Below are 72,089 nucleotides of genomic sequence, written 5' to 3'. Positions count from 1 at the left end.
GACATACTTTAGGCAGATTGAAAATAATTTCTAAGATAAGTTTGGATCTGCAATAAAAATGAGAAATGGGAAAATAAAAATGCCTATTAATTGTATAAGTCAATAATAGTGAAATGTGGGTTTATACAGATATGTGTTGTGTGTGTGTATGTATGTGTGTGTATAAACTCCATGACAATAAGTGAGTATAATTTGGAAGGGTAGTACATTAATCCAAAGTATTTTAATTTTTGTATGTGTCTGTGTCTGCCTGGGAAGAAGTAAAAGTATATACTGAATTTTGATGAGACCCAGATGAGTTTTATATTCTTGAGGCTAGTAAAAAGTTTGTTTTATAAGAACTAATGTGTTTTATGATCATTTGGATTTCTGTACGTTGTCCCATCCCCTAAAAATTTTTTCCCTTTTTATTGATGTAGTAAGCTCCCACTTTTTCTTTACAGTGACACTGAAATCTTAATTATTTGGTTAAGATAACTCTGACATTCACAACTTGATCGGATACATTTCTCTTTGATAATCACTGAAATATATAAATTCCATTTTCATTGTTATATTACAGAGGTCTTTGAGACTAAAAGATCATGAATCAATTGGCCAAGGCTACATGAATAATCAACTGCAGATGCTGGAGGAAAATTCTGAACTCTTTCTTGGTTCTCACTACCACACATTTCTCATGTTACATTGTAAATATTATATTTTATTATTTTTCTATAAAGACTCTAAACTTCTGTAATCATTTCTTTTGCTAAACTATTAATTTCCAGTGTCACAATCATTAGCTTTCCTTTGTTTTGTTTGTTTTCTAATCCCTTCTATTATTAATATAGAACCTTTTAAAGGCAAAAATCAAATGCTCCAATTAGAGCCAACCATTGTGATTAAAGTGTTTTAGTGTGTACGTATTTACCACCATTTTTTTTTGTTTCAGTGTATGTATGTGGGTGAAGAAAAAAAGTTATATATGATAAATATGAAAGTTTCATGTTTTTAGTGATACTTTTAAAATATTATGTGGTGAAAATGAAATAATAAATGTTACCTATTTTTCTGAGGTGAAATATAAAAGTTGTTTGTTACCTACCCACATAATAAAAGATCATAGAAAATAATATTTCTAAAATATTTAAGTTATAAATATATTACTTCAAGCTAACTTTTTTCTGAAAGGAAGAGAAGAAAATCCTAGATTTAGAAATCTATGAAAATATATTATGGTCTAAATGAGTTTAGTTTTATAATATAGCTCATGAATTAAGAGAGTCATAGAACTAGCTAGTATACAGATTTCATAGTTTACCTATCAGTTAAGATTTTTAAAAGAAAAATAGTTTTAAAAGAAAGGGTAATTTTTTTTAGTTAATCTAAAATAATTTTCTCCGAAGGATGAAATCATTGTGAAGATCTTCTTGAATGATTGAAGAACCATTTTTGAATGTTGGCTTAAGATTTAGACTACTGAAAAACAATTAGCAAGCAGGGTGAAGTAGAGTAGTTCATGCACAGGAAAATTATTTTGAGGGAAAAGGCACCAGCAGTATTGATAAAATGAATGCTAACTGATACTCATTAGGAATTATTTAAGTTTACATCAGACTATTTATATTTGATCTAGAATTCCTTACTCTCCTTCAGTGGGTCAGGTCTTCTACCATACTTTCATAACTTTGCTCTGATATTGATGCTAAACTAGAATATTTTGATTTCTTTAAATATTCTTTTTATTAGAATTATTGTTCCAAAAAAATTATTTTAGAGCCCAATAAGGCACTAATTACCATTTCAGTTTGTTTTCTGCTGATACAACAGAATAACTGAGACTGGGTAATTTATTAAAAATAAAGAAATTCATTTAGCTCATGGTTCTGGAGGCTGGGAAGTCCAAGAGCATGGCAACAGCATCTGGTGAGGGCCTTCATGCTGCATCATACCAAAGCAGAAGGTAGAAAAGCAAGAGAGCAACAGTGAGAGTGAGAGAAAGAAGGAAGAACTTACCTTTTACCAGAAACCCACTCCTGTGATAACTAACCCAATCTTTTAATAATGGCGTTAATCCATTCATGAGGGCAGAGCCTTAATGACCTAGTCACTTTTTAACAGTCTTATTTCTTAAAACTGTTCATTGGGCATTAAGTTTCCAATACACATTCAAACTTTAGAAGCTACTCCCCTTTTCTTCCACCTTTAGTGAATAAATATGCTACTGCCAAATCTATTTTAGGTGGCTTTAAATTCCAGATAATCTTGTTGTACCCTCACATGTGAACCAGGTTCTTCAATCAACTCATTAAACCCTTCAATATAGTAAGACTGATATCAGTATTAATGATCATATTTATCAATTCCCAACTCTAGGGAATTAAAATATTATTTTTTCTTGCTTGATCCTCTTACCTGGCAAATGTGAGCAGTGATGACAAAGAAGATTTGGAAAGATTTGTTAGGTTTAAACAATTATTACCACTACTGGAAACATTATTCAAAGACATACCAGACTAATACATTGCACTCTTAATTTCTACCAATGATAACATGAACATATTGTGGCCATCCCTCCTATGTTATCCTATTTATCATCAAATTTAATAATGTGAGAGTCACTGTATAATTGTTAATATTAGTCATATGTTGCATTAATACATATATTTTCTGTCAAATTTTTAAGAAGAAATTAATAATCTGTGTTCTCTTTACTTGCTAATTAAATTAAGCTGAAAATCTCCATTTGATCAGAAGGGCACTTCCTTCAACGTTAATTGATTTATTAAATTTAAGTTTTTTTGACCCAGGAAAAAATGCTTTGATATGTGGTACGTCCAATATAATAAATAGTAAATAGATTTCTAAAATGTCATATGGATAAAGAATCTTAAATGATGCTAAGGTTATTAATGAAATTAAAACTCTAATATTGTCTCATAATTTGAAAGGTGATATTGTGTTTAAACATTGCTTGTTCATGTTTATGTGGGTCTCTGTGTTTGTATGCGTGCATTCTATTCTTTTCAACAGTGCTAACTGTGAGTAAAATTGTGAACAAGGCACATTTAACTCTAGGACTTTCCTCAGACTTTACCAAAAACTTATTTTCTTTTTTGTTTTCTGGAAATATTCTGATAATCATCAGAGTAATAGTCATTTACAGGATTCTTTTCTCCAGGAAATTCTAACTTTCACTTTCATTCTTGTTCATTGAATGAAAATCATATCCTGGCAAAGAAATATTATTGCTTTTGTTGAGAAGTGTTTTAGAGATGAGAAGAAGCATAAAAGATGAAAGGGGAAAGAGAGTCAGATGAGGAGGATAGAGAAAAAGAGGAAAGAACAAAAGAAAGGAGACTATCTCATGAACCTTGGTAGGGAAGACCTGGAAGGAAAGAAACCAGAAGCATCAAAGCAGCACTTGGAATTTTGATCCAGGAAGCAAAATTATATTCAATGAGGTGACAAGTTCCTGTAGAAGGATAAATATTGTCTTCTGTTCATAAAAAAAGAAAAAGTGGAAAAAATGAATATATTTGAAAGAGATTTCTTCAAAACGATTGTAGAAACTTGTGATTTGTTTACTTAATTAGTATATGCTATGGTCTGATTGTTTTTGTCCTCCCAAAATTAATATGCTTAAATTCTCACCCAGGAGGTAGTGGTATTAAGAAATGGGGCTTTGGGGACTTTGGCAGAGCCCTCATGAATAGAATTGTTGTTCTTATAAAAGAGACCACAGATGGCTACTTAGCCCTTTCCACCACATGAAGAAATAGTGAGGAAGCACCATCTATGAACAAGTAATGAACCCTTAGTGGACATTGGATCTGTCATCACTGTGATCTTAGACTTTCCAGTTTTCAGAACTGTGTGAAATAAACTTCTGTTATTTATAAGCCAGCCTATGGTACCTTGTTACGGTAGCCCAAATTGACTATGACAGTATAAGACATGGAAATAATAGGAATTTTAAGCAATTATAAATCATGTATTTATTCTTTATATATTCTGAATCCATTCAATCAAGATAAAATAAATGTGGTAGCTAAGTGCTATGTAATGCATTTTGCAGAAGTTGTCTAAATTTATATTTTCATGAACAGACTTCGTTTTTTAAACTGTCTTTGGTTTACAAAAAAAAATTGAGCAGAAAGTACAAAGTTCCTATATGCCCCCTCATTTTATTTTTTTCTCATTCCCCCCATTATTAACATTTTGCATTAGTATGGTATATTTGTTATAATTAGTGAGCCAATATTAATATATTAATATTCACTAAGTCCTAGTTTACTTTTTATTATTAACTAGTCCATGTATCAGGATTTATTCTTTGTGTTGTATGTTCTATAGGTTTTAAATGTATAATGATATATGTCAACCATTACAGTATTACACATAATAGGTATGCCCTAAAACTCTCTTATTCATCCCTTATTTATCCCTTATCCCTAAAACTCCTCTTTTCATCCCTTATTTACTCTCTTATTCATTCCTTAAAACTCCCTTATTTATTTGCCCGAAAACTCCCCTTATCCTTTTCTCCCTCTCTTCTCTGCTCTCCTGGTGACCACTGATCTTTTTACTGTCTCCATAGTTTTACCTTTTTGAGAATGTCTTGTGGTTGAAATCATACAGAATATAGTCTTTTCAGATTGACATTTTTTACTTACCAATGTACATTTAAGTTTCCTCTATATCTTTTTATGGTTTGCTGGCTCATTTGTTTTTAGCACTGAGGAATATTCCATTGTATAAATATATCACAGTTTGTCCATCATCTATTGAAAGACATTCTATTAGTTTATTAAGGCTGCCATAACAAAATACTAGATTGGGTGGCTCAAACAGTAGAAATGTATTTTCCCACAGTTCTGGAGGTTTGGTTTCTTTCCTCTCTTCTTGGTTTGTAGAAGGGTGCGTTCTTGCTGTGACCTCCATGGTGTGTGTGTGTGTGTGTGTGTGTGTGTGCGTGCGCACATCCGTAATGTCTCTTAGTGTGTCCAAATTTCTTCTTTTAAGGACATCAACTATAATAGATTAGGGCCTACCCTAAGGATCTCCTTTTAACTTAATCACCTCTCAAAAGGTCTATGTGCAAATACAGTCACACTCTAACGTTCTGGGCCTAAGGGCTTCAACATACAAATGTGGGGGGAACACAATTCAGTCCAGAATAGATATCTCACATGCTTCCAAGTTTTGACATTTATGAATAAAGATGCTATAAATATTCATTTGCAAGTTTCTGTGTGGACATAAGTTTTCAACTCATTTGGATAAATATCCAGGAGCACAATTGCTGGATCATATGGTAGGTGTATATTTAGTTTTGTGAAAAACTCCCAAACTCTCTTCCAAAGTGGCTGTGTCATTCCTACATTTCCACCAAGAATGAATGAGAGTTCTTGTTGTTTGGCAACCTTGCCAGAATTTTATGTCGTTATCTTTTAATATTTTTGCTATTCTTATAGACATGTAGGGATATCTTTTAGTATTATTTGAAATTATCAGATGGCATGTGATGTTTAGCATATTTTTATATGCTTATATGCCGTCTGGATGTCTTCTTTGGTGTGATATCTGCCCAGATCCTTCACCCATTTTTTAATTGACTTACATGTTTTCTATTGTTGAGATATAAGAGTTGTTTGTATATTTTTGATACCAGTCCTTTATGTTTTGCAAATATTTTCTCCCAGTCTTTAGCTTGTCTTTTTTCTCTCAACATGCATTTTTTTTCTGACATTCTAATTAGTGCTCATTTGTAGATATGTATAGACTGGCATTTGGCACCCAAAGGCCCTTGGATTAATGCAATATAATAAAACAATATTTCTAGTAATTGAAAGAACCTCAAACCATTTAATGCTATAAGAAACTGTTTAGAAAATATACAGACTATATACTTCATTGTCAAAAATAATTCTAACCTAAACTTTTACCTAAAGATTTTATTCAGTTTCATATGTTCTGTAGCGTATCAAGAGCCAAAGCTAAGTGAACAGAGACTCAACTGTTCTCATGGACAATACACACGGAGATAAACTAGTTGTTATGTAGTTTTCTGTCTGCTGCAGAGTTTTCATACAAATGCATGTGCAGAGGACACAGATATCTATTAACAGTCTGTGCCTATAAATATGTGCTCATCTTTAAAGCAATAGAGTTTATCCCAAACTATCCTGTGAATACTGACATTTACATAAAACATATCTCAACACATTGATCTAATATTTACTTTGTTGAACACATTTCATTTTAAAATAATTCTAGATTCATAGAAACTTGCAAAGAAATTCAGAGAGCTTCCATATGACCTTCACTAAGTTCTCCTTATTAGTTACATCTTACATTAATTACAGCACAATATCAAAATCAGGACATTGTCTAGTTCTGCGTCATTTTATTGTATGTGTAGAATGATGTAACCATAATGACAATAAAAGTAAAGAACTAGTCTACCTCACAAAAATCTTCCTCACGCTGTCACTTTATAGTGACACTCACTCTCCTCTTTTTCATCATCCTCTATCCTGGCTATCACTAACCTGTTCCTAATTTTCATAATTTTGCTATTTTGAGAATGTGACATAAATAGAAGCATATAACATGAACATTTTTGAGATTAGTAGTATTTTTACTCAAAAGAATGTTCTTTATGTCCATACAAGTTGTTAAATTACCAACAGTTTTTTCCATTCCATTGCTGATTATTATTATATGATATGGATGTATCATAGTTGGTTTGAACATTCACCTATTGAAGGATGCTTTGATTGTTTCTGGCTTTTAGTAAAATAATACACTCTTTAATTTCAATTCTTTTAAATTTCTTGAAATTTATTTTATGGTCTTTGATATAGTGTATATTGGTTAATGTTCTATGGCACTTGGAAAGAATATGTATAGCATTGTAGTTGGGTGGAGTATTTTATAAATGTAGAGTAGATCCCGTGGTTGATTATAGGATTGAGTTCTGTATCCTTGCTAATTTCTGTTTAGTTCTTATAAAGCTCATAGTATGCTCTGAAGGGGAAAACCTGCGTGTGGTGCCCACCTAAGGCCAGAGATGTCTGACACTCTAAGATTGGACCCCACAGGAGGACGCTCTGTGGATCCTGCAGACCTCAACCTGCCCAAGGGTGACGCTCTCGGTAGAGGTTCTGAGGTCTAGGAGTCAACCCTCCTTGGAATTTTCTCTCTCAGTTGCAATGATGTCTGGCCCCAACATTGCTTGGAATCTGGAGTTTACTGTTGAATGGGAAAGAGGAATGGCATTGCATGTATCCAGGCTTTTGTGCTGCGGTTTCTAAGCAGGGGGCCTGGTTAACATGTGACACCCTCCTTTGGTACTGTTTGGCCCCAGGGCTCTTTGGAGTCTGGGGAGGTCTGGTCTTTCAATATCAAACTTCCATGGAGACTGCTTTACTCAAAATTTTGGTCCACAACTTTCCTTGGATTATCTACTGGGGCAAAGTAAAACCAGCAAGCTTGTATTTCTACTTATGGCTAAGGTTCCAAACTATTGGATCTTTGTTTATGTGTGTATGCATGTTTAGATGTGTTTATTTGAATGTACACTTGTTATATGTTGTACCAAAATTGGCTTATAAGTAGAAGAGCGCTCATAAATTAAGTAAAGAAGTCTAAGCAATTTTCAAGTTCACGTGACTTAAAGTATAAATTTACTAAATAAGCTAACTTTAAAGCTATTAGTGGAATAAAAATAGAAATGCCTTCAGAATTGTCAGCCTATATTTTATCTGAATTTCATGTTTGTCTTTGCTAAATATTTAAAAATGTCAGTGTAAATTCAAGCTGGGACCTGCTAGGCATGAGTCTGCTTCCCATTGTATTCGAAGTCTTACTGAGATAAATGCATATCCTGATTGCTTCCATTGGAAAGGCTAATAGGAATCTCAAAAGAATGCCTCTCACACCTACCTGTGACCGGGAAGCCCCAAACCTCCTCCTCACTTCGAGTTGTCCTGCCTTTCTGGACCAAACCAATGTTCATTTTACATATGTTAATTGATGTCTCATGTCTCCCTTGTTAACAGTAAAAAATTAAGTACAGTGAATAGGATAATTGTTTTAGGTAAACTTATTGTGTAAATTAAAATCTTAGCATTATTTTTGATGCTCATTTAATATCTGGATCATTTCCAATTAAAGGGTTGTAATATGAGGAAGTATATTTCGAAAATTATGAAGATGTTCTTTTCTATAAATGCCCGTATCTAATAGTTCAGGATTTCTTGCTATGTAGGGTTTCACTAAAGTTTTAGGTTACTAAGGATAAAATTCTAGTTAATGCATAATTCTGTATACAAATGTGCCAGAAAGAGTTATGTTATTAGTGAAAACAGGAGTAACTTTTTCTAATTCAGAAGTTAGCTAAAAGTTAGTTCAAATTACACATTTGAAAAGCTATTTATGAAACAATGTAGTAAGGAATCATCAAATAGGGGAGGAAGATGTGGAAATGTTTACATAGTAAATATTCTTTAAAATCTGATAGAGAATTGGAGACATTTGGCTAATCAACATTTTCATAAAGTTTAAGTCTTGATTAAAGTAAAATAAGAAGTATTGTAAAGAAATGCATCCGCAGTTTGGCAATTCTTTTAGATAGATAGATAGATAGATAGATAGATAGATAGATAGATAGATAGATAGACAGAGTTAAGCATAAAGCTGAAATGTAGCGTAAAGCCAGATTTCACATACATGCATGCATTGCTTCACACCATGTTTGCTGTTTTGCATGGATAGTGCTAGAGTACTTATTGGTCAAGTACCTAAAGTGAATTTCTTGATTGCACAGAATAATAATATTGGTGAACTTAAAGATATTAAATTGTGTATCAGGGATAAAATAGTCATTATGTGGGGGTTTTTTTTGGGTGGGGGGTGGGGGGTGGCCCTAGGTAACACTGTAACCTCCAGGGTAAATTAAGTTGGAAAATTTAGGGTTGGTTTCCTGTTTATTTTTGCTTCTAGTTTTCATTTGTTTGTTGTTTCTTCTCCTCTGGCTTCGCTTGTGTATCCATATATACAAAACCACGATACTTTTTAGTTTCTAATGGAAGGCTTTTATTTGGTTCTGTGAATAGTTATTTTGTTTTGTATGCATTTCTAGCAAGTCATCATTTGTTCCATTTATCTGGAATTCCTAAGCTACATTTGTCAGGCCACAGGAATGGGAGCACAGCAGCTTTTTATCCTCATAAACTAACTTTTTGCATTTTAGGCTTCCTAACACTTTAAGTGTGTTGAATATACTTTCATAAATAGAATTTGAGTCAGATTTCTATCTGCCTAATTTCTCCAAACTTGTAAACTATTTGTGAATATTCTTAATTAATGGCCATGTGTTTGTTTTCATCCAGTCAAGCAGGGTCTCTAAAGCCACTCAGGGAGAGGGAATCCAGAAACCTAGCATGCCAGCAACACGGTTAGAATTTCTTACCAATCAGTCTCTGTCCTCTTTCTCTCTGTTCAAATTGGTAAAATATAAAGTAAAAGTCACTGTATATATCCTGTAAAGTTTTTAATTAATTGATTTAATAATAATAAGAGCTTAAATCAAACATTTTGTCAGAGAAGTGAAAAACGTAATGCCTTTTATTTAGTTCATGTGACTTCAATAATCTTTGAGAAATAAAGACAGTTTTAAAGATTACTGGAAAATACAAATGTCTTAAAAATGTAAACATGTGGTCTAAATTATGTTCAAATATTAGGTTTGCTAAATGCTCTAAGGTCATAAACTGCTTCTTTGGCTTTTGAAAATTGTTTAACTTGCCTGCTTTCCAGCTAGTTAAGGCCTTGGGATATGTGGAGTTGGCCACGCCCTAGCTATGCTGAAAATAATTAAACCTCGTCAGAACAGACTCACCAGGTTTTAAACTACAGTTAAAATTCTAAGAGTCACCATTGTAACTTGCAGTTAAAACTACTAGAAACAGTTTTACAGGCAAGGTGTGTAAAACAGTAGAATATGTTTTGTTTGTTTGTTTTTGTTAAAGGTTATAAAAGGCTTTTGTTTCTGAGCATCATTTTGGCAAAATAAATAATTTATGGTAATCTGGAATTCTGAAATCAAACTTCAGTTTCAAAATTGTCTTTCCTAATGCATCACTTTCTGGATGGATCAGAGGGCCCCTGAAAACATCCAGAAAAGAGATACACAGGATTATTTCACATGTATAGGTGCATGGGATTGCCAAAATGATGTTCAATTTTCTTTGGGTTATATTTTTGTGAATAATATGAATATATGTTTTTAAATTGTATAGGATTCATAAAATAGTATATGCTGTCAATTATAATTATGGTTATTATGTTATTATAAACCACAGAAATTAACCAAATTTCCTTTTATGAAGCTACTAACCAAAGTAAAACAAAAATTAATTAAATACCAAGAAAATATTTTGTCAGATTTTCATGTTAAACCAGCTGACACTGAACTTGTTTAAAATAGTTTATAACCAATGCTTGGTCCCACATTCCTGGGAAGACAATTAAAGCTTCACATACATTTGGTCACCTGGTGGACCATTTAAACATTTTATAAAGGGATTTCATTCCATTGTTATTTTCAATTATATTTTCTGGTTGTATAAAAGCTTTCCCATGCAAGATGTTAAAACAGCAGATTATTATACTACAGTGTATTTTCACTAGGTAAATAAAGCTTTTTATTGTTTCGATCTTCTGGAGAACATCAGAGAAAGACTGTCCTTGCCATGCACACTACAACAAAACTTCAAGACCTTGGGCTTTGAGTTCATGACCTCGCAACTGAGAAGGGTCCCTCCACACTTTTGCAATTGTGCAACCATTAGAACACTTGAGGTAAAGCTAAACATGGAAATTTCTCCCAAGAAGATGGCATCCCTGATGTGAACAGCTTTCCCATGTTCACAAATTAAGACTTCTACTATCATGAAACTCTTATCTTTGATTTTTTTTTCTTGCTTATGCCTCTACAAACAATAGAAGTGGAATAGAATAGAAGGGTCTGTGATGCGCACTTATGGGGTACACTTTTATTTGTGAAGGAGTTTGCAGCCAGCTTTATACATGGATAACTTTATACTTTGATAGATGAAAGATGAAGGCCCAATGTAGTTAAGAAATTTAAATGGTACATATGTTGGCTCATAATCAGTCAAAAAATGAAACATTGTTTCATTCATCTTAACCCACATCATGGGTTAAAAAGAACATTGCCAGGAGGCCTTCACTCTTCTAGAAGGGCATCATTTGTTAGGTCCCTTTTCCATGGTTTAAAGTAAAAGAAGCAATGATTAGAAATGTATCCTTCATGATAGGCTCTATAGCAAATTCTACCTTAAAGTCTATCATTACATAATAGACTTTAAATTTTCTTGTGAAAGTTATGCTAAATAATAGAATTGGCTAAACAGAAAAGTATCTGTGCAGCTGCTGACACTTGTGGCCTATGGAGAAATAGATTAAATGCAGATTTTAAAAATTCAGTTTTAGGGGATTAATGAAAAGCCACTTAGTCAAGTGAGTAGACTCTTCATCTAGCTCATTCTTGAATCTATTTAATTTTAGGTGGCTTGGTTTATGGGGACCCTGGGTAAGGAGCACACTCTGAACTCTTGGTATTATCCTCCCAAAATTATAACAATAGTCCCCCTGGCATGTTGCATTCTCTCAAAGATTTTACATGCTTTCTTGTAGCCATCTCTAGAACGTCATATGGTCTCTCTTCAACTGGAATGACAAGAATTGAAAGAAATGTGCAACAAGGAGGACACTGTAACCCTATAAATGATGTGCTAAGACCAGAAATCCAAAATGATCATAACTAAGAGTGTCACTAAGGCCCTAAGTTTTGGTTACACTCTCACCTAAGTGAGAACCTGACTAAAAAGGGGGAATCTTTTAAACAAGATTCTGGGAGGCCATTGTTTTGGACTAAGCTCATGCACTATGTCCCAACAAACAAAACCAAACGAAAATGCAGTCATTTGTGTTAAGGCTTTAAGGAAACACAGAGATTTGTAGAACAGAACAGGTTTTGTTTTTTTCTTCTGCAAATCACTATAACAAACATTCCTAACAGTATAGGTATCCACCCACTAAGGCTCCCATTAAATCTTTTAACCAAATTCATTTCCTCTGGCCTAGAGACCATGAAGCTTCAGATGATCATGCAACAGAGGCTCCAGCCAGTTCCAGGTGATGACACCACCCCTGGCAATCAAGAAGCTACCCTGCCTCCGCTAGATAGAACAAGGCAAGTTCCACGATCCCCAGTGGGTAGGGACTATGCCCCAAGCCAGCATGATGCAGTTATAGAAAAAAGACCATTGATCCCTCTGCCTCCCATAAAGATTTATGGGGATCACGTCTCTCAGGCGGAAGATGAGGCAGGAAAATAGGGTCTGGAGGCAGGGAACATAAGGCCAATTCACACTTCAGCTATGACAGGAAATATCCGCTGCATAGGGCGTAGGCCAAGTAAATAACTTTGTAACTTTATTTCATCTTCTTCATTTACATAGGGCGTATCCCAAGTAGAGGGTATTTAAACTCCCAAAAATTCGGTAACAGGGCCTTTGAGCCCCTATGCTTGGGCCTACTCTCACACTGTGGAGTGTACTTTCATTTTCAATAAATCCCTTCTTTCCATCCTTCCTTTGTGTGTTTTGTCCAATTTTATGTTCACCACACCAAGAACCTGGACACCCTCCACCGTTAACACTTTGAGTTGATTTTTGTATAGGGTGAGAGGCAGGAGTCTAGTTTTATTCTTCTGCATTTGAATATCTAGTTTTCCCAGAAGCATATTTTGAAGAGACTATCTTTTCCCCAGTGAGTGTTCTTGAGACCTTTCTAAAAAATCAGTGGGTTGCAGTTATGTGGATTAATTTCTGGGGCCTCTATACTGTTCCGTTGTTTTATGCATCTGTTTTTATGTCAGTACCATGCTACTTGGTTACTACAGGTTCGTAATGTATTTTGAGGTCTGATAGTGTGATACCTCTAGCTTTGTTATTTTTGCTCAGGACTGCTTTAGATATTCGAGGTTTTTTGTGGTTCCATATAAATTTTAGGTATTTTTGTTTTCTGTGAAAAATGCCATTGGTATTTTGAAAAGAATCATGCTGACCCTGTAGACTGCTTTGGTAGTATTGTCATTTTGACAATATGAATTATTCTAATTTATGAGCATGAGATATCTTTCCACTTCTTTGTTTCTTCTTCCCTTTTAAAAATCAATATATGTCATTGTCCTTATAAAGGTCTTTTGCCTCCTTGATTAAATGTATTCCTAGGTATTTTATATTTCATAGCTATTATATTTCATAGCTATTATAAATGGGATTTCCTTCTGGATTTTACTTTTAGATAGCTCGTTGTTCACGCATGAAAACACCACTAATTTTTGTTTATTAATTTGTATCTTGTAACTTTACTGAATTTGTTTATCACTTCTAAGAGTTTTTTGGTAGAGTCTTTAACTTTTTCTCTATATAAGATTATGTTATCAGGAAACGGGAACAATTTGACTTCCTTCTTTCCACTTTGGATGCATTTTATTTATTTCTGTTGACCAATTGCTGTGTCTCGGACTTCTAACACTATGTTGAATAAGAGTGATGAAGGTAGGCATCCTTGTGTTGTTTCAGTTCTTACAGGAAAACTTTCAGCTTTCCCCTATTTAGTAAAGTGTTAGCTATGAATGATCAGATATTAATGTAGCTGCCTCTGCTTTCTATTAATGAATATTTGCATGGCATATATATATAATTTTTTCTCCTTTTACTGTTAATCTATGATAATATTTAAAGGGAGTTTCTTGTTGATGGCTTATAGTTAGGTCATTTTATAAAATCTCTGCCATTTCTGTCTGTTAATTGGTATTTTTAGATAATTTACATTTCATTTTAAATATCGATATGTCAGGGCTTATCTGTCATTTTACTTTTTGCTTTCTGGTTGTTCCATGTTTTGTTTTTTTAAATCTTTTTGTTAACTCTTATTTTTTTCTGTCTTTCTTTGGGTTAAATTTCTTAAAATTCTACTTTTAGCTATCTATATAAAAGTCTCTTTTTACATAGATTTTAAAGTTGTTGCTATAGATTTTACTTGGGACATACATAACTTATCACAGTCTACTAATGTTGATATTTTACCAGCTTGAGTGACATGTAGAAATATTACTTCCCTATTTACCTTTCTCCATGCATAATTGTCAAAATATTCTATCTGCCTATTTGAAACAATGTTATTCTTTTGCCTTCAACCATTAACTATAGTTTAGTAATCTCAAGAGGAAATGAGTCTACTTTATTTACCTATGTTTTGCTCTTTCCGTTGTTCTTTTTTCTTTTAATATTCCGAGCTTCTTTTGTTATCCTTTTTTCCTTCTTTCTTGACATTTATTTTCTTTATTTCTTTGTTTTTATTGTCTTTTTTTCTCTTTTTTTGGTTCAAGCAATTTTCATAATTGCTTCCTTGATAGATTTTTTAGAGTAGATCTAAATGCTGCAAATTTCCTTATTTTTTTGATCTAAGAATACATTTGTTTGCCCCTTTATTCCCCTATTCTACATAATTTTGCCAGATAGTAATTACAGTTGACATTTCCTTTCTTTTTTCAGCACATGGAAATTGTGCTACTTCCTTCTGGCATAAATGATTTTTGATGAGAAATCACCTGTGATTTGAAATGGTTTTCTTTTACAGACAAGGTGTTGCTTATCTCCTGTGGCTTTTAAGATGTTTTCTTTGTTTTCATTTTCCAGAAGATTGATCATAATTTATTTTGGAGTACGTTCTTTTTGAGTTTATTCTGTTTGGGGTTCATTCAGCTTCTTGAATTTGTAGGCATGTATCTTTTAACAAATTTGGGAAAATTTCAGCCATTATTTCTTCAGATAGTTTTTTTAGCCCCACTGTTGTGACTTTTTTAGCTCCTCTTCTGGGTCTTTAATAACATGACCATTAATTTATTTGCTGTAATCTCAAAAGTCCCTGAGGTTCTACTCTTTTTTTTCTTCTTTTGGTCTATCTTTCACTAAGATTTCTATTGTTTTATCTTCAAATTCACTGATTATTTTTTCTGTCCCTTCCAGTCTGCTATGGAGCCAATTCACTGAGGTTTTTGTTTTCTTTTTTTCTGATATTTCCTAGGTCTAAAATTACCTTTTGGTTCTACTTTATGTCTTCTATTGTTTTGCCAGTACGTATTTTTTTCATTTGTTTCAAGTATTTTCATAATTGTTCATTAAAGACATACATTGGCTGCTTTAAAATTCTTGTCAGATAATTCTAGCAACTAGGATGTTTGAAGCAAAAAGAAAACTCAGGAAACACCACCGTGTTTTTTTTTAGCCTCAAGGTTCTAGCCGGTCAATCTTTTTATTGCCACCTTTCAGAGTCTTCTAAATTATTTATATTAACATATAAATATATCTATATATAATATTTATATTATATATATATTTCCAAGACTGTTAGTTGTGTTTAGCATAATGAATAGAAAGAAGGGTATTTACATCTGGAATGATGAGGAAAAAGAAATAAAGTAAAAGAGAAGTAAAGAGAGTATTCTTTCTCTTTTAAGTAAAAAAATGTGGAAAACCTGTGACTTTCTTTCCTAGCTGGGATAAAAAAATAGTGGCTATTTTATTAATTTTTTAAAATGGGAATCTACCATCTCAATATATATAGGGCAAAAAGGAATGTGTGATTTATCAGCTATGTTCACATGTAATCAAAGGTCCATTAAGTTAGGGTTCGGAGTGCTAGTATGCTGAACAATACAAGAGACTTGAGTAATTCAATGGGTTCAGAGTAAGATGGCTGCTTCTAGAATAAAATAGCTGGGATTTTACAAATTAATCAAATTTCACAGATTTCTAATTAAGTAGTATAAAATACTAATTATTTTCCTGCAACTTAAAAGTCTGAAAATATTTAAAAGACAGACTTGAAGTTTGATCCTGCAAATTTCCTTCTTACATTATTTATGTACACAGATTTGGGAACAGATGAGAAAAATAGCCAAGTTCTGAAAACTGTAATAGAGACATAAAGTAGAATTTAGAAGACTTCATATTCCATGAGCCATCAGCCTTTAGTGGGTTCATCCTCCCTTTGTCTATGAAGTTATTTCTCACTAACTGGTAAAGGTGCAGAAATTATTATTCTGAGCCTTTATACCTTAATAAAATAGGCCAGTTTTCTGCATGCTTTGCCATCAGTCCTCATCCAAATATAAAACTAGAATCAGATTCCAGCATTTCCAGCTAATAGGGGATGACCCATACAAAGTCAAACCTAGGAAGAGAAGCTTTACAAAGCCAGAAGAGCAGGACTTTGCTATTTTAAGTCTGGGAAATAATGTAAGAAACGATTTTGAGACATTGAGTATAAGAAGCAGTTTAATGTCTTCACACTGCTGAATATACCAGAGATTCTGAAGTCCTTGGGCTGACAAATGAATAAAGTGATTTTTATGATTCCTTGATTAGCAAATAGAAATACAGATTCAACACAAAATCATCGAGTACATTTATCATTTATAATCCGTCATACTATCTCATACAATGTATACCATTATAGGGATATTCTTGTCAATATATTCTTATATGGAAAATAAATTCTCAACATGTTTGTAAAGCATCTCAATGTTTGTTACCAGAACTATGTGGATTCTCTGTTACATTGTATGTAAACTCTAACATGTCTAAAGGGATCTCTCAATGACAGAGACTAAGTGGGAGCATATAAGAAGCAAAGTCATTACGGTCAGTATCATTGAAGGAGTGTGAGAGGAATGATAAGAATTATCTATTCTGTAGATATTTTTGAAGGCTATTATTTGATTGTGTAGGATTACTAGGAACACAGTAGGAGGGCAGTCCACTAGGTCATTTTTAAAATGTTTATGCCACAAAATGGAGAGTCACAGCATCGAACTTGTTTCTTAAACCTGACTCTGTACACAAACTTAAAGTTCCTTAAAAGAAGAGGAGTCCATATACTCTTGTAAAAAGACAATCTAAGACCAGCAGAGATTACACTCTAAGACTTCTTCCTCCGTTTCCCACAATCCCTAGACTAATAGACTACAAGAAAATGTTAAATCACCAAATATGTCAAGATTTTTAGAACTCTGGCTCTAAGAACACTTGTTCCTATCTGAAATAATTAATAGAATAACTAAACTGATTCTCTTACTTCATGGAGTAAGAACTTATAGAAATGGTGAAATGTGAACCACAGGAGATTTATTGCTCCCAAAATAGTAAATCCCAAAGTATATCATAAGCCTGTGGGAGCTTCAGTGGTGAGTGCAACTGTTAAGACTTGTAAGATGTACGGTAGATAATTACTGTACATCCTCATTACATCTCCATGTGTCCAAATACAAAAAAAAAAAAAATACTTGTGACATTGAAGAATAACAATGAATTACATGATAAACACCAGTTGCACAAATGAATTTCTCACTAGAGCAAATTTGCATTGCCCCTGGCACCTAGTGACAAATGTTTTGTCATTAGTCTGATAAACAGAAAACAGAGGGAACAGTTAACTTGCACAACACAAGTATAAAATTTCACTCTTACCAACATGCTCCAGTGTTCCTCATACTACTACATAAAGAGATGAAAAACAAGGGGACATTGTGTCAATTGGGGTGACTGATTGATTTTGTCTGTTAGGAAAATATAAGTTCTTCAACCCAATTTTGCCAGGGAGAAGTTACAAATAGAACTCAGGGGAGCTTTTGGAGCACCCTCTAATAGTACATGGGCTAATAATAAAAGTTAATTAAAGAATAATAGGCAAAGTAATCCATACTGTTATTAATCAGGATAGTGGAATAGTGGACATCTTTGGAAGGAGTCATGACTTGAAGGAAATTCAAGGAAGACTTCTAGAGAGCTAGTAAGTGTTTATTTTAGGTTCAGGGGATACACGTGCAGGTTTGTTCCATGGCAAATTTGCATGTCATGGGTGTTGTTTGGTTGTATTATTGTATTATTTCATTTTCATGCTGCTGATAAAGATATACCCAAGACTGGGCAATTTATAAAAGAAAGAGATTTAATGGACTTAGACTTCCACATCGCTGGGGAAGCCTCACAATCATGGAAGAAGGCAAGGAGCAGCAAGTCTCATCTTACATGGATGACAGCAGGCTAATAGAGCTTGTGCAGGGAAATTCCCCTTATAAAACCATCATACCTTATGAGACTTACTCACTATCATAAGAATAGCACAGGAAAAACCTGCCCCCATGATTTAATTTCCTCCAGCTGGGTCCCTGTCACTACACGTGGGAATTCAAAATGAGATTTGGGTGGAGACACAGCCAAACCGTATCATTAGTACACAGATTATTTCATCACCCAGGTAATTAGCTTAGTATCCAATAGGTACTTTTTTTGATCCTATTTATTCTCTGCTTCTGATCAGCTGAGTTGCAAGCTAAAGGCAAAGAGTCACTGGATAAGAATGGAGGGCAAGATTCTTAAATACCAGCAACTCTGTTCGGATTAGTTTTAGAAACAAAGCAGTGTCCATTGTAATTTTCCTGTTTTGTGATCTCATGGTTATTTATTCATATCTTTATGAATTTGTTTTGCATTCCTACTATTCTTACTATATTTTTGTAAAGTTTGGTGTTGTTGGTTAAATTGATCTTTTAGTTAATATTTTGCAGAAAAGCAAGACAGTTATGATAGACGAATATGCCTTACCCCAAAATACTGGACATACAAGTTGAGTAGAACAACAGACATGAATTTGAATTATTTCCTTTGAGAACACGCTGAGTATGTTTTTTTGATTATAAGAGGGATGGTAACCATATCCAAGGAGGGATTAATTTTATATAAGTAAGAAAGACAAGTATCTGTAGATGATAAGCAGGTAAAGGAATTTATTAAGTATTTGTGGCTAGGCATGGTGGCTCACACCTGTAATCCCAACACTTGGGTAGGCCGAGGTGGGTGGACCACCTGAGGTCAGGAGTTTGAGACCAGCCTGGCCAACATGGCGAAATCCCATCTCTACTAAAAATACAAAAAATTAGCCAGGCGTGGTTGTGGGCACCTGCAATCCCAGCTACTCTGGAGGCTGAGGCAGGAGAATCGCTCGAATTTGGGAAGCAGATGTTGCAGTGAGCCAAGATCGTACCATTGCACTCCAGCCTGTGCAACAAGAGTAAAACTCCATCTCAAAAAAAAAAAAAAAGATAGTTATTTGCCATTTTTACAGACTAACTTAATGGTCCTTCCTATTTAAGTATAATCCTCAATAATGTTTGGTATTGGTGGGAAAAAGACTAATGGTCCTTCCTATTTAAGAATAATCCTCAATAATGTTTGGTATTCATGGGAAAAAGAGTCCAACCACTTTTTAGTAAAGCTATAGAAAAGTGGTCTTCTGTCTTTAATGCTTAGCAAAAATAGGAGAAAACATGATTAGGTCATGGGCAACTTAATGTTTTTATACAAGACACTATACCTGGGATTTGTAACCGAAGCCTAAGGACAGGTTAGAATTAAAACTGGCTAAATGCCAAGATAGAGGAGTACCTAGTGCATTGGCAGCAATGGTAATATTATGGCATGATAGTTCCCAGTGGTTTTTCTGCTTTCTGCTTTTTGTCCTTCCAAAATTTGTTTTGGATATTGTTTTCAAAGTTTGCTATTGCAAGTGCTAGTTGTGTCTCTAGTTATGTCTATGAGTATCTTACATCTTTCAAATGTATTTTTTATTGCCTAAAATAACTGGAATCAGTTTCTGAGGCTTACAACAAAAACCTTGACCATACCCACACATTATCTAAATGGATTATTATAATGAACTTGGGAGGCTGATATTGTTATTCACAATTTACAGAACAAAAACAGACTCTTTAGAGGAGTTTAAATAACTCACCCAAGGTTATAATCTTTTTAAGTATCAGACAAGGAATTTTAATGTTGTCTTTCTAATTCCAATTTCCCATTTTAACCATTATGTGACACCACTCATAGGAGAAAAAAGCCTGCCTAGTTCCTTGTCCAGGAAACTTAGGAACCAGGGAGGATGTCAAGTGACTATGCTTCTTAAAATTCTGAAATATAACATATATTACAATGCCATATCATCAGTGCTTTCTGCATTGAGCTATGAACTCAAATACTTAATGAGCATTTTCAAACAATTTGCTTCTGCCTCCTAATGCCACCTTTTCTTCCTCATTCTGAATTAATTTTACAAATACTAGATATGGGCATAAAGTATTTTAAGACTCTCAGAAATAAACTGCACACATGATCAAATCAAGCCAGAATTGCCAGTTTTTAGGTTATTGCTTCCATCTTAATGTCCTTTGAAATAACTATTCTGACTTTAATGCATGTGCTAAGATACTTCTTTATCGTTTAATAATACCATTTAACTATTATATGCCAAATTCTATGCTAAGTCCTAAAACTATAAAGACAAATACCACATTGTGCCTCTCTTTAAGAGCATAAAGAATTTTAAGAAGGAGAGATCTATAAACATATAATTCTTTGTAATATTCTAAAGTCTGGAATCTACAAAGTGTGCAATTAAAATAAAGAGAAATAACACTTATAACAGCAATGGGAAAGAATGGGATTCAGGGAAGATTTTCTAGAAGAGTTGCCATTGGAGGTAGATATTAAAGGATGAAGAAATAATTTTCCAGGCTAAGAAGATAAGACTGTAGGGAGTGTGTACTCTAAGATAGTACAGGTTCCAAAAAATACAGAAGCGTGAATTACACTGGGCTTCTATAACTGTCTGGCATTATAATATAGAGTATGAGACAAGAATGGCAAGCAATGATTCTGGAGAGTCAGAAAGGGCCAACTGAAGGAAGATTTGTAAACCATGCTATAAATTGTACTGAAACCGGGAAAGGGTTATCATGCAGAAATTCAAGGAAAAGAATATGTTATAAAATTAGTAGAATTTGATAATGGGTTAACTACTGTGGTGAGGCAGGGGAAGAGGTCTAAGTTGAATTTTGGTTTCCTTTCTTAATCAATTAAGGAATAAAGAAAGAGACGAGTTAGTGCAGTTGAGGCCAGGTAATACCGTCTTTAGTTTTTAACATGCTGGAGATGTTAATAAAGCATTTATGTCTATAAATATCTGAAGCTCAAGAGAGGAAATATCTGAAGATATCTGAAGCTAGGCTAGAGATTGCTAGAAACATAGATGTTGGTGTATATCCAGGTCAAGTGAGTCAGGGAGAAGAAGCTCATATAAAAACTTCACAAAGAAAGGAGGCTACTCATTCCCAGGAAAATATTCCTTTTTCTTTGAGTTACATACCTTGTTCTCATATTCCCCCAAGTTTTATTATTCTGTATTTCTCTCTGAAGCTTTCACTAAAATATTACAATAAGCTAAAAATAATTATACTCCATAGACTCATGCTTGGACAAAGTGAAACCTGGAGAGTATAATTAGAATTTTTCAGCCCTAATGAGCTATATCAGTTAATCTGGAACTAACAGACACAAGAAGTGAGAAATATTTGAACCAATGGCATGCTAGAGCCAGCTGGCATCGCCTTTTTTTTTTAACAACTCTTATTTCGGTGACATTATATTAGTAGCTTGAAATTAACCATGACGGGAGTATTTATACTACAAAAATTGGCTACTTTGGTTTGAATGTTTTGCCCATTCCAAAACTCATGAGTTGAAAGCTTAATTACCAATGCAACAGTATTAGGAAGCAGCACTGAATAGAAGGTGTTTCTGTCATGAAGACTCTGGCCTCATTAATGGAATAAAACTACAATGAAAGCGCTTTCAGCCTTCAGGAGTGGTTTCCTTCCCTTCAACTTTTTTGGTATGTGAGGAATTGTGTCTCTACCCTCTGGAGAATGCAGCCATCAATATGCCATCTTGGAAGTAGAGACTGGGCCCTCACCAGACACTGAACCTACTGGCATTTTGATCTTAGACTTCCCAACCTCCAAAATTTGTAAGGAATAAATTTCATTTTTTTTATAGATTACACAGTCTCAGGTACTTTTTTATAGCAAAACAAAACAGACTAAGACATTGGCAAACCCTATAAATCAATATTGATCATTTTTTCCTAAGGAGTTGATTGATAAATATTTGCCAGCACACTACTGTCTCATCCATATAAATAGATACTCCTTTCTTAATGAATATCTTCAAAAGCAGTCATGGAAACAGCAAGAGAAACACTCAAAACAACTCTGGAAGATCCACAGGCACCATATTAGAAAATATAAAGAAGAACTATAGCAAGAATGAGAAGTGGGTTTCAGGTTGGGAGAGGTTACAGATTCACCGTCTAAACAGATAAATCTCCTAACATCTTTATATCTGAGTGCTATTACCTGTCAAGAGGAAATAATGACTTAACACAAAAGAATACATATTAAAAGTTAAGTGATTATTTTAAGAAGTTTGACATGCTATGCATGTGAGCTATTATCAGTAACTCAAGGATTTCAACATCAAAAAAGTGTATTCAGACTTCAAAGGCATCACTAAATTTTGCCTTTAGTACCATCTTACTTCACTTGAATTCTCTAAACTCCAGTGGCCTACAGGGAGCTATATGGCTTTCTGTGCATTGGAATCGTAGTATAATCAATCCTTTTGTTTCTCCACATATATTAAGTATCTCTACATTGGGATTTGCTGTCTGTCTTGCTATTAACAATAGGGAAGAGAATCATTGCTGGTATTTCTGCTTGGGAAAGCTAGAAATCTAGTTGTGATTGTTTTCAAACAGCCTGAGAGCATGGCACTGATAATTTTAGAATTAAATTATGTTTTACTATGTAAATTAGAAAGTGCTTTTGTGATGAGTTTTTCTAATTCAGTTCCTGGAGAGGAGTTGATGCTGCACAGTGAATTGAGGGCCAAATCAGCAATACAACCTGGGTCTCCTGGATTTCAGCACATGGCCTTTCCAAGATAACATGCTACTTTCTCGGTATGTAAAAAGAAATTTTTCAAAGCAAAATTGCAATTGTCTATAGTCAGAATTGTCAGGTCCTCTCTCATTCCTCATCCAAGACAATGTGCCCTTTGAGGTTCAGTTTGAGTCTCACTTTCTTCATGCAGTTACTGCAATGACTTAGCACCCAATGATCCCTTCCATTCCTATAGAAACGTAGCACAATTTTAGGATGTGATTATATTCTAGCTTGTAGCATATATGTGAGTGAATCTCCCCGAAAAGTATGCAGATTCCTTGATAACAAAGTAAATATCATTTTATCTTTTTATCTTTCTGTATCTCTCACACTGTTTGGCATAAAGTAGACCTAGAATAATTTTTTTTTTTTATTGTAGAGATAGAATCTTGCTCTGTCACCCAGGCTGGAGTACAGTGGCGCGATCTCGGCTCACTGCAACCTCCACCTCCCCAGTTCAAGCGATTCTCATGCCTCAGCCTCCCAAGTAGCTGGGATTACCGGCACGTGCCACCATGCCCAGCTAATTTCTTTTGTATTTTACTGGAGAGGGGGTTTCACTGTGTTGCCCAGGCTGGTCTGGAACTCCTGATCTCAGGCAATCTGCCCGCCTCGACCTACCAAAGTGCTAGGCTTACAGGCATGAACCACCACGCCCAACCTTAAAATAATTTCTGTGTGAATACCAGCTAATAGATAAAAGCGAATGTGTGCCAAAAAATCCATACTTAGAGCTAACACATGTTCCATGCACATTTGGACAAATAGACTATGGAATTCAAAAACATATGTGGCCCACTCAATATATACATGATGAGATGATGTATTTATAGAAGAGTTTTTTTAGAGTTAATTTATGTGTACTATATTTGAAGCCAGTAGTTTCTTAGAAGGTTTTCCCCTGTCCACCTGATGGATATCTAATTAGTATGCTTTAAATTTAGAAAGCATGAATTAATTGCTGAGAACATTTCTTTGAAGAAATGGTACTAAAAAATACCTCCCTGAAATAAGATTTTTAAATGAATTATAAAGACGCTCAGCCAGCCGCTTGCCTCCTTGTCTTGACAAAGGAATATTGTGCATTATTTTGTTATTAATTCATGTTTAGTGAAATATTTTAAAAAATAATAATAATGTAGAAAAACAAAAGCTTTGAAACATAGCAACTCCTATGGCATTTTTTTCCCCTGCTCTGACTCAACTGCATTACCCAGTCTGAAAAATATGCCACATGACTGCATATTGGTTTTGAGAACAGAGCTGCTGCTCTCCTGTGCTTGGGATCTGAGTCACTGTCTTACACTCCAGTAAAGCTGACAGTTGTTGCAACAATGTTTCTGTGTTCCTAGCCAGCATTGTAATCTAGTAATACCTGGATTTATGTATTAAAAATACAATGTAATGGTCTCTTAACATACCTCCATTAATTTTTCAATTCTCCATTATTTATCCATTTATTCATCATTCATCAAATAATTCAGTGTCTCTTGGGGGCATTTAAGGTACCAAGGATACTATTGTAAATGTGACATTCCTCGCATGGAACAAATCTAGGCAGACAGACACTAAAGACTTCAGAGAGGCATTAAAGACCCCAGTGAAGATGCTGGGTAGAGAAACATCTGAGTAGGAGTTAGCTGAGAGCAGAAGGATAAGGAGGAATTAGCCAAAACCTGAAATCCTAAATGTTTCTCTCCCTTTTTGAATTAACTGAAAACAGATGATATTTCAGGATATTTAATCAAGAGTAAAAGCTGCCATGCAGCACAACTCAACACACTTTCTACCATGCCTACTATAGCAAATCATCTCAATTGTTTAATTAATCTAGTCACCTCACATGCCTCAGTAAAATCTTGTAGGTGTGTGTGGATAATCTGTCTGCTACTTCCTCATGTATCTCAAGGCCTTCGAATATACTCATTCTCCAAAGCTGAAAAAGACATCTCTCCACTTAAAATCATCCAGGGGCTTCTGATGTGATTTGGAGAAGGAACTAAAATCCTGAGTCCAGCTATCTTTACCCCCATCTCACTCTGTCCCAGTCATGCGCAGCTTCTTTCTGTTTCTTGGTAAGGCCACGTTCCTATCAGAAACTTGTGTGCTCTTCCTACACAGCCTGGAATACACATCAGGCTGATATCTACATGATTTATAGTGTCACATATTTCAGGTGTCTTCTCAAATGTCATCTCAGCATGACAGTTTTCTCACTATCATACTTAAAATAGTCTTTCTGTCTCATCAATCACTTTTTTTCTTCTATGCTTTATTTTTCTCCGTAACACTATTACCATCAGACATGCCATTTTCTTTACTCATTTATATCATTATTTTGTCTTCCTCCTTCCCCCTGGCATATGCTACATTTGAGCAGGCAATATTGCCTGTTGTTTCATCACTGAATTTCCAGTTCCTAAAATAGTGTTTGTCAACATAGAGATTTTGAATGAATGAACAGGTAAGTAGTAATAACAACTTATTCCTAGGTTCCTTTCAACTGCAAATATGTATATTATATACATACATACAAATCTTTACATTACATTTTTAATCCTCTAACTTGCTGCTTTAGGAAATCCGGGACTTGATGACATAATAAAATTTCTTCTCATTCAAAAGAAAGAACCATTGTTTTAAAGTAAGTGATTCTCACAGATGGTCATGAGAAATTCATTAATCTGTCCTTCTACTTTAAATGGAACATGGATATTTAAAAGGTGAGAGACAATGTTAAACAATGTGTTGTCTTTAGCACACAGAATAAAAATCATTAGTTCAATTTCTATTCCACAGATTTTGAAGAAAAAGAAAGCTCACCTAAAGAGAAAATAGAGAAAAACTGTAAGTATTAATGTACTATTATAAGTCTCTATTACAAAGACAGGTTTATATGAAATAAAAAAGCACATAAAGTATGCCACAGGCTCATTACTTAAAATAAAATTTTATGGCAGAATTGGCCAGACAGACTTTTATACTATTAGATAATTAAGTAGTGATATTAGAGTTTTTTAAACAACTTTTTAAAATTATGAGAATATTCAAACATTAACAAAAATAGAAACAACAATATGATGAAACTTACTGTACCCAACACCCAGTTGTAACAATTATCAACAGCCTGCTGTACTATAGTGTGTTTGGATGTCTTTTGGGGATGCCAAAAATAAAAGCATTTTTTTTTTCTTATAAAAGATGGTAAAAAAAAAAGGTCATATGTGTTTAAAATCTTCTCAAAATATATACTCATATTTTCAAAATACCTGGATCTACAATTCAAGAAGAGGTTAATTTTATTAGTTACTATTACTAACACTTTCAGTGAATAAAGTGAGCATCAGGGATTTTTGGACACTTGGTCAAGGTTATACAATTAATAATTGAAAGAGTGAAGATATGAACTCATGTTTTCTGACTGTGCTCTAAAATTATCCCGGAATTAAATATAGCTATTTTAATAAGAATTTTATTCCTGATTTTTCTCACGGAATATTTTCTAATTAAATCTATACTTTTCTTGAATTATTTTCCATTATTTGTTAAATCTGGACATTTATTACATTTACTTTTATATCATTTTTGTTTATTGTGTGATTATTTTATATGTGATTATTATAATCTACTCAATGAGAAATCCTGTCTAATGTTGTATGCATTAACAAATGCAGAGATTAACAAGTAGTATATTTCAGAAATACTTCTGCCATACTAAATTATCATATTTGTTAAGCAAGTAATGACCCCAAAACCAACACATAAATATCTGTTCTTTGCATAGAAGATATTATTTTCATAAGAGAATTAAAGGAAATGTTTTTCTTTGAATAAATCTATTTATTTTTTTGAACTTGAATAATTCAACCTTTATTAAATAATTTAAATGTAAAACTGTTGGAACTTTAAATTATTCTGAGCCTCGAGAGGAATGAGGCTTGCAGCCTGAGTCATATGGCATGCAATTGCACGACTTTTGTTTCTATAAATAACTAGGAAAACCAAACAGCACCAGAAATGAGACCCCCTCAGATCACTGCCCCTCCTCATGGAACAATAAAGCAATCTTGCTTGGCATGTAACCAATAGAATCTGTACCAATCTGTAACCAGTTGAATCACCGTAACATATGCACTAGCTTCATAGGAAGAATTCTGTAAACCTGCTAAAGTTTCTCTTTCTCTGCTAATGTAAGTGAAACCTTAACTTTTCCATTTGGAGCACTGACCCTATTCCTTTAGAACTGGTGTCTCTTTGGTGAATATCCTCAAGCTTTGTATTAATACTTAAATAAACGTTATACTTTTCTGAATATCATTATTTAAGATTGACCTTCTGGGGACCACAAAGGGACCAGAAGCAAACCTCCAGCAATGTCCACCACTTTACCCACAGGGTACCCTGGGAACCATCACGAATTACATTTGTTTACCTGACCTTGCTAGTCAACGGAATCTCTGGTAAACTTCTCTTGTGTTCAAATCCTCATGGCTTTGTTGAAGAATTCAGACGTTATTTGAACTACACACATTCTTAACTCAGTAGAGTAGGTATTAAAGCTCTACTGTAAGGTAGGAGTTTTGTTTGTTATTTTCTAGAGCTTTGCTAATCATGAATTTGTGATTTTTACTTTTCTCTGAGGGTAGGATTTTGTTTGAAATTACTAAGAGTTTTTACAAACTTTTCTTTCCTTCAAAATTGTGGTCAGGGAGAAAACAGTTTCTCTGAAAAGAAAATGTAAATCTTTTTGGGTTAAGCAAAAAAAAAAAAAACAAAACAAAAACAAAACAAAAAAACAACCAACCAATAATTGTAATCCTTAAAACTGGCCAGGTTCTGAATTTGGGTTTAGCTGACAAATCTAAACTTTCTTCTCGAGTGACCAAAATTTGAAAAGGCTCTCTATGAGGATGAGGTAAGTCTCAAAGATAAGAGACACTGTTCCTCAGAGACACTGTTCCTCCCAGCTGAAAGGCATCTTAGGCGACTAAGGTCTCACAGGAGTGTGGCAGCTTATTGCTAGTGATGTGAAACTGTACTAACAGAGAGTCTCTCAAGAACATTCAGGGAAGCTTGCTTAATCTGGTAAGGACACATAATGCTTGATCACTGAGTGCCTAAAGCACCCAAATCTCTTGGGACTGAGGAGACATGTAAAACAGGTAGAATCAGCTCAATGGTGACACCTTGAGGAGCTATCCCACAAGTAACACACTGGATCCAATACATCTCCCCAGGTCTTGTTGGTTATTCAAAAAAAAGTCTAAATTGTGGGAAATTGTACTCTCAAGACTTCCTCCTTAAGAACACATCCACCACTAGAAATTCTTGCTGGATTCATGATTAATATTTATTGTGCCTTTTTATGTAGCTGTTTAGAAAAATAGTGTCATATACTTTGTGATGACCCCAAATTACAGTGGCCAAAATGGCGTACCTTTGAAATATCTAAACTAGTTTATCTGTGCACTCAGAGAAAGCTGACTCTAAAGTAAAAATAAATCAATCAATAAATAAATAACTGGGAGAACTATTTTCCGTGGTAGTTAGAACCTTTTAAAGAGTCTCTGATCCAGTCATTTTCTTTCAAGAGGAAAACAAAAGATTTTCAAAAAATTTCTAAATTAAAAACAACTGCTGAAATTTTGATCCCTTCTTCTGCTTCTCCTTCTCCTTTGTCAGAATTTTCTTGTTTGAACTTACATCCTTCTCCCTGTCTACCTTCTCTGCTATTGTGGTTCCATTTCAGAAATGCCATGTGTACAGTAGAGGAGAACCTGTCTTAGTTTATTAACCATGGTCAAAAGTAGAACTTAAAGGCATACATAAAGAATTTCCAGATCCTCTTCAGGCTGCTACTGGATTTACTAAAGAATTTGCATTAAATATTCTCATTTGTGACCCCAGATTCTCTGATTCATGTAAATTGGTTCACCTGTTAGCATCAGAAAGCAAAGCCAAAGATAGGATAGTAAAAGCAAATTAGATAAATTATTTAGAGGATTTTCATAAATTTTCTGAAGCAGATTGTAAATGTATACATAATACTGCCAAAGCTTTATGGCATGCTATCCTGTTAGTTTTCCAAACAGCAGTTGATATGAACAAAATACAACAATGCTGACAAAATCTTGATGATCATGTAATGGCATATCATGAAAGATTTGGAAAAAATTATTTAAACAATAGTCAGGCCTGTCAGAAGAAAGTTATGCTAACCACCAAAATGATACTTTTCTTAACTCAAACATTACAAATGAATTAGATGAAGAATTAGCAATTATAAGAGAGTCTACACCCTAGTTGAGCTATCTCTCAAACTCAAGATCTAGTTATTTTTTTGATTAAATATTCTATACTTGAACACAGAAGAAAAGGAAGAGAAGGTTAAACAGAAAGGAAAGCAAATAAGATCATGAGTTTACAACTAAAGCAATTGTCTAACTAATTTGTAATACCTCAACAATCTAATACATTCCAAAACTCACTCAATTCCCTGCATTACAACTACTGCAAAAAGCCTGGACATTTCAAAAGGGACTGTAGAAAACTGAAATGGAGAGAACAGCAAAAAGCCAAAGAAAAAGAAGAATAAGAATGCTCTGAGAAAATCAAAGAGAACTTCTCTTTTATCTAAACTAATACCTTAGGGGAAAATGAAATTAATTTAAATGGGAGAAAAAATACAAGCTCTCATTGACACTGGAGCTACATTATCAGTGATAAAAATCCACTTTATTACAATACCACGTTCCCTGGAGTGAAAAAAAAAACAAAAAAAAAATACAGCACCCCCTGAATCTAAAATAAACATTGAAAAATAAATAAAATTAAAACAAAAATATAAATGGTAGGTATAATAAGTATTCCTATATCAGTATATAAACCTCAATCTACAATTTTTCAGTTGGGTCCCTTACAGAGAATACATGTTTTCCTCTTGGTCCCTCAATCCCCAGTCATTTAATAGGGAAAGACATTTTAGAATTATACAATACCCGTATCTCTTTCTCACAAAAGGGGAAAAGATATTTACAATTAGAATATAAAGTAGAATTGTTACACTTAAATCCTCTCTGACCCTTTAAAAAATACTCTAGGGGCCTTGGAAGGGATGAGACCTATAAATATGCATTATATAAAAAGAGGCTTGATTATTCTCTGTACATGCCTATCCCATATAACATTTCAATTCAGTGGTACCAAATCCTCCTATGTTTTTTACTGTCATCCCATCTGAAGGTGAGTTCTTTACTGTGATCATTAATATTTTCAACTTGACTTGATTGAAGGATGCAAAGCATTGTTTCTCGGTGTATCTTGGTGTTTCTGGGTGTTGCCAGAAGAGATTAACACTTTCAGTCAGTGGACTTGGAGAGGAAGACCTGCCCTCTGGAAGACCTACCCATATTGTAGGTAGGCACCATCCAATTGGCTGCCAGCACTGCTAGAAAAAGCAGGCAGAAAAAGGTGAAAGATGCCAATTTGCTGAATCTTCCGGCCTTCATCTTTCTCCTGGGCTGAATGCTTCCTGCCCTTGAACATCAGACTCAAAACTCTTCAGCTTCTGGGCCCTTGGACTTACACTAGTGGTTTGCCAGGGGCTCTTGGGCCTTCAGTCACAGACTGAAGACTGCACTGCCAGCTTCCCTACTTTTGAAGTTTTGGGACTCAGACTGGCTTCTTTGCTCCTCAGATGGCCTACTGTGGGACTCCATCTTGTGGTCTTGTGAGTCAATTCTCCTTAATAAACTCCCTTTATATATACATCTATCCTATTAATTATTTCCCTCTGGAGAGCCCTGATTAATACATTTACCACAATAGATCTATTTAGTGCATTCTTTAGCATTCCTTCAGATAAAAATAATCAATTGATTTTCACATTCACTTGGGAAGTTAGACAATACATATGAACAGCTAACACATTATGGATATAGTGAGAGTCCAATTTATCTTTTACAAATATTAAAAATAGACATTTCAAATGTCAACTTCCCTAAGAAGTCCACCTTGATACACTATAGAGTTAATTTACTTTTCTTCTCTGCTCCGGGGATAAGCAGGCCTCCATAGAGGATGGAATTTATTTATTATGACAATTAGCTTCAAAGGGACATGAGGTCTTGAAGAAGAAACCTCCAGGTTTGTCACAAACAAGTTAGGTGTTTAGGGCACTTAATACCAAAGGAAGGTCTTTTTATCAATCTTGATATAATAAAAAGAATATTGGCTTTTCCTGTCTCTAAAACTAAGAAATAACTGAGAAGAATTTGAGAGTTGGTGAAACATTGGAGAAATTTTAATTTCAAACCTCATCCTAAAAACTCAGAGTTTATATACTCTTTTAAAACAAAATAGGCCAGGACTGATAGAATGGACAGAGGAAAATCAGTTAACATTGGAAAAACTTAAGTCTTTTAGATACTTCAGTATTAGGACATCCTACAAATAATATTTTATTTTCACTATTTATTCATGAAAATCAGGGAGATATTTTAGGCATTCTGATTCAAACACATAGAGATCAAAATAGACCTGTAGAGTACTATAGTTTACAACTGGACCCTGTGGCTAAAAGAATGCCACCTTGCATGAAAGTAATAATTCTTCCCCATGAATAAAAGCAACTGAATAAATTGTGATGAAATCTCCCCTCACTGTCTTTATTCCACATTCTGAGGAAGCACTTCTAAACTCCCACCATACTCAACACTCTTCAGTTAGTAGACTGGCTTCTTATAAAGTTCTTCTTTCTGCTCCCCTATTACACTCTTCAAATATAATAACCTAAATTTTACCACTCTTCTACCCCTGCTTTCAGATGAAATGCGACATGATTACATAATCTTAACTGACCAACTTCTCTCACCCAGGATGCACCTATTAGAAACTCCCTTTAGTAATGCTGATGTTGTTTGGTTTACAGATGGATCTTACTTAAAGGATGAATCTGGAATTTAACATGCAAGTTATGCGAGAGTATCTTTGACTGAGGAAATAGAAAGCGCTTATCTTCTAGGAACAACCTCAGCTCAACAAGCAGAGTTAATAACATTAACTAGAGCCTGTCAATTGACAAAAGGAATAATTGCTAATGTTTATACAGATAGCAGATATGCTTTTGAAGTAGCTCATGACTTTGAGGCACTATGGAAACAAAGAAGATTTTTAACCTCTTCCTATGAGCCCATAAAAAATGGACACCCAGTTTCAAAATTATTGGAAGCTATATTATTGCCAAAATCATTAGCCATTGTTAGTTTCCCAGCCATTAAAAGACAAACACCCTAGAAAGCAAAGAAAATCAATTAGCAACTAGTACAGCAAAAATAGCTGCCCTACTTATATTTAAACAAGAAAATCAAGCCATTTTAGCTTTCAAGGAAGCACTTGATTTTGATAATTCAACTCAATCCAAAGCCCCAAAAAATAGAACAGGAAAATTGAGACAAAAAACGGAGAAACAATTGAGAAACAAAAAGTTCTCCTCTCAAACTGTGTGACGGTATGAACCAAGAGGTCAGCCCATACTTCCATCCCAATCACCGTCATCTTTCTCAACGTGTGTGTGTGATTTAACTCATTGGAGCCTTGATAAGATGATTGCTTGGAGCAAATTGGAGCAAACAATATTATTGAAAACCTCCATTTGTTGCTTATAAGGTGTACAATTGCTATCATATCTGCACAAAACATAATCCAGGGAAACCTTTACATCGTTTGCAAAGTCACTTTTCTTTATGGGATGACCCTTCCAAAGTATGACAACTAGATTTTATTCAACTACTGCCATCACAAGAGTACAAATATGTCCTAGTGATGGCTTGTAGATTTTCTTATTGGGTAGAAGCATTTTGATGTGAAACAGCAACAGCCATAGTGTTAAATAAAATTCTCTTAGAAAAAAAATATTCTAACATGAAGAATTTTCCTAAACTTTATACAACAGAAGTATTCATTTTACTAGACAAGTAATCTAGTCAGTATATGATATCTTGCCCATTCTTCAACATTTCCATTGTGCTTATCACCTCCAGTCATCTGAGTTAGTGGAAAACACAAATGGAACAATGAAAACTCAATTGGCAAGATTAACTAAGTATTTTAAAATTCCTTGGCCAAAAGCTCTTTCATTAGTCTTGCTTAAACTAAAATTTATCCCTTTTGGTAAATACCAAGTGTCTCCATTTGAAATTATAACAGGCTGACATATGAAATTATCTCCAGTAAATTGTGAATTTGTGATATCAAAAGGGGATATGTTGTATTATTGCAGTGGCTTTACGAGGCAGCTAACTGAAACCTAAAATTTAGAAGACTCTTTCCACAGTAAGTTTACAGGAGATGAGAAACTCAAAGACCAACCAGGAGATTTTTTCTATTGGAAATAGCACGTTTTAAAGGATTGCTTCTAACCAAGGTGGAAGAGACCTTATCATGTGCTCCTAACCAACTCTGGTGCTGCTAAGCTAAAAGAAATTAATTCCTGGATATACAGCACTATTTTAAAGAAAACTGCTTTGCCTGCTTGGACTTCATCTCTAACCAGTAATTTAAAATTCTCAAAGAACCAACAAGGATGAGCAAAAGACAACATCTGAAGTAGTCTACTTTCCCAGGACACCAGACCAGGCCTGCATGTAAATGAATGCTTCATATTAATAATCATTAATGTCAAGAAGGTCTTTCTCTGCAAATTATTACTTATTTGTTTTGTTCCTAGTTCTTATGTTTTGTTGCTACTATCACCAGTTCTTATGACTTTAAAAAAAAACTTTTTCTTGCAGTTAGTTGTGGAATATGCTAATGGATTACAGGAAAAAAAAAACTGTTGGATATGCAGCCACATGCTCCTTTCTAGTGTTACTGGCCTACCACTGTGGTAGGCAAAGAATGAGATTGGATAGAATATCAGAAGTCTATCTGTGTGTCTTAGAAATAGTCATTGGTGCCTGTGATGGTTAATACTAAGTGTCAACTTGATTGGATTGAAGGACGCAAAGTATTGGTCCTGGGTTTTTCTGTGAGGGTGCTGCCAAATAAGATTAACATTTGAGTCAGTAGGCTGAGAAAGGCAGACCCACCCTTAATCTGGGTGGGCACCATCTAATCAGCTGCCAGCATGGTCAGAACATAAAGCAGGCAGAAACAACATGAAAAGGTTAGACTGCTTAGCCTCCCAGCCTACACCATTCTCCTATGCTGGATGCTTCCTGCCCTCGAACATCACACTCCAAGTTCTTCAGCTTTGGGACTCGGACAGGCTTCCTTGCTCCTCAGCTTGTAGATGGCCTATTGTGGGACTTTGTGATCATGTGAGTTAATACTACTTATTAAACTCCCCTTGATATATGTATATATATATAATATATATAAGATATATTTTGTATATATAGGTATATATAGTATATAGGATAAATATATATATATATAAAAAAAATTAGTTCTATCTCTGTAGAGAACCCTGACGAATACAGTGCCTAACATTAATATGACAAAAATGATGTGCATCACTGGCTTCTTAAAAAATTGTACTTGAAGTTCCAGGATACACATGAAGAATGTGTAGGTTTGTTACACAGGTATATGTAATGCCACTGATGGTTTGCTGCACCTATCAACATGTCATCTAGGTTTAAAGCCCCACATGCATTAGTTATTTGTCCTAATTCTTTCCCTCTCCTCCGCCCCCATCGTCTGACAGGCCCCGGTGTGTGTTGTTCCCCTCCCTGTCGTGTGTTCTCATTGTTCAACTCCCACTTATGAGTGAGAACATGTGGTGTTTGGTTTTCTGTTCCTGTGTTAGTTTGCTAAGGATGATGGCTTCCAGATTCATTCATGTCCCTGCAAAGGACAGGATCTCATTCCTTTTTATGGCTGCATAGTATTCCATTCCATGGTGTATATGTTTCACATTTTCATTATCAGTCTATCACTGATGGGCATTTGGGTTGGTTCATGTCTTTGCTATTGTAAATAATGCTGCAATAAACATACATAATGCATGTGTCTTTGTAGTAGAATGATTTATATTCCTTTGGGTATATACTCAGTAGTGGGATTGCAGGGTCAAATGGTATTTCTGGTTCTAGATCCTTGAGGAATCACCACACTGTCTTCTACAATGATTGAACTAATTTATATTCCCATCAACAGTGTAAAAGCATTCCTGTTTCTCCACAGCCTAACCACCATCTATTGTTTCTTGACTTTTTAAAAATTGCCATTCTGACTGGAATGAGATGGTATCTCATTGTGGTTTCAATTAGTATTTCTCTAATGATCAGTGATGTTAGGCTTTTTTTATGTTGGTTGGCCACATAAATGTCTTCTTTTGAGAAATATCCATTTATACCCTTTGCCCACTATTTAAGTGGTTATTTTTCTTGAAAAGTTGTTTAAGTGTCTTGTAGATTCTGGATATTAGACCATTGTCAGATGGGTAGATTGCAAAAATTTTCTTCCATTCTGTCAGTTGCCTGTTCACTCTGATGATACTTTCTTTTTCTGTGCAGAAGCTCTTGGGTTTATTTAATTAGGTCACATTTGTCAATTCTGACTTTTGTTGCAATTGCTTTTGGCATTTTTGTCATGAAGTCTTTGCCCATGCCTATGTCCTGAATGGTATTGCTTAGGTTTTCTTCTAGGGTTTTTATGGTTTTGGGTTTTACATTTAAGTCTTAATCCATCTTGAGCTAATTGTTGCAAAGGTGTAAGGAAGAGGTGCAGTTTCAGTTTGCTGTATATGGCTAGCCAGTTTTCTCAGTATCATTTATCAATTGCTTGTTTTTGTTCAGTTTGTTGAAGATCGGAAGGTTGTAGATGTGTGATGTTATTTCTAAGGTCTCTGTTCTGTTCCATTGTTCTATATGTCTGTTTTGGTACCAGTACCATGCTGTTTTGGTTTCTGTAACTCTGTAGCATAGTTTGAAGTCAGGTAGCGTGATGCCTTCGGCTTTGTTCATTTTGCTTAGGATTGTCTTTGCTATACAGGCACATTTTTGGTTCCAAATGAAATTTCAAGTAGTTTTTTTCTAATTCTGTGAAGAATGTCAGTGGTAGTTTGACGGGAATAGCATTGAATCTATAAATTATTTTGGGCAGTATGGCCATTTTCATGATATTAATTCTTCCTATCCATGAGGATGGAAAGTTTTTCCATTTGTTTTTTTCCTCTCTTATTTCCTTGAGCAGTGGTTTGTAGTTCTCTTTGAACAGGTCCTTTACATCACTTGTTAGCTGTATTCCTGTATTTCCTTTTGTAGAAATTGGCCTTTTAATAATACTTTACAAAGCAAAAGACATGGGAAAAGCTTTCAGGTAAAAGAGAACAGTTTGTTAGTTTGAATGCTGATGCTTCCCCAGCTAAGAGATAAGACAACTAGATTTTAGGAGAGTATAACAAAAATGTGGGACAGTTTCATCTTACCTTCTTTTTTTTTTTGGTCAGTTTAGTCTGCTTCTCTCTTTATACTGGAAGCAAAAGAATCACACCAAAGTTACATAAGGCAGTAACATTAGACATATGGAATGGATACATAAAGAATGATGTGTCCATGCCATTATATTACAAAGTGCTGATTGGCATGCCACTGAATGGCACAGCAACTGAGTATTTATCGACTAGTTTCAAATGAAACATCTTGGCTATGCAGCACCAATCTATGGCCATGGTTACCCCCAGGATGGTTAGAATGGTGCTCTTTGGTTTATTAGAATGGTGCTCTTTGGTTTATGCCTGGACACAAAGTCAAATAGTTTATACTCTTTTAAAGCCCACAAATCTTCCTCATTTACAACTGGTATGATCCACTGGTATGATCATTTAGCTTCCATCTTTCTGTCACAACTGGGTATTGAAGATGTCATTTGGCATGTAGAGGCCCTAAGCAATTACACAAAAAAGCCCTATATGATAGCTGTCTGGGTATTATGTGACTAAAAAATGATGTTGCGCTTATGAGAAAGGTTGTATTACAGAACTGTATGGCTTTAGACATGTTCACTGTAGCTCAAAGATGAACCTGCATGGTCACAGGACTAAGTATCATATCTCAGATGAATCAGATGACATCACTAAAGTGATGGGTGATATGAAAACCCAAGTAAGTAACCTTTCAGATCTGATATGGTTTGTCTCTGTGTCCCCATCCAAATCTCATCTCAAATTGTAATCCCTGCATTTCAAGGGAGATACCTGTAGTCCCCACATGTCAAGGGAGGGAAGTGATTGGATCATGGGGGTGGTTTATTCCATGCTGTTCTCATGATAGTGAGGGAGTTCTCACGAGATCTGATGGTTTTAAAAGTGTGGCACTTCCCCACTCACTCACTTTTCTACTTCCTGCCACCTTGTGAAAAAGGTGCCTGATTCCCCTTCACCTTCCGTCATGATTATAAGTTTCCTGAAGTCTCCCCAGCCAAGCAGAACTGTCAGTCAATTAAGGCTCTTTCTTTTATAAATTACCCAGTCTTGGGTATTTCTTTATAGCAGTGTGAAAATGGACTAATACAAGATCGGACGCCCTCTCTACACAGTAGGCTAAGCAGCTGGTTTGGATCTTAGGGAATTTGATGGCATAAGCTATTACTTATTCCCAGAGTTAAAATCATTTGCTGTGTTTTATCCTATTTTTGTCTTTACTGCTGCTGTAGCATTTGTTCAAAATGTAGTCAATGTACAACTGAATGCACTAAAATGATGGTTGCTCAAAGAATTACATTCATTGAAGGTGCAATCATCAATGTGCAGCCCGACTCAGGTCACAAAGTTACTTCCTTCATGTTGCTTTAAATTTGGCCTATACCCCATGCTATGGTTTGACTGTGTCCCCATCTAAATCTCATCTTGAATTCCCATGTGTTGCGGGAGGGATCCGGTGGTCTGATGGGAAGTAATTGAATCATAGAGGCAGGTCTGTCCCATGTTTTTCTGGTGATAGTGAATAAGTCTCACAAAATCTGATGGTTTTATAAGGGGAAGTTTCCCTGCACAAGCTCTCTTTTTGCCTGAAGCCATCCATGTAAGATGTGACTTGCTCCTCCTTGCCTTCTGCCATGATTGTGAGGCCTCCAAGTCACATGGAATTGAGAGTCCATTAAACCCTTTTTTTCTGCATAAGTTACGCAGTCTTGGGTATGTCTATATCAGCAGCATGAAAATGAACTAATACACCCCATCAGCTTTATTACCAGAATAATTCCACTGCCATGGTATATGACATTCTAAGAATTAGCATTCCTAGTGACATGGGACTAAGCTCTTGAACATAAAAGGGGCAAAATTGCTTGAGTTTATCTACGATGGTTTCTTCAAAAGATCTTGATGAAAATGGGGAAATGTGAAATTAAATAATTCAAGCTTTATTAAATAATTCAAATTTAAAGTTGTTGGAACTTTAAATTATTCTGAGCCTTGAGAAGAATGTGTCCATGCAGCCTGAGTTACAGAGCATACAACTGCAACTTCTACATTTTTTTCTCTATAAATAATTAGGAAGACCAAACAACACCAGATATAAAAGCCCCATAGATCACTGCCTCTACTCAGACAACAATAAAGTAATCTTCCTTGGAATGCAGCAATCTGTAACTAATCAAATTGCTATAATGTATGCACTGGTCTCATCTAGAAAATGTTGTAATTCTGCAAAAGTTTCTCTGTCTCTGCCTATATAAGTGAAACTTTCACTTCTCCACTTTGGAATGCTAACCCCATTCATTTAGAGTTGATGTTTCCTGGATGGCTATTCTCAAGTTCTGCTCTCAAATAAGCTCTATATCTAATTATATTTTCTGAATCTCATTAAAGGTTGACATTTGAAACAAGAAGAACCATAAATACACTAATGTCTCTTCATTGTTTTCTACTTCAGGGTCATTGAAACTTAAGAAACACAAGCTTCAATGTGTTGAAATGACAAGCTAGCCATAGGTCCATCCAGTCAAAAAGTCCAATAGTCTTGAAGGAATCTAGATTAATGAACTTGAAAATTCTGGTATTATTTTGCAGTTTTTATATTTCAACCTTGGATTATGAAATTTATTAAAAATGGAACATTGGGTTTCACATATATACAAAAAGTAGGAAAATTAAATCAGATGATAAAGTTATAAATTCATTAAAAATGAAGAAGTGCATTCATGATTCCAGTTGGTTTATTTCAAGAAGATAGAATAAGAATACTTCTCAGATGTTTGAAAAAGTTTTGAGAAAAATTAAAAACATAATGATAATAATAATAATAATAAAAGAAAAAAAAAAAAAAAAAAAAAAAGAAAAATTAAAAACATATTGGCTGGAGACGGTTCAATTTCCATAGCTGGGTTATATTGTGATTCAGTAACTGTGAGTCCTACAGTTATGGGCTGAATTGTTTCCCCCCAAAATTTGTATGTTGAAGCACTAATTCCCATTCCCTCAGTTTGTGACTTTATTTAGAGACAGAGTCATTAAGGGGGTGATGAATCTACTAAAAGGCCATTATAGTTGGCCCTAATCCAATCTGATTGGTGTCCTTATAGGAAAAGGAGAGTTGAACACACAGACACTATGAACGCACACACACAGAGAAAGACCATGTGAGGACACCCCAAAATATGACACCGTGACATGCTAAACTAAAGAAGCAGCCTCAAATTCTCTCTGATCTTCTCTTCCCTTCTCCATCTTTCATCTCTCCCAAAACACAGGATAAGGCTGTTTTCTGAAGTTCCTATTAACTGCCTAGAAACCAGAACTCGCAAAAGGAACACATCAGCTCCCCGTGATCTCAATATCTGTGCCGAAGGGAAGACTGAGGAGTTCAATCACACCTAAGCCAACTTTTTTTCAAGATAAATGTTTTATATTGGGCTTGGTCAAATTCCAGACAGAATCACTTACATGTTAATTTCTGTCTGCTGGGCTTATTCATTTTTCCTGAAAATCATTTACCCCTACACTCTCCATCTCTCCTCTCCTCAATGAAGTATTTAAGTGTCAACTATCTGGCCCTCCTTCGAGTTTTCTATGATGCCCATGCAAATAGGCACATGTAATAAATTTATCCTTTTCTCTTGTTAGCATATCTTTTGTTAAAGGAGTGTAGGTCATGACTCTGTGATGAAGAGGAAAAGGATCACACTCTTTTCATCACTATGCAGCCCTAGCAAATGAATACACCTACTTTTTAATGAAATTCAGATAACTGGCTAAGTGTTATATGTTGAAATGGTATTTGTCTCACTCTGTTTTCTGCTTCAGGGATATCATTTTGCCAAAGAAGTATAGGTTTTGTAGTAAGTGTTTAACTGCAATTTCTCAGAATATCTTTTTTTCCATTTAGCACTATCATATATAGGTGCAGAAAGATCTTACCCTGTCAACTCTGTCCCACTACTTTAGATATTCAGAGTCCCATTTCCTTTTCTTGAGTTTAGAAGTGACCTGGATGAGTGTCTGTAATGGAGTATATTACTGTCCATATGCATAACCAGAAAGATTTAAGGAATGTTGTACAGCATGAAACACAGCACACTTGCAAAGAGAAAGCTTCATTAGGGTGTCAGTGAGGGAAATCATCTATGTAGCTTTTGGACATAGGAATGGGAGGTTCACAAGGTAGTGGAAGCTGGAGGCAACACTGTCTTCTACTACTGACTTTTCTTGAGCACAGATCAAGAACTGTTGAGCACAGATCAACTACTGACTTTTCTTGAGCACAGATCTTGTTTCTGGGCTATCTTCTTCAGGTGGCATCTTTCTTTTTCTCATCCCATTCCCCTTATCTTTCTTTTCAATGCATTCATTTCTCCCAGGATTGCCTTTTCATTCTTCTTTGCCTTTTGCTTCCTTTCACTCTTTCCTGAAAAGCAACTTTGTGTATTTTCTTAGTGGATTCAGGGACTGATTTCACTGGATTCAGGGACTAAATTATTAGTAACCACACAGCTCAAAGACAGAGAGTGTTAGGTCTTCAAATCCTCAAAGGAATTGAAAATAATTACTGGGATTTCATTGTCTATTACAGCAAATAAAGAGGGTAGAACTAGGAGATTAATTTACATATCAAAACAATCTTAACATTGCTATTCTGTGTAAGTTTTTGCCTATATGGTATAATTTCAGGAAAAAATAGAAAAATTCTTGCAATCTTGTTTTACATATTTTTTCTGCATTGACATTAAATGCTTTAATTTAATATATATCCCTTTGCAATATTTTCTTTTAATAGGCAGCCTTTTTGATTGGAGAAGAAAGGGAGAAAAGGAGAATTGAATAGTTAGCCCAACACTTCTAACATCATAGTGGTAACGAATTTATCTGAAGTGGTGGTTGCAAAAACAAGTGATCTGTCAAAAGCTTGACTTACCTACTATCTCACATACACATGCACACACAAACATGGACATGTGTAGATTCATGTACACACACACACACACACCCCTACATGATTCCCTTCCATATACCTGAAACATCCTGAGTGAATGAAGTCCCTAGAGGCAAAAAGTCACCTTTCTGAGAAAACTGGAACTTCAAAGTTAACAATTCACACTTTTGCTACTTTGCTACTTACTATGCTGGCTGTGGTGTAAAGAAAAGTTCACATAACTTTTAATAATAGAATTTGTGTTTGTACTTCCTCAACCAATACCTGTGCAAACTGGGAGATAATTTATTAGAGGATTCAAACATAAATATTGCAAAATCACTGCCCACCATTGACAGGCTAGTCTCAGCTGCCTCCTACAGGATGGTGAGTATAGTATAGTAAGGAAGTTAAGCTTTCCTTAGTGAGGACATTCATTCACTCAACAAGCACTAACCACTTACTAGGTGTCAGGCCCTGTTACTGGCAGACAGGCTACAGTAATGAAATACGCAACATTCCTGGTCCAGCCTTGCTGGGTTCCCCCAAATTGGCCCACCAACCTAGTTTATTACCATTAAGCCATACCTCTTTCAGTCCAATCATGTTTCTCCAAAACTATTCATTCTTTCATTAGAATTAGCATTTGAATTAATATAAAAATATATTTTTCCTTGATCTTTGGTTGTATATTTTTGAAGACTTCCTGTGTCACTTAAGACTAGATCATGCCGGTATTTCCTATAGCTCAAGATTCTGCCTTTAACTGTGGCCATAAGAGAAATTTTGTAGTAAGATAGATATGTTTGCTTTTCACAGTGTCAAACTTAAAAGCTTAGGAAAAATCCCTAATAATAATTTTTTGGCCCATATGTTAGAATTATTTTTATTCATTATTTTTAAATTGACAAGCTGAAATTATATATATGGTATACGTTGATGTTTGAAATACACATACATTATAGAATAGCTAGATCAAGCTAATTAACATATGTATTGCATCACATACTTATTTTTTTGCAGTGAGAATACTTAAAATCTATTTTCTTGGTAATTTTCAAGTATAAAATACCTTGTTGTTAACTACAGTCATCATGTTGTACAATTGATCTCTTGAATTTATTCTGTCTAAACATATATATACTTTTTTTTGAGATGGGGTCTTGCTCTGTCGCGCATGCTGGAGTGCAGCGGCGCGATCTCTGCTCACTGCAAACTCTGCCTCCTGGATTCAAGCAATTCCCTGTCTCAGCCTCCCGAGTAGCTGGGATTACAGGTGCCCGCCACCACACCCAGCTAATTTTTGTATTTTTAGTAGAGACAGGGTTTCACTATCTTGGCCAGGGTGATCTTGAACTCCTAACCTTGTGATCCACCTGCCCTCAGCCTCCCAAAGTGCTGGAATTACAGGCATGAGCCACCGTGCCCAGCCATAAAATTTTGTATCCTTTGACTCCTAATAATCTTAACTACTGCCCAACTCATTAAGCATCTATCATACATAAATTTATCTTACCATCATTGTAACCTTCTTATATTTTTCACTTGGATTACTATGTTTTTCTACATGCAAATAAAAAACTATTTGACTAACCTTTACAAAAGACTTTGCTAAATTAATTCGTTATGCTTTTCCCTACCTTATTACTCTGACTTTCATTACAGGAGTGTCAGCCATGAACCTTGTGATGGCTGAGGAAAGGGATTACTTTTTCTCTCTTACATATGTGTGTTTGTGTGCATGTGTGTGTATACACACACATATATTTATATTTTAAGATAAAAATCATGCAATTCACCCACTTGAAGTCTACATTCAATGTTTTTTAGTGTACTCAGAATCATGCAAACCTTATCACAACTTTTTAAAAAAATATTATCATCCTGCAAAGAAATCTTATACACATTAGCAGTCATTACTCATTTGTACTCAATCTGCCCAGACCTAGGCAAACTCTAGTCTATTTTCTGTCTCTTAAAAGTGATTATTTGGTCATTTCATATACATAAGGTTATAAAATATGTTTTTTCATGACCAGTTTTTAATACCTAGCATAATGTTTTCAAGGTTCATCCTTATAGTATGTATCAGTAGTTCATTCTTTCTTATTGCTGAATAATATTCTATTATGTGGATATAATAAATTTTATTTCTCCTTTTATCATTTGATGAACACTTGGGTTGTTTCTATTTTTTTTTTTTTTTTGCTATTATGAGTAATGCTCCTGCAAATATTCACTGTACGTTTTTATGTGGATATAGGTTTCAAAATTTTGTTTTATTATTATACTTTAAGTTCTAGGGTACATGTGTACAACGTGCAGGTTTGTTACATATGTATACATGTGCCATGTTGGTGTGCTGCATCCATTAACTTGTCATTTACATTAGGTATACCTCCTAATGCTATCCCTCCCCACTCCTCCCACCCCATGACGGGGCCCTGTGTCCAAGTATTCTCATTGCTCAATTCTCACCTATGAGTGAGAACATGTGGTATTGGGTTTTTTGTCCTTGGGATAGTTTGCTGAGAATGATGGTTTCCAGCTTCATCCATGTCCCTACAAAGGACATGAACTCGTCCTTTGTTATGGCTGCATAGTATTCCATGATGTATATGTGCCACATTTTCTTAATCCAGTCTATCATTGATGGACATTTGGGTTGGTTCCAAGTCTTTGCTATTGTGAATAGTGGTGCAATAAACATACGTGTGCATGTGTCTTTATAGCAGCATTATTTATAATCCTTTGGGTATATACCCAGTAGTGGGATGGCTGGGTCAAATGGTATTTCTAGTTCTAGATCCTTAAGAAATCGCCACACTGTCTTCCACAATGGTTGAACTAGTTTACAGTCCCACCAACAGTGTAAAAGTGTTCCTATTTCTCCACATCCTCTCCAGCACCTGTTGTTTCCTGACTTTTTAATGACTGCCATTCTAACTGGTGTGAGATGGTATCTCATTGTGGTTTTGATTTGCATTTCTCTGATGGCCAGTGATGATGAGCATTTTTTCATGTGTCTGTTGGCTGCAGAAATGTCTTCTTTTGAGAAGTGTCTGTTCATATCCTTCTCCCATTTTTTGATGGGGTTGGTTTTTTTTCTTGTAAATTTGTTTGAGTTCTTTGTAGATTCTGGATATTAGCCCTTTGTCAGATGGGTAGATTGCAAAAATTTTCTCCCATTCTGTATGTGGCCTGTTCTCTCTGATGGTAGTCTCTTTTGCTGTGCAGAAGATCTTTAATTAGATCCCATTTGTCAATTTTGGCTTTTGTTGCCATTGCTTTTGGTGTTTTAGACATGAAGTCCTTGCCCATGCCTATGTCCTGAATGGTATTGCCTAGGTTTTCTTCTAGGGTTTTTATGGTTTTAGGTCTTTAACTCTTTAATCCATCTTGAATTAATTTTTGTATAAGGTGTAAGGAAGGGATCCAGTTTCAGCTTTCTACATACGGCTGGCCAGTTTTCCCAGCACGATTTATTAAATAGGGAATTCTTTCCCCACTGCTTGTTTTTGTCAGGTTTGTCAAAGATCAAATGGTTGTAGATGTGTGGTATTATTTCTGAGGCTCTATTCTGTTCCATTGGTCTATATCTCTGTTTTGGCACCAGTACCACGTTGTTTTGGTTACTGTAGCCTCGTAGTATAGTTTGAAGTCAGGTAGCGTGATGCCTCCAGCTTTGTTCTTTTGGCTTTTGTCTTGGCAAAGTGGGCTTGTTTTTGGTTCCATATGAACTTTAAAGTAGTTTTTTTCCAATTCTGTGAAGAAAGTCATTGGTAGCTTGATGGGGATGGCATTGAATCTATAAATTACCCTGGGCAGTATGGCCATTTTCACGATATTGATTCTTCCTATCCATGAGCATGGAATGTTCTTTCATTTGTTTTGTGTCCTCTTTTGTTTTGTGTCCTCTTTTGTTTTGTTGAGCAGTGGTTTGTAGTTCTCCTTGAAGAGGTCCTTCACATCCCTTGTAAGTTGGATTTCTAGGTATTTTATTCTCTTTGAAGCAATTGTGAATGGGAGTTCACTCATGATTTGGTTCTCTGTTTGTCTGTTATTGGTGTATAAGAATGCTTATGATTTTTGCACATTGATTTTGTATCCTGAGACTTTGCTGAAGTTCCTTATCAGCTTAAGGAGATTTTGGGCTGAGACAATGGGGTTTTCTAAACATACAATCATGTCATCTGCAAACAGGGACAATTTGACTTCCTCTTTTCCTGCTTAAATACCCTTTATTTCTTTTTCCTGCCTGATTGCCCTGGCCAGAACTTCCAACACTACGTTGAATAGGAGTGGTGAGAGAGGGCATCCCTGTCTTGTGCCAGTTTTCAAAGAGAATGCTTCCAGTTTTTTGCCCATTCAGTATGATATTGGCTGTGGGTTTGTCATAAATAGCTCTTATTATTTTGAGATACAGCCCATCAATACCTAATTTATTAAGAGTTTTTAGCATGAAGGGCTGTTGAATTTTTTCAAAGGCCTTTTCTGCATCTGTTGAGATAATCATGTATTTTTTGTCTTTGGTTCTGTTTATATGCTGGATTATGTTTATTGATTTGCATATGTTGAACCAGCCCTGCATCCCAGGGATGAAGCCCACTTGATAAGAAGAGTCTGGGAGGCACAGAGGCTCCAGAAACAGCAGCTTCATTCACTGAGGCCCGGGGCTGGCCCCATGGCTGCTTTCAGGGGCTCTGGGAGTTTAGCCAGACCAGCAAGCCCACTGCCAGTGCAGCAGGGGCCCATGGGACAGCCTAGCACTTCTCTGGCTGGCTCAGGGACCCACATCCGAGGTATATATCTAGGAGCAGACTTGCTGGATCATATGGTATCTCACTGGTTAATCTTTCAAAAAAATAAAAACAAAAACAGTAGACTGTTTTTCAAAGTGATCCCACCGTTTTATATTCCCATCAACAATGTATGAGAGTTTCCATTTTTCTACCTCCTTACCGATGTTTGTTATACCCTGTTTTGGATTATAGCCATCCTATTGAGTAAGAAGTACTATCTCATTTTGGTTTTGATTTGCATTTCTCTCCTGGCACATGACAGTGAGCATCTTTTCATGTACTTATTGGCCATTTTTGTATTTTCTTTGGTGAAATGTGCATTTAGATCCTTTGTCCATTTTAAATTTGGTAATTTGACTTTTTATTATTGAGTTGTAAGAGTTTTTTATATATTCTAAGTAAAAGCTGCTTATAATATGTGATCTGCAGATATTTTTTCCAAGAATTTATTAGTAATGTAACCTGTGAGGCTGTGTATGTAGGAACCAAAAGATCTCTCTCCATGTTCCAGATTTAAGGGTAAGGTGCCTATGACTTTTTTCCAACATATATCCTTTTGGGGTTTAGACAGGGTTTAATATATTATTGCAAGAAAATTAAAAGAATTAAATGAGCAAACATTTTACAGTAAAACATTTCCCTGTTGTTGTTTTATGTTTCTCTTTGGCCAAGTGCCTAAGATTATGTCACACTTTGAAGAGTTTCTACATATGTCTAAAAACAGGGTAGTAAGTTTAGGGCTGAAGGTCACCTCCTCTCAATTCAGAATGTGGATCTTGGCTTCTTCCTGAAATAAACTCAAACCTTACGGGTCAATGTTTGGTTGGGTCAGCAGCTAAGGCTTTCTCAAAGATGGCCTATTAGTGAAGAGGTCAGCCTGTTTACATTGATGAAAGCATAAATCCTGTCTTGAATAACTAATTCAATTATTCATAATGCATGGTAAAAGGGTGAAGCTCCAGGAAGATACAGCATTTCCCAGCAGTTCTCCCCGGCAGTGCTGATGTCAATAAGGAGGAGATGAAGTGCCAAGACTCATGTAAATAATGGGAAAACAACAAAAATCCTTAAGAAAACAGCACTATTCCCTTAGCAACAATGTGCTTGCAACCCAGTCATTCTGTTCTTAAAAGTTCACCAGCAGGATCTCATTGTTCTAAAATGGAAATTCCAATAGTAAGAAATAGATGCCTTTTTGAAAATAGTGTCTTTTGAAAAGTAGTACAACCTCAGTAAAATCCCAACATATAATTGAAAGTAAAAATAAGGTATGCTTACAGTAATAAAGGAATGACATTTGGGTGCCTGTGTATTGTTTTAAGAAGAAAGAAAAAAAAGGAATATAGTGTTGTATATCTCTCAATCTGCCTTCTGAATAATTTTAGGTAAGTCTAGTTGATCAAAGAACAAATATGAGAATGTACATACTGTATTTTATTTTTCATTCTCTTGATAGATGGACAGATAGATGAAAAGAATAACAAAACAGTGTAAGAATCCTTATCTGTTTCCTTCTTGTTAATTGATGCAAAAATTTTTAGAAAAAAATCAAAATAGGAAGTGAAGGAAAGATGGAAGAGGAGAGAGGGAGTGTGAGAGGAATTAAGTTGGGGAGGCAGTCAATGAATAAAAAAATGTTAGAAATAGGCAGTGAAAGAAAAACTAAAATATTTGCAGATGTGCCATGTATTCGAATCTTCAAAAGAACTTTTTGGAGTAGATCTTATTGAAACATTTCAGATACAAGGCTCAAGTTCAGAGAGGTTAAGTAACTTGATATAAGTTCACAGCTAACAAGTACATGGGTCTCATTGTCCTATGAGGGAGACTCAGGGTAGACTCTGTAAGCACCAATCCAGGTGGAATGCAACAAGCATTGATCTTCCTAAGTGCTATATGGCCAATGGCCTTTAGTACTTGCTGAGGTTTCACATTGAGACAATCAGAAATACATTCCCCACAGGACCTCTTCTGTACAGTAAACACGTTTTCTGTATTGATCTTCTCTCTTCAGTATTTTTAAACCATACACTGATTTCTTTATCTGCCTGTCCCATAAATTTCTGTCTTTAATGACTTTCAAACTATGGGACATTCGAATGTGATAAATCAGTGGATATGAATGTAAATGTATATGTATTTGTGTGTATACACACACATAGTGTGTGTGTGTGTGTGTGTGTGTGTATGTGGTGTTGTTGGATGGGGAAATCCCTCTAATATCCACTTTCTTGGCCATTGTGCAGAATTTTCCAGAGGAAACAAAGTATAGTAGTTAAGAATATAAATTCTGGATTATTACTTCTTGTGTGTCAATCCCTCTCCACCATTATTAACTATGTAATCAGGGCAATTATTTAACCTCCCAGCATTCAGTTTGCTCATCCACAAAACAGAGGAACATGAACGAAGATTAGTGAATCTCAGAATAATGCTGTGTATGTAACAAGAACTATTTTGTGTTGGCTAGTTCTCCTCCATGATGAACTGCAATGAATCACTAACTTATGTACTCAACTGTACTCTGGCTTTCCCCAATCTCTTCTCCACACTACAGTCAGTGAGACCCTCTCTTTAGGTAAAATCACTCTTCAAGATAAGGCTGTAAATGGACTGTAAAGCTCTGCATTGTCATAGGATCAATCTAATTTGACTAATCCTACTCACAGTCTCTCATTCATTCCACCACAGCCCATCTGATTTTTCTCTATTTCTTTAGTGCTCATATCAGTCAGGGTTTTTCAGAGAAACAAAACCAATAAGTGGGGGGAGGAGAGATATTATGAGTGACTGGCTTATTCAATTGATTATGGAGGCTGAGAGTCCCATGATATGCCATCTGCAAGCTGGAGGTCTGGGAAAATTTATGGTATAGTTCTGGGAGGCAAATACATAAGTCCTGTTCCAAATGTGAGGGCTTGACGATGAATGGCCAATGTTCAAGGGCAAGAGAAGATGGATATTCTATCTTAAGAAGAGAAAATGAGTTTATTCTTCCTTTCTCTCTATGTGCTATTTGGACTCTCCATGGATGGATGATACTGGCCCACATTGGTGAGGATGATCTTTTTTTACTCAGTCTACTGATTTTCATGCTAATCCTTTCTGGAAACAGCCTCACAGCCACGTCCAAAAATAATGTTTTTCCAGCTATCTGGGCATCCCTTAGCCCAGTCAAGTTGACACATAAACCTAACCATCATAGCGCTGCTTTATATGTATCTTTGCTCTTCCCTGAAAGCTCTTCTCTTTCTCATTACATAGTAATATTCTGCTGGCCTTTCAGAGTTCAAGAGTACTTTCCTCAGGGAAAATTTTATTTTTTTAATAGATAAAATTTATCCTTCCTATTTTTAATAGCACCTTGTATTTCTTCTACATAAAATGTTCACTGTTGAAATTTTACAATTTTTAAACTCAGCGAGTTACATAATGGCTACCTCTCTCATTAGACTAAAAGATCCATGAGGCCAAGGACTATACTTTTTTGTGTTCACCAGTGTATCCTGGAATCCTAGTGATATGCATTCAGTAATAATTGTTAAATAAAAGAAAGAGAGAAGGAAGAAAAAAGAAGAGAAAAAGAAGATAGTGTAAGTTAGGCAAGGGAATTTGATTTTGTAGTTGAGACATTGAGGGTTCATAACAGGACTGATTTAAAAACCTCATGGCAGAGCAGATATGGTTGCAGTATAGAATACAGCATGAGAAATCTTGGTATTGAGAACTGAGAAGAAGAGAGTAACTGAGAAAAGTCAAGATGGGGGTAGAGAGAGCCCAAAATGAACTTCACTGACATCAGAGTTTGAACTGATAGCAACATATGCACTACTTAACACAGATGAGTAAGATAAAGTAAGTTGCAATACTTTCTTGGATGACCCCTACAAATAAAATTCAGATTTTAATTTTCTTGCCAGGATCTCTAAAGTCCAGCCAAGGCCCCTTTGCTAGCCTTTTTTCAAAGGTAACTTTGCTACCTTTCACCTTGACCTCGAACAGCTCAGTCTTTCTGAGGTGGGAGCAGGTTGGAATACAGGCATACCCCATTGAATTTGTGCTTTACTTTATTGCGCTTCTCAGATATTGTGTTCTTTACAAATTGAAGGTTTGTGGAAATCCTGCATCAGGCAAGTCTATTGCTGCCAATTTCCAACAGCATGTGTTCACTTCATGTCTCTGAGTCATATTTTGATAATTCTTGCACTATTTCAAACTTCATTATTTTCACACCTTTTACAGTAATTTGTGATCAGAGATCTTTGAGGTTACTATTGTTATTGTTTTGGGGCACTATGAAACACACCCATATAAGAAAGTGAGCTTAATTTGTTAAATGTTGTGTGTGTTCTGGATGCACCATTGACCAGCCATCTGCCTATCTCTCTCTCCTTGGACCTCTCTATTCCCTGAGACATAAAAATATTGAAATTAGGTCAGTGAATAACCCTACAATTGCCTCTAAGTGTTCAAGTAAATGAAAGAGTTACAGGTCTCTCATTTTAAATTAAAAGCTTGACATAATTAAGCTTAGTGAGAAAGGCATGTTGAAAGCTGAGGCAGGCCGAAAGCTAGCCCTCTTGTACCAAATTGTGAATGCAAAGTTTAGCCAAATTGTGAATTCAACTGAAAAATCCTTGAATGAAATTAAATGTGCTACTTCGGTGAACACAGGCATAATAAGAAATCAAAACAGCCTTGTTGCTGATCTGGAGAAAGTTTGGGTTGTCTGGATTTAAAAAAAAATCAAACCAGCCACAACATACACTTAAGCCAAAACCTAATCTAGAGAAAGACTGTTTCTTCAATTCTATAAAGGCTGAGAGAGGTGGAGAGGCTACAGAAGAAAAGTTTGAAGCTAGCAGAGATTGGTTCATGAGGTTTAAGGAAAGAAGTCACGTCCATAACATAAAAGTGCAAGGTCAAGCAGCAAGTGTTGATGTAGAACTGACAGCAGGTTATCCAGAAGATCTAGCTAAGACAATTGATGAAGGTGGCTACACTAAGCAACAGATTTTCAAAGTAGGTTAAAGAGCCTTCTATTGGAAGAAGGTGCCATCTAGAACTTTTATAACTAGAGAGGAGAAGTCAATGCCTGGTTTCATAGCTTTAAAGGACAAGTTGACTCTCTTGTTAGGTGTTAATGCAGCTGCTGACTTTGAGTTGAAGCCAATGCTCATTAACATTCTGAAAATCCTAGAGCTCATAAGAATTATACTAAACCTACTCTGTTTGTGTTCTATAAATGGAACAAAGCCAGGATGACAGCTTATCTGTTTACAGTATGGTTTCCTGATATTTTAAGCCCACTGTTGAGACCTACTACTCAAAAAAAATTATTCATTTCAAAATATTACTGGTAATTGACAATGTACCTGGTCACCCAAGAGCTGTGCTAGAGATGTATAAGTATAAGGAGGTTAATGTTGTTTTTCTGCCTGCTAACACAAGATTTATTCTGTAGCTAATGGATTAAGAACTAATTTTGACTTTCAAGTCTTATTACTTAAGAAATACACTTTGTAAGGTTATAGCTGCCATTGACAGTGATTCCTCTGATGTATCTGAGCAAAGTAAATTGAAAACCTTCTGAAACGTGTTCACCATTTTAGATATCATTAAGAAGATTCATAATTCATAGAAGGAGGTCAAAATATCAACATTAATAGGAGTTTGGAAGAAGTTCATTCCAACCCTCATGGATGACTTTGAGGAGTTCAGCATTCCAGTGGAGGAAACAACTGTAGATATGGAGAAAATAGCAAGAAAACTAGAATTAGAAGTGAGGCCTGAAGATGTGACTCAATTGCTTCAATCTTATGATCATATTTGAATAGATGAGGAATTACTTCTTATAGGTGAGCAAAGAAAGTGGTTTCTTGAGATGGACTCTACTCTTGGAGAAGAAGCATTCAACACTGGTGAAATGATAACAAATGATTTAGAATATAAACAAACTTAGTTGATAAAGCAGCAGCAGGGATTGGGAGGATTGACTCAATTTTGAAAGAAGTACTGTGGGTAAAATGCTATCAAATGGCATCTCATGCTATAAACAAATATTTTGTGAAAGAAATAGTCCATCAATGGGGCAAACTTCATTGTTGTCTTATTTCCACAACCACCCCAACCATCAGCACCTGATCTGCTAGCAGCCATCAACATTAAGACAAGACTCTCCACCAGCAAAAAGATTAAGACTCGCTGAAGGCTTAGATGACTACTAGCATTTTTTAGCAATAAAGTATTTTTTCATTTATATATATATTTATTTGACATAATGCTATTTCACACTTTTTAATAGACTGCAGTGTAAATATAACTTTTATATGCACTGGAAAACCAAAAAAATTGCGTGACTTGCTGTATTATGATATTCAATATTTGCTTTATTGTCGTGATATGAAACTGAACCAGCAATATATTTGAGGTATGCCGGTAGATGATTTTCTAACCCAATGTGTTAGTTTTATAAAAGGCTCTAAACACAGGTTCCATCTGTTTTGGGACAAAATAGTCTGATCTGATTTATTCTGATTTTCCTCCAGAAAATAGCTTCAACCAGAAAAAAAATCAATCTCAGTATTCTCTAAAGGATAAACATAAAAAGAATATTAAAATGAGTCCAAAAATTATGTATGCATTATACCTTTGAAAAAGCTCAAGCCAAGAAATCTAAAAATTTGCTAAATTTCCCACAGCTAATCATAGCAAAGTATCCTAACATCTAGTCCAAAACCAAATCTTATACACCAAAGTAGCTCTTCTAGCAATTTAGAAAAAAGTGAAGGCTTATTATACCGGTTCTTATTTATGCCACAATGCTGATGCCTGAACATGTAGAAAAAACACTAAAAGCCACACCTGAGATACAAAGATGCTTCTACACTTTACCTGCTTTATGTTCACTTCCTCTCCCCTTTTCTCTCATCAACTTTATTAGGTTAAAACACCATATACCAGCTTTCTCCAAATGACTCGCTGTGTCGGGAGTTTGGTGGCTCCTTCAGATGCATAGGGCTTGGCTGGATATATGTGCTTTAGATGAAGGTCTGTAAACTTTTTCTGCGAAGGGTCAGACAGTACATGGTTTTTTTGGCCATACAGTCTTTATTGCAACTGCTCATGCTACAGTTACTCAACTCTGCTACTTCAGTGAGAAACAATCTGTAGGCAACATGTAACCCAATGGAAATTTATTTGCCATTAAATGATGCTTTTTTTAAAGAATAAAAATGACTCATCGATAAAAAATGAACATGGGTTAAAGATTTTATTTAACTCGTATGAGAAAATCAGATATTACAACCAACTCAAAGCAGAAGTCAAAAAACAGACACATTTATTGATCAAGATATTAAAATGAATCTGCCAATAAAAGGAAAACTTGCTCTTCCACAAGGAGAAAGGAAGTATGTCCCTCCACTGGACAAAATTTAGTTGCATATCTATACGTAAGAACTATTTTTGCCTTTCTCTCAGTTACTTACAATCTCGAGTTATGAAATAGCTTTCATAGTATCCAAAATTAGAAGAGTGTACTATTAACAGTGCTGAGCTTTTCACTGAAATACCCTTCATTACAAAAACAGATGGAGGGCCAGAGTCTCCTTTGTTTACCACTGCCTTAAATGAACTGAAGGAAATTAAAGAAGGGTAACAGCCTTTCTTTTCCTCAGCTAAGAATCTGCAAAGGAAGAGAGAAGAGCATTTCTACTTATTAATATTGCAGAAAAAAATAATCAAAACAGCATTAGAGTGGACTCTGTGGCAGGAGTTAGTAGCGAACAGTCACGAATGCTGTAACCTTCCAACAATGTGCATGCCACTTCAAAGTCTGGGACCCTGAGCTCTGTAAGCATTAAAGAGTGAAAATATTAACTACCTATTTTAATTCTCTTGAGTTTCCTGGGGATTCGACAAGCAAGTGGATATGAAAGACTTGGAAATAAATAAAGCACACGAATAATTATACAAAGAAACCACGCACATAAAGCTGTGATTTAAATTGCTATGCTGGTGACTGATGGCTTCAAGCTTCATATTGTAGCTTCGTTTCAATTTGTTCCTCATCAGTGCCTGCCACCTAGGTAATTTGGGAGCAGATGGCAAGAGGAATGGAGGATGTTCCATTCAAAACTGCCGCCTACCTGCCTCTCACTCTGGGCCATGAAAGCCTCCCTGCATACTCTCTAATCCCTCATCACTAGCCCAGAAAAGTGATCTTTATTGCTCATGATATAGCCCTTATTGCCTAATTAGAAGTGCTGGAAAGGAAGTGGGAGATGACTTCACTTGAGATCATTAGGAAATAATATATCAGGTCTTGTTTAATTACAACTAAATTACTGCCACATATTATTGAACAGAACCTTGCTGGAATGATGGAGGGTAGCAGAAGTCTCTGTCTTCTACTGCTCCAAGATCCACATTAGTGGGAAGGGGGGTTTTGCTCATTTGGGTTGGAGTTGCAATATACACATTGGCAAAAGGTTTTATCTAACTGTGACTCTTTTATCACCAGATAATGTAATCAGTGTCACATGCCATTCAGTAAGTCACTCTTCGCAGTTGCTAAAGGCTCTAGTAGGGGGAAAATGCTGATTTTCATTGTTGGCAGTTGTTTCTGAATGGCATAGATAAACATCTCACTCATAATCTCTAACTGCTTAATTGCTGGACGTAATATCTTGCACTAAAAGGGAGGACAGGATGGATTAAACAAGAACATAAACTCCTTTCAGGTATAAGGCAAAAATAGGAGTCTTCCTTCTTTAGTAGTTTTCCTAAAGTCGTTAGTAGAATAACATATGTTTGCTTGTTATTTGTAAATTTATATTGATAAATTTGACAAGTGTGTATTGCATGTCTAATACATAGTTAATTTCATTTTGAACTTTGTAGGGAGTACAGAGTTGAATAAGACCTAATCCGTATGTACCAGGAGCCTACACTCACACAAAGGAGATAGAATGTATGCAAATATTTACACTATGAGGTAAACAAATGTTTAGAAGAGCATTTCAGATTATAAAATTTTCACTGAGGAGTTGAAAGTTAGGATAAATTAAAAAATATAATTTAGACATGAAGTGACTAGAAAAAGAGTATTAGAGATAAAGTGGATATTGCAAACAAAAATATACAGATCTGATAACAGAGATCATGAATAAGAAACAATATAAATGCAGTTTAGACTTACTGAAAGAATAACAAAGAATAGATCAAAGGCCAGATGTGGCATAATATTTCTAATGAACTATTGTTTTTCTTTTAGATTGCCCAGCATCTCTTAAGCTGTTACAACCACATACTGAATTCTTTCAGATAATTACCTATCGTACATAAAGTAATGAGGCTTTATGAAAATCAAGGGGCATTGCTCTCCCCTACTCAAAGTATTGCTAGGTACTCCAAGTTGATTAAAGAAATTCTCTAAGATCTTTAAATCATTGACTGATTGATTGATTGACAGAGTCTTGCTTTTTTGCCCAGGCTGGAGTGCAGTGGTGTGATCATATCTCACTGCAAACTCAGACCACTGGGCTCGATAAATGCTTTTGTCTCAGCCCCCTGAGTAGCTAGGACTACAGGTGCACAGTGCCCAGCTAATTTTTATTTGTTGTAGAGAAAGGGTCTCGCTATATTCCCCAGGCTGGTCTTGAATTCCTGATCTTAAGCAGTCCTCCTACCTCAGCCTCCCAAAGCACTGGGATTACAGGTGTGAGACACTGAGGCTGGCCCAGACTTTTAAATCTTGAGCAGAGTGGCAAAGGACTTAAATGTTGTCCCAAAACATGATCCTTGGCCCTGGCTCCTAACTAATTTATTCAGTTTTCAAGGCTGGATTTCCTAGAGGCTGTCCATTTTGTTGCTAGCCTTTATCTTGATTTACTAAGTTCTCTTTTCAATAAAATTATTCATGAATTGCTTATAACCAACTCATGGACTATCATATTTTATGGAGACCCTAAATGCTATTCTATAGAAGACTTCTACTTCCATATATCAAAATTTTTGAGCAAAGAAGCAATGTTTCAAACACAGGATTCTGGAATCAGTAGAAAATGTATGTTGTTTGGAAGCAGCAAGGAAACCAGAGAATAGGTATATCAATTAGGTCATAGTTTCAGCTACTATACAAAAAAAGAAACAATAATTTAAATAAGAATTTGATTTCTATCTCATTAACAAATCTGTAGATGAACTGTTCAGGTTGGCAGGATACCTCTGCTCCAGAAAGCATTTTAGGGACACAGGTTCCTTCAATTTTTAGCTCAGCCTTCCTCTAGGGTGTTGTCCTTGTCTGCATGGTGTAATTTATGTCAAATCCACACTCAAGCCTATGGGGGGGCCAAGGGTAAGTAGCTGTCTCTTTCCATAGGTGATTGAGAAGTTACATAGTTTACTTCTCTTTATAGCTCATTGACAAGAACATAGTCACATGAGCCTGCCCAGCTATAACAGGGCTGATTATAAATACATTCTTTAGGTAGACAGTCACGGGCCGCCCAACTAAAACTTAGTAGTTCTTGCATGATAGGCAAATGGTCCCAATGACAGGTAATAAAGGCATAAATTAGGTGCTGGCAGTAAAAATGGAGAGAAAAGGGAGAGATGTTAGAGACACAATTACTTGAATGTAGTATTTAGGATTAGATATGGTGCAAGAATGACAGAGTTAAACATTAAAAGTTAAAGATAAAGCCTGGATGACTTTGGAGATTACTGATACATTTTTTAAAACAAATGTTCCCAAGGACTTTGAAGGAAAAATTCCATTCCATTTCCTTTTGATTTTAATATTTGTGGAGATGTTCCAAATGTTTTGAGCCCTGTTAAAGGATAATTTTCAGAAAAAAAGATAAAGTCATGACTCTCATATATATATATATATATATATAAAATGACACATTTCCAAGGTTTGACTTAACTCATTAATTACAGGAGAGAACCAGAAAAAAAATAACTAATTCAAAAGAGAATCCAAAGAACAGTCACATTTATAGATCAGGAATATTGAAATGAATTTGCAAATGAATGTAAAACTGGTTTCTTCTAGAGTGGGTAGAGAAGTGAACTGAACCTATACTAGACAAAATTTGTTTGTCTCTCAGTGTTCTGTAAGACACCTTTTACCTTTACATGGTTGTAAAATATAGCCTTGTCAAAGACAAAAGCTCTCATCTCTTAAAATCAGACAATCTGCAGAGGCGCCATCATTCCATTAAAAGGTTGTCCAGTAATCTCATTTGCTTATTTCAGTCTTAAATTTCTCCTCACAGTCTTAAGAAATAAGTGAAGTATTAAAGTAGCTATTATAAGACTTTGTGTTTAAGGTACTTGATACCTGTATTAGGAGAAAGTCTGGGGGCAGTGAAATCTAACAACTATTAACTAACACTTCAATATATAGTGTTTTTCCACACTATATGCTTTTCACAGATGTATGCAAACTAGCAGTTTGAAGGGATTTCTGGGGAAGAACTGAGGAATAAATTACAATATAGCTAGATATTACTGAATTGAATCACTATTTCTTCTCCTCATACATTAAATATGCAATATTGCAACAAAAGCTATCCATTATACCTATTTTAGAGTACCCCATTTATGTCATTTAATGGAGGAACAACAGAATGACCCCCAGGTAGCCTGGCCATAGGCAGCGCTGACATGTGGTGGTTTGAGAGTCACCAAAGGGTTCTGTGTGGTAGTCTTTTTCATGTACAGAATTTCCCTCTCTGGAACCTGAAGTTTTGCCATCACCAATTATAAAGAAGTTGAGGAGTCCCTGTCAAACACTAGTTACATACAAAGCCAGTGTTAGGCTTTGAGGCTTCAGTTAAAGTATGTAACCTATCCTTCACAGAAAGCAAGACCACAGAAGGGCTGGATGTGGATAGAACATCTAGATCAGGAAGAACTCAGCCTGGAGGAGAATGGGAGAAACACAGCAACGGAAAACCTGGAACATGCAGAGTACTCTTGTAAGTGCTAGTACCCATAAGCTCTCATGATTTTTAAAGAAAGGCAAACTCAACTTGATGCTGCTTCTAGAAGAATAATTACTGTTTTCTAGAACTTAGACTTTTTGATCCAGGTGCTCTTACATTAGAATGTAAAGGCAAAATCCTAACTGCAGACACATTTATCTCTTCACTTTTTCTAATATGTATTACAGCTGTTTCATGATGACAAATAAACCACACAATGAAACAGATTTATGCTGCTAAGAAATCACGATCACCAACATCAATTCCGTTTTCAGCAAAGTCCCACAAACTCACTGTGATCTCTTGCTAATTCATTCTCTCTTTCTATCCAGTGCCTATTTTGACTTTTACCACTCCCCTTTACAGAGAAACCAGACACCATTTAGATAGGCGCCCCCAAAATTTTCTGCAAATCCTATTTTCAAACCTATACTTCCCCACTTATGTATATATATATATGGAAGCTGACATAAAGATTCAGTCAAAACATCTCTTCTCACAATATTCTCTCCCTTTATTCTCTCATATATTCTGTGGTCATGCCTTCAGTTATCCTATTATATATTGTTGTCTCTCAAATTTAAATATTTTGTCCAGTAACAACTTTTGGATCACTAGACATATTTAGTAAACTAACTTTAAGGAATCACTGCTTAGATAGTTATCTCAGCATCAACATCAAAATTTAAGCTCATAATATTTTTCCCTAACAAACTTCTCAATTTGCACGTTCATCATTCTTCCTACTAAACAGGCATATTTTCCAAGTTCAGCTAAAGATACAACTATTCTAATCAGGTTTTCCTCATATCCAACCAATTTATACCCCATGAAAAAAAAATCCTAAATACAACTTTAATGTCTACACTGTTCTCTAGTTCACTGAAATAGAACAAATGAGCAGAATTCCTCATCCAAATCATCAAGATGTCAGATACCCTCCCCTCTCCACTCTTTACACAGTTAGGAAGAACTCATGCTATTCTCCTGCTGAAGACTTTCAAAATCCATTGACTCTACCTGAAAACCCCAAAGCCTTAATGTGGTTTTTAAGTTAGCGAAGGAATGGAGATCAGTGATTACCTGTGTGGGACCTGACTCCTCCTTCCTGAGCTCAGACTCTAAGCAAGTGTCTACCCCATCTGGATCCCAGATTTTGATTGCTTCCATAAGAAGTTTTCTCCAGGTAAACAATGAGTCTATGGTCTTAGAAAAGAGGAGCGAGAACATTAAAGGAGCAAATAATTATTAAGAAATCTGATTTCATGTTTGAGAAATCAAACATTATTAATTATTAAGAAATCTGATTTCATATTTGAGCAAAGGTAACCTAACCTAAGCTGTGAGTGACTGATTTAGACAGAGAAAGAGACAGTGAGAAAGAGAGAGACTGTGTGGTGACCACTTTGAGAGATTAAAAGAGAAGATATTCTTTGTTACACCACTCTATTCTATCTTGGTTAGCACAGTCTCATGTACACTTCTTCTAAAATAAAGGTAATACTATAGACCTCACCCACTCCCTAAGGACAATAAATTTGGCCACTTGCTAATGATAGCCCTTAATACATTTTCCAACTCCTTCCATTCTTTAAATTCTCCCTTCTCATTTAATGCTATATTGCTTCCCTATCTTTCCCGTAAGTTGAAATGTTTTTCATGACTCTTTTGAGGTATAATTTGCATATCATAAAGTCACCCATGTGAACTTTAGCAAATGTATCAAGTCGTGCAACCATCACTATAATCAATTTTAGAACATTTAATCACCTCAGTAAGATTCCCCATACCCCTTGCAGTTAATCCCCCATTTCATCCCCAGCCCCAGGCAACCACTAATCTATTTTCTCTCTTTATAGATTTGCCTTTTCTGGACATTTCATATGAATGGATAGAATTGTACAATATGTGGTTTTTATGGCTGGCTTATTTCACTTAACATAATGTTTTTGAGGTTTATCTTTGTGGTAGCATGTATTAATAGTTTATTCATTTTTATTGCTGAATAGCATCCTACCACATAAAAGATGTGCCACACTTTTTGTAGCCATTTTCCAGTCAATAGGTATTTGAGTTGTTTCCACTTTTTGTCTATTATGAATAATGCTGCAATGGAAACTAACATAAAAGGCTTTGTTTAAAAATGTGTTTTTATTTGGGTAGATACCTAGGAGTCGAATTGCTAAGTTGTATGTCTAAATTTTTAAGAAACTGGTGAACTCTTTTCCAAAATGGGTGACCCATGTTTTTGTCAGTTTAATTTTATCTTGAAAACAAGCAAACAGACACACACAAAAAAATGTTCTTTACTCCAAAGCTTTAATGTGGGGAGAAAGAAAAGTTTGTATTTATTTTATTTTAAATATGTATTTAAACTTTAAATCTGTATTAAATCTATATTTCTTTTAAAACAATATTAATTGTAAACTAAGCTACTGAGTTAGTAAAAGGGTTGGGTGAATATAGGTGGGGTGATATAGCGGGGAGGTTGGAGAAACACTATATGAATCAATTCTATGTCATTATCCAATTTTAGAAACTTTAATTTTTGATTTTTTTTTTCTTAGAATTAAGAATGAATGGTTGAAACACATTGGCTTCAATTTACCAGTGGGTCTTGCTGCCTGCTTTTTTGTGTTGAGAAAAATTTTGCATCTAGATCTTTGTGCAGGCTCAATGGAAAGAAGGACGCTGATTGATGAGTCCGCCCTGATCAGTGAGAAGGGGGTTGTTTTATTATTTGTCTATTTATTTACTTTCCAGTATTGAGGGTTAATGTGTTTCCTCTTAGAAAAAGAAGCATTGAATGAAAACCAATTAAAAAATCATCAAATAACAGATAATTTTTGTTCCACAAGAATGAATTTCTAGTGGTTAATTTCGGGCAGAATTATGGTAGTGTTGGGTCAGAGCCTCCTTAAAAATATGCTTCACCTCAAATCATGTGAGTCAACATTTTTCAGTTTTAGGTATTAATTTTAACCAATATAATCTGTGATTTTTAATCCAAAAACGTGGTTTTCTGCTTGCCTTCCACTTGGATCTGCCTCATCTCCTGCATGTTTATTTCTGCTTAACCTTTGCATGACAACATTAACCAAAGGGGGGTTTTAGGAGCACAATATGCATATAAATTTTTTTGTGTGTGTGGTGGGGAGTCAGCCAAAATCACAGATTTCCAGCCTTACACAATAGAAGATCTTCAATTTGACCAGCCCTTCCCACCCACTGTGGTGAGTGTTCTCTTTTACAGCCATCAGCATTCTCAAGGCAGCTGAATATGAATCTGTAATTACAAGGGAAACAATGGCTCCAGGGCAGGAAACGTGCATGAAATATAATGCAGCTGAGAGCAGCATTAGCCCAAAGTGCTCTAATGGTTTTAGGACCTCACCAGGTGGTAAGCCATCTCCCTGGATTTTCATTTCCACCCACCATTTGCCAGGTAACCTTTGCCTAGTCACTTACCTTCCCAGGGTGCTGTCCTCAGAAGGTGTTATGGGATTGGTCATTTGCTGGCCTGGCAGGGGGATCTCCCAGCTGGATGAGGTCATGCAGACAAAGCTTACAGAAAGTGGTAAGCCTTCATTATATGGGCAGAAACGGAGCGGCAGTGGGAGGAAGGTCTACTTCAAAGCTGAGTCTACATGGAGGGAGAGATGGTGATTAGATGGTGAGACTTGAAGGGCCCTGGATAAAGCTTTCCTGTCTCTGTGTATCACCAGTAGCATGGCTTTTCTCAGTGGGAAAAACTGATGCAGTTGAATTATTTCCCCACTAAAAAGCATGAATAATATGTAACAGAAGGAAGAACATTTTGTAAATCCCCTCAGCATTTTTCCAACTTAAGTGTGTATGTGAATTACTGGGACATTTTGTTAAAACGCAGATCCCAATTCAGTAGCTCTGTGGTGGGGCCTGAGATTCTGTTTTTTGTTTTTTTTTTTCTTTCTTTTTTTTTAAGTCAGAGTCTCGCTCTGTCGCCCAGGCTGGAGTGGAGTGGCGCCATCTCTGCTCACTACAAGCTCCGCTTCCTGGGTTCACGCCATTCTCCTGCCTCAGCCTCCCTAGTAGTTGGGACTACAAGCACCCGCCACCACACCCAGCTAATTTTTTGTATTTTTAGTAGAGACGGGGTTTTACCATGTTAGCCAGGATGGTCTCGATCTCCTGACCTCGTGATCTGCCCACCTCAGCCTCCCAAAGTGCTTGGATTACAGGTGTGAGCAACTGCGCCCGGCCCAGAGTTTCTGTATTTCTAACAAGCTCCAAGGTTAGCCAGTGCTGCTGGTCATAGGATCATATTTTAAATGGCAAATCTCTACCATATACTCCTCCTCATTTTTTTGTGGGGTGAAGAAATGAGACCCAAAGTGGTACAGTGATTTAGTCAAGACATCATAGGTACCTTTACTGGCAGGATGACTCTAGCCCCTGGGTCTCCTCAAATTCTTTCTCTAACCCCAGCTCTCCTCATAGGAGCAACAGGAAGCAGAAGCAGGAGCACTTACAGAAGGTGATATGGTGGCTGAATAAACACAAGCCCTAACAAGATATGATTTCAGCAAACAGGAACAAAGGGGACAGATTAAGGAATGGATTATATGCTTTAGTGAACATTCAGCCTGCTGAGGAGTGTTAGGAGCTGAATATTCTACCTTCAATTAGCAGCCAATTTGGAGTAAATAATTTTGCTTCTATGCTGCCACTACTCTCAGTTATATTGCCAGGAAGTCTAGAATGATCTGAAGATTGCTTCTAGCTCTGGCATTTTATGATTCTCTAATGACTTTAAATGTGCCAGAACTGAATGATTGATTATTCATCTGTTTTGTTTTGTTTTTCTTATCTTTTGTTTCTTCACTCTGCCTCCAAGGAGTATATCTAAGAGATAAGAAAAACGCTAGGGCAAGACCAACACGTTTTAGAAACCTATGCTACTTGCTCACATGTTGTTTTGCCCTATGTTTTCAGAAAAATGTGGTAAAGAGGTCTTGAGTAGATAGCAGTCAATAAACTTGGGTTCAAATTCCACAATAAACAGTATAATAAAGGCTTGGACCGTTGTACATGAGGATGAGAAACAGAAGATGGTATCTTTATGTGATGCATGTTTTTATTCTGCATCACTGTTGAAAATACACATCATAAAAATGCTAATGCCAACATGCCCTTGTTAAGATACACCATTTTCCTACTTATATTTATAACTCTAGCTCAGCTACAATTGACTAGGGAAATTGTTGATTCTACCAGAACATGTAAAGAAGTGTATTCCTTGTGCTTTATAAAGTATGCTTCCTATGATTGAGTTATCATTTACTCAAACCATATTTTCTTCCTCACTAAAAGAGGAAAGTTACCCAAATCTAATCATATCAACAGTTTCCTGTTTCATTTTATTATTATTGTATTTTTAATGCTTGGTTTAGTTAATGAGATTTGAAAGTCTTATAATGAGAACATTTGAAATAGAATTCATTAAGAGGCAGAGATTTTTCTACCATATTCAGAAAATTACATGCTAATAAAATAGGAATATGATTTGAGAAATTTCTAATACAAATTGATTTTTATATTAATGATTTCAGTATTCAGTTCTAGGAAAGGAGAAAGACTGGTTCTGCATGTAGGTTAGATATGAATGAAAATAAGTGAAAATAAGTAGGCTCACTTCTGCACCATGCACAACCCCACATGAGACTCTGTGGGGTCACAATAGTGTGATTCTTGCCTGTTGAAGATTCACTGTCTAGCCAGAAAGATGACTGACATACATGAACCAATTAGAGAGCAACGTGAGATAAAACAGAATTAAATTAGTGTAATGTTGTGTTTTGCAGACTGCAAGTGATAGCTTCATTTGGAGACCTAGGAGAACACTGGACCAAGAAAAACATCAATGAAAGCAAGGGATAACATGAACCCCCACTTAAATCGAGAAGGGTAGAAAGCAGAGCTCATCTAAATCACGATACAATTCTCTCTAGTTGCATATAGTTTTATTAGTCTTTGGTTTGTGTTTCCTTTTAAAATAGACTTTCTATGGTCATTACCAATGTTTAGAGAAATAAACTCACAATCAGAACACCTGGATTCAAGCCCAGGTTTCTGCTACGCAGAAAATTTGCACTTAGCATGCATCTGAGAGAATAATCACTCCCAAGGAAGTAGGAACAGACAATAATGAACTTGCTTTCATTGAAATAAACAAATGTCTTCTTTTCGGTTGAAAAAGAGGAGAGTCATTTTTGAGGACAGCACATTATCTGTCATTCAGATTTATTTTACTGTCCAGATCCCATCTGGATTTATGTACTGAGTATGGTGTTGAATAGTGAGGATGTAAGAAAAAAAATTAAAGAGCCGCTTTATTTCCTAAAGTCACTAAGACATTGGGATGTGAGCAGCAGCACTGTGGTGTCTCAGAGGGTTCCTACTAAAGCCAGAAACATTTAGCTTTTCATCTCCTGGATGCCAATTCCTAGCTACAGTGGGCTCCGGCAGAAGAAGGTACTTCCTGGATGAAAGAAGAGAAGCTGGAAGATGCCCGGCAAGAGGCCTCGGTCCTTCCTGGAAGACCATGAAGTCCAGTGCAGCTATCGGTACTCAACACCAGAAGCCCAGAGAGGAAAGAAACACCAATGCCACACAGTAACTAACTGGAAAGCTTACTAGACTTGTGGGTAGACACAAATGCATATGAGACATTCTGGGGGGTTCTCAGATGGATTGGTGTAGAGGTATTCTAAAAGGAATTGGAGGAGAGAAGAGAAATAGATGAAAGGAAACAGTAAAATCTGGGTTATTAGTTGAAGCCCCAGACCCTTATGTGAGGACTAATGCTACTCTAAATGTGTACAGTATGTAGATAGCTTTCTGTCTTCTTTATGTTTACTAAATTTTTGAAAAATAATTGTTTTTTAATCATTTCTCTCCTTATATAAACTTTTTCAAATTGTCATATATTTTCTTATTGTATTATTTTATTTACAAATAAAATTATACAATACAAAGAACATAATATATTAAATATTTTATAATATACTTTATTTACAAATAATACAATACAAAGAACATATTATAATATTAAATATTAAAATATATTTTATTTACAAATAAAACAATACAATACAAACATACGAAGAACCACATATTGCTTTATTTATTTATTTATAGACAGTGTCTCAGTCTGTTGCCCAGGCTGGAGTGCAGTGGCCCAATATTGGCTCACTGCAGCCTCAGCCTCCTGGGCTCAAGTAATCCTTCCACCTTAGCCTCCTGAGTAGCTGGGACTATAGGTGTGCCACTATGCCCAGCCAATTTTTATATTTTTTGTTGAAATGAGGTTTCATCATGTGGTCCAGGCTGGTCTTGAACTCCCGGGCTGAAGCTAGTCACCCACCTCTGTCCCCCAAAATGCTGGGATTATAGGTGTGAGCCACTGTGCTTGGCCTGCATTATTTATTAAGTTCCTAGTTTTCCATTTGTATATTTATTTTTAAATCTTATATCTTTATTTGCTTTCTTTTATTTTTATGGGTGTTTTTTGGTACTTTTACTATGTCTCAGTACAGCATCTCTTCCAGTTCAAGCTGAGGGTGGGAATTTGGCTCTCACTCCCACAATCTTATATTATTTCTATCATGTAATTTCATTTTAGGAACACTTGGTATCATCCTTTGGTTTGGGCTTCCAAGAATGATTTCCCCACAATTTTAATGAAAATTTACCTTTGTCCAAAGGGGAGGAGAATATGTTGTTTTTGAAATGGTAAATGACTCAAGTGAGGCTTTGAAACATTCTTCCACAAGCTTGTTTGAACTATAGCTTGTGAGAAAAACCTATTGCCTCTCATGTGAAAAATCTAAAAGGTGAGGAATATTCTGGCCATTTTGCAGTCTCCTGAAGAAGAAATTAACCAAGGGAAAGTAAGCGAGAGAGAGCAAAATAGAGCAAGGGAGCGAAGGCATCAACCACGTGCTTTCTGTCCTATTGGTCCACAATAGCCCTGATTACTTAATTTATTCTGTCATGTCTATTAGCTTCTATAAAATTTATTGAATTTTTTTTTTAAAAACTTTCCTTGGTTAAGCTGCTTTGAGTTTTTGTCACTTGCTCTCAAAAGAATTCTAAGACATCACTCAAATATGATTGAGATATTTATTGCAATTCTGTTATCTTCCTAATGTCATTCTCTTATCTTTTCCTGTCATGTGTTAACTAGAATGTCACTAATTTGAAAGGAATGTTTCCTACATTTTCTATTTTTATAATAATAATAGTAATAAATAATAAAAGAACATTGGAAGCAATGAATTTCCCTCCGGGTACAAGTTTGGTTTACTTCACAGGTCCTGTCTTTATTTTTAATATTCCCTATCTAGAATGTATGAGTGCTTACTCTTGTTTTATTCAGATATTAAAGTTTTAGTTCAACATAGACAGCATGACTTATAATTTTGTAAATGCTTATTATATTTTCCATGAATCAAAAATTATTAGGTTGATGATCATAGGGTGATATAGCTATAGGGTGATGATTTTAGTATATATCCATTAAATATGTTGTGAACTTGCTACTATTGCCTTCTATTGATGAGGACAGTTTTTTGAGAAACTTTGATGCAATAGAATGTTAAGTGCTTATCATTACTTTCTTTAGAATATTTTCCTTTTATATTATATATAGTTATAGTATTTAGTTGTTTGGATGACACAAATTTATTTTCTTTTCAAGTTTCAATGAAGATATACTACTTTTATAATCAGAAAATGAAATATTACAAAGATAATCTATCTTTATTATCTTTATATGCTATTCATATAAATAGGCTGAATAACATCTTACTCGTTGTGTCCTACAATTTGCTTTGTCTGCCTGACATTTATTAGCTGTGTAGGTACAAGTGATTTAACCTCACTGGATCTCAATTTCCTCATCTGTAAGGCATGAATATTAATATGAACTTCATATGATCTGTTTAGGAGTACAAAATGAGAATGTTTCAGTCTGAAGATAAGGTCAATTCAAGAAATAAGAAAGCTTGAAATTTACAGGAATGTTTAATTTTCTGTCATTTTTCTATAGTTCTAAACACAATGCTTTCTCAACCACAAATGCCCAAAGATCAAGAGCGAGCAGAGCACATTATTTCATTGCTCCTGACACAGCTGGATAGGAAACATATCTAAAGTTAAGACCAATAAAATTTACATTCCTCGAACCCTTCATTCTCTAAAATTTGTTCCACCTTCCTTTCAGACTCACAACATCCTTGTCTGTTTGATGGGCTTAATAGCTCTTTTGGTAGGTTTCATGTGAAAGATTTAATCTTTGACAGACTCAAAGTGGGTGCTCAGTGAATTGTGGAAGTGGCTATGTCTTGGGGGCCAAGTGCATGTAGGGCATGAGGCTGCTGAATGTCTTGGGCAGAATATTGAGCATAACTCAGAAGCCTCTTTCTCTTTCTAGGTCTGTTCCAAACAGAGGTGTATGATTTTGGGGGATATTACTTAATACTTCCAATACTTTGTATCTTCCTCTAATACATTTTTATCAGAATTCTTTCCTGACCACCTCATCTGGTTTTATGAAGACCAAAGTGTACAATGGATGTGACTGAGCTTTGTACTTGCCTACTTTATACTCCATGGTATTGTACTTTGAACACTCCAAGTTTCTTAGCTTGAGAATTGAGACTTTTAATGGTCTGGTCTCCTCTTATTCTGACTAAATTTATTTTATATCCCACCTGAAATCTTTGCCCCAGTCATACTAAGTTACCTGAGATTCCCCTAAGTCACCATTTTTTGCATAACGGGGTCCCCTGCAGGGAATATTCCCTCCTATGACCTCTCTCTCCCATCTTTTTGTTGGACTTACTGTTTTTGGAAACTTAGGCCCCAACCCTCATGTCATCTCATACTGAAAAACATATTGAATTTTCCAAGGATAGACTGATATCATTTACCAAATTCTCTTGCTCTTAATTATCTTTGTATTTATTTGTATCTCTCAGAAGTATGTGAGTATGGTTTCCCAGAGTCTACCCTGGAATAAACTGCACAAACTTAAAATTGCATTAGCTTTGTTGAGTAGATAAAATAGCAAACCATGTAGATACCCAAATGTTATTTTAATGATTATAAATAATCATTTTAAATATAAATTTTGAGTAGGTGAGTGGGTAAAGAGTCTTCATGGAGCAGGACAATGCAATAATAGATATTTTTTAAAAGTTTAAAAAATTTTTAATTACTGAAAACATATAAAGTGTCATCGGGTAAAAGAATCATATATGATAAGAATGATGTTTTGAGCTGGCAAACTTTTAAAGACTTTCTAAAGCATTCCTTTGCGAAGGAGAAAGGTCAAAGATGCCATGCCTCTGTTTCCTGACAATTGCTGGGGCTAGGAAAATTCTTTCTTTTGACTCTACTGCCATCTGTTGTTCAAAGAAGTAATCACATTTCTATTATTTTTCAGTGTGACATTAGATCACCTCACCTGCACATCAAAAATGCTAACTTTTGGCCCTACCCCAAAATCTGTTGGGTATGGGCCTGTGGTCTTGCATTTTCAACAAGCTGTCCAGTAAGAAAGGAACATATTGGGCAAAGGACTTAATGTATGCATCCAATTGTTAGTGTGTACAAGGCTCTGCACTAAGTAGGGGCTGAGTTTCCTATTATTTAAATGAAAGCACTATCACAGATTTATTCTTGACTCATTGATGCAAGTCTTTTACTTTCTGTTGAGCCATCCCTACTAGCAGACCACTCCTCACTACCAAGCCCCAACTTGGGTGGAAAAGAATAAATTTTAAAACTCACATCACTTTTTGTTGTATTTTATTTTGTTTTTGCTGGGTTCATTCAAAGATGTATCTGTCTCATAAATATACTAATTTTACTTTTACTTATCCAAGTCTGTGGAAACCATGGGGTAGGAGAAAACCAGTGTTCATTTATTTGGCTCCCATCAGTGTTTTCACTTCAAATACTTCTCTGTTTCTAACATTTTACCTTCATTAAAGACTCAGTCCTTTGAAATAAAGTTTCTGCTTCACCAAAATAAGCAAATAAGCATTGGAGTGGTGACATATTAAACAGTTTTAAGTCATTAACATTTACCAGGCCAGGCACGGTGGCTCACGCCTGTAATCCCAGCACTTTGGGAGGCTGAGGCGGGCAGATCACCTAAGGTCAGGAGTTCTAGACCAGCCTGGCCAACATGGTAAAACCCCGTCTCTACTAAACATATAAAAATTAGCCAGGTGTGGTGGCAGGTGCCTGTCATCCCAGCTACTCGCGAGGCTGAGGCAGGAGAATTGCTTGAACCTGGGAGGCAGAGGTTGCAGTGAGCCGAGATCGCGCCATTGCTCTCGAGCCTGGGGGACAAGAGCGAGACTTCATCTCAAAAACAAACAAACAAACAACAAACAAACAAACAAATATTTACCATGAAGTTTCTAAATGAACTTTTCTATACCTTGGTAAAGAGAGATCGGAGCACTGAGACCATGGAATTATAGGGTGGATAAATCTATGTTTGGAGGAAGTAAAGACACATGGATACAGTTCAGGAAGGGCAATATTTCACCGCATGTGTGAGGGAAGGACTGTGATATCTGGAGCAGCATTAAAACGTCAACCATCAGGAGCTAGAATGATATTTAAGAATGGTTAGAAGATAGCCATATGTCAATCTTTGCATTGTGTAATTTTGTCCAAAGCTGGCTCTGAATATCACAAGGACATATTCTATGCCTTAACTTTAGGATGCTCCAAATTCTAATCCTGCTCATCATAATTCTGGTGATCTCATTTAAGGCTCATGTTCATTCTCTATCCACAAATCTTAAAAAAAAAGCTGTGATAATAAATAGCTATTATATCATTTTCTAGTCAATTCTTAATGATATGTAGAAAATTAGAGAATTGTGCCTGTTGATAAGCATCCAATTCTGGTTGAACTCAATTTTTAGCTATATCAGAGAGAGCTCAGCTGATATAGCTAAAAGTTGAGATATGTGTGTGTGTGTGTGTATATATATATATATATCAGCTATATATATAGTTGCTATAGCTAAAAATATAATTATTTATACTGTGAATTTATCTATTATGCTTTTCTATTTTACTGGTTATATATTATATATCTATATCACCTATGTATATATATCAGCTATGTGTATATATATATATCAGTTATGTATATATATATCAGCTGTGTGTGTGTGTGTGTGTGTGTGTGTGTGTGTGTGTGTGTATGGTCAATTTATTCTCTTTGAAGGCAGACACCCTTAACTTCTTGCATAAATATAGCTTTAACTATTTTATCACTATTTATCACGTTAGTATGCTATAAGTTTCTAGTAGAAAAGCTCTATCAAGCTAAGATAGCATTATATAGAAAGATTATTGAGTTTTATTAAATGACTTTTGTCAGCATAAACTAAAATGATGACGTTTGTCTTTTTAAATTGGTTAATATTTAAAAAATTATTTTATTATTGGCTTAGAATAAACTTACAATATTTTATTTTGAATTTATGTTATGTTTGTAGGTGAGATTGGCCTTCTTTCTGTATATTTGTGCATATAAATGTGATTGTGCATATAGAAATGCTTGTACCCTTATAATATTTTGTTTTGATGCCATGCTACTGCAAACTGATAGGTTATGTTGTGAAATATTCTGTTTCATTATGTTTTGTAACAGTGTATTTAACATATCTGCATTATCTGTTTCTTAATTAGTATAATTTTTTCATCATACTTTCAGTGGCTGGTATGTTTTCTAGAGTAGATCTTTGTTTATATTTCAAATTACTTTTTTTTTGCTGTAGAAAATTTTATTTCTAAGGCCTTCAAAATAGATACATGAGGTATAAAATGTTGCATTCCATTCTTTATAAAGTGATTTGATTTGACCATCCTCCCTGGTGAAATATTCCATCTTTATTGTTCTTGTGGGCCCCTGTTGGGTCTTGAGTAATCAAAGCTAGTTACAATGCCTTGGCTGGTGGTCTTCTCTGATCATTAGCCTTCTCTCCAAGCAGGCTGCATCTCATTGTGCATTTGCTCTTTTTCCTTTGTGACTTTAGGTTTGAGGGTCATTGTTGTTTATATATATAGATATCTATATCTATCTATATATATATACAGATATCTATATCTATATATATATATACAGATATCTATATCTATATATATATACAGATATCTATATCTATATATATATACAGATATCTATATCTATATATATATACAGATATCTATATATCTATATATATATATCTATATATATCTGTATATATATACACACATATTTTAATTATACTTTAAGTTCTAGGGTACATGCGCACAACATGCAGGTTTGTTACATATGTATACATGTGCCATGTTGGTGTGCTGCACCCATTAACTCATCATTTACATTAGGTATATCTCCTAATGCTATCCCTCCCCGCTCCCCCCACCCTACAACAGGCCCCAGTGTGTGACGTTCCCCTTCCTGTGTCCAAGTGTTCTCATTGTTCAATTCCCACCTAAGAGTGAGAACATGCGGTGTTTGCTTTTTGTCCTTGTGATAGTTTGCTGAGAATGATGGTTTCCAGCTTCATCCATGTCCCTACAAAGGACATGAACTCATCCTTTTTTATGGCTGCATGGTATTCCATGGTGTATATGTGCCACATTTTCTTAATCCAGTCTATCATTGTTGGACATTTGGGTTGGTTCCAAATCTTTGCTATTGTGAATAGTGCCTCAATAAACATGTGTGTGCATATGTCTATAGCAGCATTATTTATAATCCTTTGGGTATATACCCAGTAATGGGATGGCTGGGTCAAATGTTATTTCTAGTTCTAGATCCCTGAGGAATCGCCACACTGTCTTCCACAATGGTTGAACTACTTTATGGTCCCACCAACAGTGTAAA

At 35.4% G+C, this 72,089-nt stretch overlaps 1 long non-coding RNA gene across 1 annotated transcript; it reads left to right on the top strand.

Annotated features, from left to right (window-relative positions):
- Positions 1-22,107: 22,107 nt before the first annotated feature.
- Positions 22,108-60,419, top strand: LOC129051557 (uncharacterized). Its single transcript, XR_008515926.2, has 3 exons — positions 22,108-23,004; positions 25,787-25,834; positions 58,015-60,419. It is a non-coding gene; the product is annotated as an uncharacterized LOC129051557 (long non-coding RNA).
- Positions 60,420-72,089: the final 11,670 nt, after the last annotated feature.

This window comes from Pongo abelii, chromosome 17 (genome assembly GCF_028885655.2).
Source record: "Pongo abelii isolate AG06213 chromosome 17, NHGRI_mPonAbe1-v2.0_pri, whole genome shotgun sequence".
In the NCBI taxonomy this organism is placed as follows: Eukaryota; Metazoa; Chordata; class Mammalia; order Primates; family Hominidae; genus Pongo; species Pongo abelii.
Note: the sequence above shows the minus strand (reverse complement) of the source record. Positions and strands in the feature narration are given on the sequence as shown.